Source organism: Pocillopora verrucosa, chromosome 6, assembly GCF_036669915.1.
Source record: "Pocillopora verrucosa isolate sample1 chromosome 6, ASM3666991v2, whole genome shotgun sequence".
In the NCBI taxonomy this organism is placed as follows: domain Eukaryota; kingdom Metazoa; phylum Cnidaria; class Anthozoa; order Scleractinia; family Pocilloporidae; genus Pocillopora; species Pocillopora verrucosa.
In genome coordinates this window covers 7,796,772-7,866,022 of record NC_089317.1, presented here as the reverse complement: position 1 = coordinate 7,866,022, position 69,251 = coordinate 7,796,772, and the positions used below count along the sequence as shown (strand labels likewise).

At 37.4% G+C, this 69,251-nt stretch overlaps 8 protein-coding genes across 9 annotated transcripts; 6 read left to right on the top strand and 2 right to left on the bottom strand.

Moving 5' to 3' along the window:
* Window positions 1–15,844: 15,844 nt before the first annotated feature.
* Window positions 15,845–21,556, bottom strand: LOC131774125 (ER membrane protein complex subunit 5). Its single transcript, XM_059090143.2, has 4 exons — window positions 21,423–21,556; window positions 19,723–19,775; window positions 18,565–18,668; window positions 15,845–17,788 (listed from the first exon to the last, which is right to left on the bottom strand). The coding sequence occupies exons 1-4, from the start codon at window positions 21,496–21,498 to the stop codon at window positions 17,695–17,697; spliced, it is 327 nt and encodes a 108-aa protein (XP_058946126.1). The 5' UTR covers window positions 21,499–21,556; the 3' UTR covers window positions 15,845–17,694.
* A 73-nt stretch (window positions 21,557–21,629) lies between these two features.
* Window positions 21,630–24,395, top strand: LOC131774137 (transmembrane protein 254). Its single transcript, XM_059090159.2, has 4 exons — window positions 21,630–21,776; window positions 22,017–22,120; window positions 22,570–22,629; window positions 23,849–24,395. The coding sequence occupies exons 1-4, from the start codon at window positions 21,642–21,644 to the stop codon at window positions 23,976–23,978; spliced, it is 429 nt and encodes a 142-aa protein (XP_058946142.2). The 5' UTR covers window positions 21,630–21,641; the 3' UTR covers window positions 23,979–24,395.
* A 2,414-nt stretch (window positions 24,396–26,809) lies between these two features.
* On the bottom strand, window positions 26,810–32,064 carry LOC131774138 (uncharacterized). The gene is made up of 6 exons (XM_059090160.2): window positions 31,923–32,064; window positions 31,732–31,820; window positions 30,029–30,061; window positions 29,438–29,549; window positions 28,414–28,588; window positions 26,810–27,732 (listed from the first exon to the last, which is right to left on the bottom strand). Exons 2-6 carry the CDS (start codon window positions 31,805–31,807, stop codon window positions 27,466–27,468), a joined length of 663 nt encoding a protein of 220 aa, XP_058946143.2. The 5' UTR covers window positions 31,808–31,820; window positions 31,923–32,064; the 3' UTR covers window positions 26,810–27,465.
* A 976-nt stretch (window positions 32,065–33,040) lies between these two features.
* Window positions 33,041–36,906, top strand: LOC131774142 (uncharacterized). The gene is made up of 6 exons (XM_059090169.2): window positions 33,041–33,138; window positions 33,213–33,324; window positions 34,415–34,447; window positions 35,073–35,181; window positions 35,671–35,779; window positions 36,497–36,906. Exons 2-6 carry the CDS (start codon window positions 33,252–33,254, stop codon window positions 36,728–36,730), a joined length of 558 nt encoding a protein of 185 aa, XP_058946152.2. The 5' UTR covers window positions 33,041–33,138; window positions 33,213–33,251; the 3' UTR covers window positions 36,731–36,906.
* A 2,337-nt stretch (window positions 36,907–39,243) lies between these two features.
* On the top strand, window positions 39,244–44,631 carry LOC131774144 (uncharacterized). Its single transcript, XM_059090171.2, has 4 exons — window positions 39,244–39,596; window positions 42,070–42,117; window positions 43,043–43,139; window positions 43,390–44,631. Exons 1-4 carry the CDS (start codon window positions 39,527–39,529, stop codon window positions 43,718–43,720), a joined length of 546 nt encoding a protein of 181 aa, XP_058946154.2. The 5' UTR covers window positions 39,244–39,526; the 3' UTR covers window positions 43,721–44,631.
* A 2,943-nt stretch (window positions 44,632–47,574) lies between these two features.
* On the top strand, window positions 47,575–49,271 carry LOC131774128 (neuropeptides capa receptor-like). The gene has a single exon (XM_059090147.2). The coding sequence runs from the start codon at window positions 47,639–47,641 to the stop codon at window positions 48,662–48,664; it is 1,026 nt and encodes a 341-aa protein (XP_058946130.1). The 5' UTR covers window positions 47,575–47,638; the 3' UTR covers window positions 48,665–49,271.
* A 3,039-nt stretch (window positions 49,272–52,310) lies between these two features.
* On the top strand, window positions 52,311–62,135 carry LOC131774129 (uncharacterized). Of its 2 annotated transcripts, none has more exons than XM_059090149.2 (4): window positions 52,311–52,390; window positions 57,407–57,458; window positions 57,700–57,799; window positions 59,039–62,135. In XM_059090149.2, the coding sequence occupies exons 1-4, from the start codon at window positions 52,388–52,390 to the stop codon at window positions 59,175–59,177; spliced, it is 294 nt and encodes a 97-aa protein (XP_058946132.2). In that variant the 5' UTR covers window positions 52,311–52,387; the 3' UTR covers window positions 59,178–62,135. The 2 variants fall into 2 exon arrangements, with proteins under 2 accessions (XP_058946132.2, XP_058946131.2); XM_059090148.2 differs by lacking the exon at window positions 52,311–52,390 and adding an exon at window positions 55,902–56,266.
* A 146-nt stretch (window positions 62,136–62,281) lies between these two features.
* LOC131774145 (uncharacterized) lies at window positions 62,282–66,636 on the top strand. Its single transcript, XM_059090172.2, has 6 exons — window positions 62,282–62,489; window positions 63,724–63,777; window positions 64,733–64,829; window positions 65,251–65,356; window positions 65,655–65,764; window positions 66,460–66,636. Exons 1-6 carry the CDS (start codon window positions 62,420–62,422, stop codon window positions 66,470–66,472), a joined length of 450 nt encoding a protein of 149 aa, XP_058946155.1. The 5' UTR covers window positions 62,282–62,419; the 3' UTR covers window positions 66,473–66,636.
* Window positions 66,637–69,251: the final 2,615 nt, after the last annotated feature.

Here is a 69,251-nt window from a genome sequence, read left to right as displayed (position 1 = left end):
CTCATCTCACGGGTTCATTATGATCCAACATAATGGGCCAGCTCCCAGTTGGCTCGTTAACTTAGTTGGTAGAGCACCGCACCGGCTACGCAGAGGTCATGGATTCAAATCCTGTACAGACATTAATTTTTTTCAGGCCTTATTTTCTTGCTCAGTTAAGCAGTGTTAACTACCGCGAAAATCGTTTTCATATTCATCTAACACTTATTAATGCCACTGGTACAAAATTTAAATCTTTAAAATTTAATAAGCCTCCAATGCAATCGTTTAACTCCGCCAATGCATTGTTGTTGTAACGGACGTGAAAGTAACAGCTGTTGGAACAAGCAAACTTCTCACCAGTATTCATGTCACATTGCAGGCTCGCTGATATCAATCAGCGTCTTTTCATTTACTAGACTTACGTCGAGAAGCATTGGCTGCAAACCGCGCCGTTATACTGATTAACAATGGCATCAAATGACAGCCGGCAAAACAATGAGTACGCGGACCAATAACTCTCCATATATTATTGGCTCAGACTCTTAAGTACAGTTAATTTTTACACGGTGTTAAAGTGCAAAAAAAATTAGATGAAGTACAAAAGGACAACTTAAGTGAGTCGTTCAGTTTCTGATAACAGCTACTTGTGTCAACATGGCTGCAAACGACACATTCATAAATCTCTCCACCACGAATCAATACAGGTCAGTGATGTTCTGCCCTAAACGTTCAAAACTCAGCACGGATCTAAACAATACAACTTTCTCTTGGATATTAGTGGCCATAATATTTATTACCTCTCCTTTTACCGTTCTCTTCAATTCCTTGGTGATTGTTGCATTGAAGAAAAGAAGAGAACTTGAAAAACTTTCGAATATTTTGTTATGCAGCATGGCCGTCACAGATCTCCTAACAGGAGCTATAACTATGCCGCTTTCTGCCACTTTAGATGTGTTGATATTAAGCCATGTTCCATATGAGTACATCTGTCCGATAGATTTCTTGGTAAACAAACCATTGATCTTTTCACTGTCCATATCATCGTTATACCACTTAACTGCCATTGCGTGGGAGAGGAACATGGCGCTAAAAAGCTGGATAAAATACAGGAACAATGTTACAGAAAAGCGTCTCACGAGACTTGCAATAGCTGTCTGGCTGTTCGGAGTTATCACACGGGGTCCAACAGTTCTAATAGTAGTGGCTGATGTACACGGCAAGTTTCTTTCAATGTGGCTCAAGGGAGAAAGTGTTTTGATGGTTTGCTGCTTGGCCGCCATTTGCTACTTTTATTTCATGATTTTCCTGGAAGTGCGGAAACGTGACCGAAATCAAATCAACCAAGTTGCCTTTTTAGCCAATACTAGACTCGAAAGTAAGGTGGCTAAAACAACAGCTATGATAACTGTTACAATAGTTCTATCATTCGTTCCACTAATTAGTACAGCCATTTTCCCCGCTTTCCGTTCATATGCTGCTAACCGCTCCGCAGAAACGGTGGTGCAGTTTAATTCTTTAGTAAGTCCTATCATGTACTCGTACAGAGACAAACGTTTTCGAAACGTTATCCTAGAGCTCTTAGGCGTCAAGAAATCGCAACAACGACTTGAAGGCCGAAGAAATTTAAGAAGACGAGAATCCGTAGGATTGGTAAATCTAGCAGAACAAACACAGGGCACCCTAGCTCCACTTTCAAAAAGATCAGCTTCGGTTGAGCCTGCTAGATGCAAACTGAAAAGATCTCTGTCCGATCCCACGCCTACCAAGTGTGACAAAACGTGCATTGCCCATCCTAGTAAATTAAAGATACAGCAATGCGCGACCATTTCCATGACAAGCACCGCAATCCACCATGAAAGATCGAAGTCTCATGGAACGCAAAAAAGGCAAAGGAGAATTCATGCAGCTCTGTCAATTGCACAAACCAGTGTGGTATCGCCCAAAGGAATGGTGAATCCTAGCCGTGTATTGAGTTCCAAATCTTGGGATAAAAGAGCTAACGGAAACATTTCCAACAGCCGGCAGAATAGTCAATTAAAGGAAACAACACGACGACGGAAAACAGCGCCATCAAACGTCATCCATCCCAATGAAAAAAACAGCTCAACACAAGGTTTTGAAGAAATCGGTTACCAATTGCCCAGAATGTCCTTTCTGAAGTAACAAGCTATTAACACACAAACAGTGCAAGAGGGACGTAAAGGACTCGAACAGTTTTTTTTTTTCCGATTTCTTTTCCGGTATTTTGTTCTCGGTTTTTTTTTTTTTCTTTGATCGTCTTGAAATGGTGCTGCGAATTATGTTTTTTAGTTTTTTTTTCGTTTGAAAGCCCTGGAAAGCTTAGAAAAGCTTTAATTTTTTGCGTAGTGGCAAGAGGAGGTTGGAATCATAAATACGGTGATATTCTTGAGAGTATACTCGCTTCGTTTGCACAATTCTACTCAGGAAAGAACATGGTGTGACAAAAAAATTTGCCTTAGGAAACGATTGACGAGCAACTGAACTGTAACATTAGTGGTGCTTTGACAAATACAGAACTATATGTAAATGTAGCGGGCTGATCGAGTGAAAACATCATTTTCTATAATATGGAGGTACGAAGCAATGTGATATAGATAAAGTTGTATGAGAAATAAATCATTTAAATCGCTTATGCTCACAATTTAATATGGAAAGAATTGGGAAACGCTGAGGATTAAAGCTAAAAATGTTACTTTGACAGCCAAGTTACCTTGGAAATAATTTTCATGCTCCATTTTGCTTTCATATTTTTCTAATGTTTTGAGCTTTAGATATTGCCTAGCAACATATTGACAGATTCACTCCAAAGAGCTCTACACGCTTATCATTCAACAAATTAAGGCTACAGCCGTGAATTATAAACTGAAGGAACAATCCATTTATAAATTGAAGTGATTACACCTTTCAATTCTTAGAGTTACCGCAGATAAAGAGTCAGGAAATGAACTTTTTCGTCTATTACCGTGAAAAGGTTATCTGAACTCTAATTCCAGCTGGTATTTATGAAAAAAAAAATTCGTTTCGACATCTTTAAAAAAGTTTCAAATTTAAAATTAATAAGAATGCATGTTCATTCGTAAATTGGTTCAACTGCATGCCGCATGGAAATCAGTGGAAATGATTCTTATGTACTATTGTGTTCCCTGGATTCGTTTGTTCCTGAATAGTGGGAAATGTAAAACAAAAGCTTTGGAAAGAGTCTTTTTTTGAACATCTGTAGTTTCGGTTTGTTCCACCTGTTCATGTTGATCGTCACACATCTTTTGTGACACACGGCGCCAACAAGAACAGGTATCAAACCAGTTGAGTGGTTTTCCCTGTAAGACTACAGCGCCAAGGCGTTGAAACGGAAAAGAAAAGCGTAAGTCTTCTGGAAAACGCGAATTGTCGAACGCATCAAAACATCCGCCCTAGAGGTAATGCTTTATTTATCAAGATGCCCATGCGATCTTGTAATTGATGAAGCCACTAAAAAGGCTACTGACGGATATTAAATCTTGATAGTTTTATGACAAAGACTCTTGATGGTTTCACGCCTTTGGAAATCTCTGACGAAACCGCCAGAGTCAATTTGATGCATGAAAATAAAAGCAAATTACCGCTAACCCCTGTAAGTGAAATTTTACCGAGAGGAAATTAATTCAATGAAAAATGAAGGTCACTTACATCGGCTTTTGCTATCTTATATGAAAATTGTACTTTTTTACAAATGAACCTTTTTTTTAACTTTATTGGCGATTCCTTTCGACACACTGTGTTATCAAAACGGTTATTTGAAACGAAGAGTGCTGATATCAATTTTCGTAACCTTATTGCGTACACGTTTTTAGTGAGTAAAGTTATTTCCTACAGCAAAGTGTACCAAAATATCACAAATGTTTCTGATGTACGAAATTGCGACTTGGACAAGCCGAAAATGTTACGAAGACGAAAAGATTTCCCTTAACAACGTCGGTCCAGTGAAAACTTGGTTGAAATCCAATAGCTCTTATTTGTCAATGACTGTAACCTTTCAAAGTGTTTGTGTTCCCACAAAGACGCAAGTGTTGGTTTATCGAAGGGAATCGTTCAGAGATGAGCCTATAAGATTGCTTGCGACCAGACGATGAGAATCGGCTAGCAAAACAATAGGGCGGTGTACGTGGACAAAGAGACGACAGAAAGAGCAGAGGCCAATGGGCCGGTTATTTAAACATGGTTTAGCCGCTGTTTAACAAAACCGAGTCTTAAACAATCCTAAGTTTGCTGGACCTTCTATCTAAACATTTCTTTTTGTGCACATTGTCAAGAAGGCCAAAGCTGATAGTGAAATGACATTTATTTAATTAAATCAACCCTTAGTATTGAGAAAAGCCTGAGGTCCGCTGATTGCGTAAAGCAAATTAATCATTTTAAACTCGTTTTCAAGTTACAAGGAACTATGATTTAAGTTCATTCTCTTAAAGATGCTGCTATCAGTTGGTACATGTTCCCAAAGAAAAAGAAAAAAAATATATAATCACGCGCTCTGGCTTCAAAAATGATGTCTGTCTGGATTGGAGAGAGTACAAACTTTTTGGGAGCTTTCTACGTGATCAGTCGCACTGTTAGTTTTTTAATGTATTTGAAATTTGTTTACGTTTTTTATCATTATTATTATCATCATTATTTTTTAAGACACTTAGCTGCAGTGTCACTAAAATTACTTGGGAAGGTCTGTAGCTACCTCAGAATAACGAAAAATTGACCCCACGCCACATTTTATAATCTCTTGCCCCCACGATAAAACTTTTTTTGAAAACTTTACATAAAACTAATCCCAATATGTTGATTAGAAATTATCGTACAACTTGATAAAGAAATAAAAGGATAAATGAAAAGCGGGATTACCGCTCTTTTTCCAAGTTCTGACACGTACAGCTAACATTAAGGGAGCTTCTTGAAGACTTTGGTGTTGCTATAGTGACTTAAATGACCTAAAACAGTGTGATTCTGATAAAGAATTTGTACTGCTACCGACGTCTAAATTGAAAAATTATAGTCGTAATGATTCATTAAATTGTAGATGCTAGGAAAATAGTGAAACCCTCTTTAAACCTCACGAGTTTACTGCTATGTAACCTTCTACTTCCTTTCTCGCTGCCAATTGTGGGTATAGAAAGAGAGCTTCAGTGCTGGTGATGGTCGAGTCATAAAAAACCCTCCCTATTTTTAAACAGAAAGAGGGCGATCCTCTATTTCCAAAGGATTTGAATAAGTTGACTGAGAGAAGTCACCCTCTCTACAGAAACGAAAGGGAAATGATATAACAATCGGCGAAAAAAAATAATTTTCAAGCACCATTGGAAATGAGAGGCTCGCTTTGGTATGGAATAATTCACCAGATAATGCTTTTTTCAAAAATATTAACCAAAAGGTGCATAAATTAACCCTTTAACTCCTAAGTTCTCATTATTAATTCTCGTTTCTGTCATCCTATCCCATCCCATCCTATTTTTAAACAAGAAAAAAGCAATCCTCTCTTTCTAAAGGATTTGAAGAGTTCACCAAGATCGAATGAGTTGGCTGAGAGAGGTCACCCTTTCTACAGTAACGAAAGTGAAATAATAAAACAATTGACGTAAAATATGATTTTCAAGCACTACTGGAAGTGAGAGGCTCGGTTTGGTATCGAGTAATTAATTAGATGATGCTTTTTCAGAAATATAAACCAAAAGGTGCATGAATAAACCCTTTGAATCCCAATTTTTGATCATAAATTCTCTTCTCTGACTGCTATACATTTACCTGTAAATAAGTAACGAGAATTTGGTGTTAGGTCAAGATATCAACTTCAACCTGATAAGTTTGAGTATTCTTATTTCCTGTTTGCTGGATAACGTATTGATTGTACAGGGAGAAGTTATTTGTCCATAATTTCTGGGAGTTGGAGAGTTAAAAAGAAATGCTTGGCGCAAGTGATAGGAAACCGAGAAATCTCAACTACGGGAAACCGTTCGCCCTTCGTTGTTCGCCCTTCGTTGTTCGCCGTCCGCCGTCCGTCGTCCGCCGTCCGTCCTCCGTCCTCCGTCCTCCTTCCTCCGTCCTCCGTCCTCCGTCCTCCGTCCTCCGTCCTCCGTCCTCCGTCCTCCGTCCTCCGTCCTCCGTCCTCCGTCCTCCGTCCTCCGTCCTCCGTCCTCCGTCCTCCGTCCTCCGTCCTCTGTTCCCTGAAATTTGTTTATACGCTTTCGACCTTGCATTTATTGATTTATTTGTTTATCCAAGCATTTATTGGTTTAGCTGTTTTGTTACTTTCTTTTGGCTCACCCGGCTGAGATGGTAAATTGTACAAAATGGAGGCTATTTAAAACTAATAAACAAGGACACTGTATGTAAAAAAAAATCAAGGACTTAAAAGACTCCAACGATAGTAAATCCTAAAAAATTAGTTTACATTGCTTAATTGGGTTAAAATATTTGATACTGCAATTTGGTAAATTTAGAACAGGCCAAAAATACTCATCGATACTAGCCAAGCAAAAGTAGTCGTGATGTAATTTTAAAGAGTCACTGAACTCGTCTGAAAATAAAGAGTAAATGACCTGGTCATGCTTTTATCAACAGGTTCCCCGCCTGCAAGCCAAACGTGACTCTCATTTGCATTTATTATTCAGTTCTACCTGTCATGGTCAGACTACAGATCAAAAGACAAAATGTTCTCGTGGAATTGATTTCTCCGCAGGAGATCGTGGTACACTGCTTGGATGATCCTGTGTGCGGCAGGAAAAGAAATTGAAGAGGGCTCGGGACAAGACAGTCGTACCAATCTATTCTCGCCTAAAGCTCAACGGATCAGCCCTGATTAGAGAATAATGAATTCGACAAAATTGAACACCTGTGTCTGCAATTTTATCGTAAACGTTCAAGTCTCCACTTAAAATGAATTAAGGTAAGGTAAAGTAAAGGTCAGTGAAAAAAAACATTGTATCGTAAAATTCAGAACGAGACTAATAATACAATTAGTGAATAAATGAAGTAATCATTCAATCCATCGATGAATTCAATTTAATACAAAGCAAAACTTGGTTTTGATGACAGGGCTTGAGCAAAAAATTCTTGAGCAAGGGGGAAGGGGCTATTTACAAACGGACAGGCTTCAGCCAACTAGGCAGGGGGGAGGATAGGGGCATCTTTAGCACGACAAGTCTTTTTTAAAAGTAGGCGGGGTGGGGCTGAAGCCCTCCTCGTCCCTCCCTCTACACGGTCCCTGTATGAGGAGTATACCGATAGGCGAAGCGTGAAGAATGAAGCACTGTTGAAGTCAAACGGGTTTTAGAGCACTACAAGTACCATAAGAGTTGTGTTCCCGTTGAAATACGAACGCCATAGATTGTAACAATTTTGTGGACAGGACAGGAAAAATTGAAAGAAAGGAGTGTAGAAGGATGGCGTAGGATACTCGCTTTTTTTAGGAGAGGAGGTGGTGAGGTTTGAGCGCGCAGGAATTGTATGGGAAAAATTAGCAATCGATTTATAGAATAAGAATGAGTAAAATAATTTCTGAAGTCGTTCAAGTTATCATTCCTTTCAAAGTTCGCCATCTTCACATTTTTTTTGAAGTTTATTTAACAATGAATCGTTCACTTTGCAGGCTTTAGCCCAACGAAGTTTGAGGCTGATATTTGCTAAATATTTTCTCTCACAGTGTTTTGTTTCAAAAACAATGTGCCCTACGAGAGTAAGTGTGTAGAGACATCGGCTATAAGAAGAAAATTCGGAAATTTTGGTAGGGATACCACTCGTTTTTATTAAGACTCTTGATAGTCGATCCTTGATTTTAAGTCAAACACGATGTATCCTTGACTGTGTATTCCTTATTCTCTCAGGTATGTAGGTAATTGAAACGTTTCAAAAGATTATTATCAGAAGAGGCTACATTTTAAAGCATGTTTTAAAAGAAGGTCTCAGTGCGGTTAGCCGTAAAACGATTTAGTCGATAATCGTAAAAATTGACAAATTTTACCGGTTAGTCGTAAAGAAAAAGGAAATTGCAAAAAATTTACATTTTAAAGGCCTAAACGTATACGCCATCGCTCAAAAGCTTAGTCGTATTTAGATTCTGATACTGCACTGGATTACCACAATCAAGACTTGGTATTTTGAAGTCATTGTAAGACTGAGTCTGTCGTGGCCCGCACACAGCATTAGGGCCTGCGGAATAAAATCCTCTCCTCAAGACCAAGTTTCCTACTGACATCATGAAACTATTTTAGGTGGTACATCAGAAACTTTCATCTTTATTTTTTAAAGATAGATTTACTTCTGGAATTAAGAAAATAATGACCAGCTCTCAGTTGGCTTGTTGGCTGAGTTAGTAGAGCACTGCACCGATATCGCAGAGGTCACTACTGCTTAAGTAGTGTTCATTACTGCGAAGATCGCTTTCATATTCATTTCTTTAACCGCAGTTCAGATACATGTCTTTCTTATATTTACAGTCATTGAATCCTCACCTCACGGGTTTATTATGATCCAACATAATGGACCAGCTCCCAGTTGGCTTGTTAACTTAGTTGGTAGAGCACCACAATGGTTACGCAGAGGTCATGGGTTCAAATCCTGTGCAGGCCTTATTTTTTTTCAGGCCTAATTTTCACTATACTGCTTAAGTAATGTTAACTACTGTGAAAATCGCTTCCATATTCATTTAACACTTATTAACGCCACTGGTGCAAAGAAAAACTCTGGTCTGTTTAATTTCTGCGTACGCAACGGAAATATACCCGGAAACTTAATGACAGGTGTTGAAGGCCTAAATATAATAACTGTCGTATATGTAAGAAAGTCCTAAATGTAATATTATTTGGTCCTAAATGTAATAACAATTAGCCCTAAATGTAATAAGCCTCCAATACAATCGTTTAACTCTGCCAATGCATTGTTGTCGTAACGGACGTTAAAGTGACAGCTGTTACAACAAGCAATCCTCTCACCAGTATTCATGTCACATTGCGGGCTCGCTGATATCAATCAGAATGTTTTTATTTGCTAGACTTACGTCGAGAAGCATTGGCTGCAAACCGTAATACTGATGAACAATGGCATCAAATGACGGCCGGCAAAACAATGAGTACGCGGACCAATGACTCTTCATATATTATTGGCTCAGACTCTTAGAGACAGCTGATTTTTACACGATGTTAGAGTGCAAAAAAATTGGATGAAATACAGAAGGACAACATGAGTGAGTCGTTCAATTTCTGACAACAGCTACTTGTGTCAACATGGCTGCAAACGACACAATCACAAACACAAATCTCTCCACCACGAATCAACACAGGTCAGTGTTTTTGTGCCCTGAACGTTTAAACCCCAACGCGGATTTAAACAGTATAACTTTCTCTTGGATATTAGTGGCCATAATATTTATTACCTGTCCTTTTACCGTTCTCTTCAACTCCTTGGTGATTGTTGCTTTGAAGAAAAGAAGAGAACTGGAAAAACGTTCAAACATTTTGTTATGCAGCATGGCCGTCACAGATCTCCTAACAGGAGCTATAACTATGCCGCTTTCTGCTACTTACGAGCTGTTGATATTAAGCCAGGTTCCATTTCAGGACATTTGTCCAATACAACTCTTGGTAAACAAACTAATGATCTTTTCACTGTCCACATCATCGTTATACCACTTAACTGCCATTGCGTGGGAGAGGAAAATGGCTGTAAAAAGCTGGATAAAATACAGGAACAATGTTACAGAAAGTCGTCTTACGGGACTTGCGATAGCTGCCTGGCTGTTTGGAGTTATCACACCGGGTCCACCAATTCTAATGGTGGTGGCTGGTGTACACCGCAAATTTATTTCCATCTGGCTCGTGGGAAAAATTGTTTCGATGATTGGCTGCTTAGCCGCCATTGGTTATTTTTATTTCATGATTTTCCTGGAAGTGCGGAAACGTGACCGAAATCAAATCAACCAAGTTGCCTTTTTAGCCAAAACTAGACTCGAAAGTAGGGTGGCCAAAACAACAGCTATGATAACCGTAGCATTAGTACTATCCTTCGTTCCATTCACTAGTACAGCCATTTTGGTAAATATTTTCCCCGCTTTCCGTACATATCCTGTTTACCGCTTCGCAGAAACGGTGGTGCAGTTTAATTCTTTAGCAAGTCCTATCATGTACTCGTACAGAGACAAACGTTTTCGAAACGCTATCCTAGAGCTCTTAGGCGTCAAGAAATCGCAAGAACGACTTGACGGCCGAAGAAATTTAAGAAGACGAGAATACGTAGGATTGGTAAATCTAGCAGAACAAACACAGGGTACCCTAGCTCCACTCTCAAAAAGATCAGCTTCGGTTGAGCCTCCTAGAAATCCAAAGATGCAACTGGAAAGGTCTCTGTCCGATCCCACGCCTACCAAATGTGACAAAACGTGCAGTGTCCAGCCTAGTAAATTAAAGTTACAACAACGCGCGACCATTTCCACGACAAGCGCTGCAATCCACCATGAAAGATCGAAGTCTCATGGAACGCGAAAAATTCAAAGGAGAATTCATGCTGCCCTGTCAATTTCACAAACCAGTGTGGTATCGCCCAATGGAATGGTGAATCCTAGCCGTGTATTGAGTTCCAAATCTTGGGATAACAGAGCTAAAGGAAACATTTCCAACAGCCGGCAGAAGAGTCAATTAAATGAAACAACACGACGACCGAAAACAGCGCCATCAAACGTCATCCATCCCAATGAAAAAACAGCTCAACACAAGGTTTTGAAGAAATCGGTCACCAATTGCCCAGAATGTCCTTTCTGAAGAAGCAAGCTATTAACACGCAAACAGTGCAAGAGGGATGTAAAGGAATCGAACAGTTTTTTTTTCCGATTTCTTTATTCGGTATTTTGTTCTTGATATTTTTTTATTTCTTTGAGCGTCTTGAAATGGTGCTGCGAATTATGTTTTTTAGTTTTTTTTCGTTTGAAAGCCCTAGTAAGCTTAGAGAAGCTTAAATTTTTGGCGTAGTGGCAAGAGGAGGTTGGAATCATAAATACGGTGATACTCTTGAGAATATACTCGCTTCGTTTGCACTGTTTTACTTCGGAAAGAACATGGTATGACAAAAAATTGCCTTAGGAAACGATTGGCGAGCAACTGAACTGTAACATTAGTGGTGCTCTGACAAATACAGAACTACATATTAATGTGGCGGCTGATCGAGTGAAAACATCATTTTCTATAATATGGAGGTACGAAGCAATGATGATGTAGATAAAGTTGTATGAGAAATAAATCGTTTTAACTATTTTAATCATCATTTAAAAAATTGGGAAACGGTGGGGGTTAAAGCTAAAAATGTTATGTTGACAGCCAAGTTACCATGGAAATAATTTTCATGCCCCATTTTACTTTCCTATTTTTCTAATGTTTTGAGCTTTATATATTGCCTAGCAACATATTGAAAGATTCACACCAAAGAGCTCTACTCGCTTATCATTAAACAAATTAAGGCTAAAGTGAATTATAAACTGAAGGAACAATCCATTTATAAATTTAATTGATTATACCTTTTAATTCTTAGATTTACTGCAGATAAAGTGTCAGGAAATGAACTTTTTCGTTCATTGACGTGAAAAGGTTATCTGAACCCTAATTCCAGCTGGTATTGATGGAAAAAAATTCGTTTCGACATCTTAAAAAAAGTTTCAAATTTAAAATTAGTAAGAGTGCATGTTCATTTTTAAATTGGTTCAACTGCATGCGGCATGAAAATCAGTGGAAATGATTCTTATGTACCATTATGTTCCCTGGATTAATTTGTTCCAAAATAGTGGGAAATGTGAAACAAAAGCTTTGGAGTCTTTTTTTGAACATCTGTAGTTTCGGTTTGTTCCACTTGTTCATGTTGATCGTCACACATCTTTCGTGATACGACGGCGCAAACAGGAACAGGTATCAAACTAGTTGAGTGGTTTTCGCTGTAAGACTACAGCGCCGAAGCGTTGAAACGGAAAAGAAACACATAAGTCTTCTGGAAACTCGAATTGTCGACCGCATCAAAATATCCGCCCTAGAGGTAGTTTTAATACATTTAAAATGCATAATATAAAATTACAATTTCCTCGATGGTGATTGGTTTAGAAACTCCTTTTTCCAACACTGATTCACACGAATTGTCGAACGCATCAAAACATCCGCCCTCGAGGTAATGCTTTATTTATCAAGATGCCCATGCGATCTTGTAATCGATGAAGCCATGAAAAAGGCTACCGACGGATATCAAATCTTGATAGTTTTATGACAAAGGCTCTTAATGAGTTCAGGTCTTTTGAAATTTTTGACGAAACCGCCAGAGTTAATCTGATGCATGAAAATAAAATCAAAATACCACTAACCCCTGTAGGTGAAATTTTACCGAGAGAAAATTATTTCAATGAAAACGAAGATCACTTACAACGGCTTTTGCTTTCCTATATGAAAATAATACTTTTTTTACAAATAAACTTTTTTTTTAAAACTTTATTGCACACCTTCCACACACTGTTATCAAAACAGTTATTTGAAACGGAGAGTGCTGATATCAATTTTTTGTAATCTTATTACTTGCACGTTTTTTAGTGAGTAAAGTTATTTCCTACAGCAAAGTGGGAGTTACAAGGAACTCATTTAAAGTCTCCACTCTAAATGAATTAAGGTAAGGTAAAGTAAAGGGCAGTTAAAAATAACACTGTATCTTAAAATTAAGAATAAGGCAAACAACGCAGCTAGTGAATAGATAAAGTAATCATTCAATCGCTCGATGAATTTCATTATATACAAGCAAAACTTGGTTTTGATGACAGGGCTTGAGCAGAAAATTCTTGCGCAAGGGGGGAGGGGGCTATTGATAAACGGATAGGCTCTAGCCAGGGGGGAGGATAGGGGCATGCTTTGCAGGACAAGTGTTTTTTAAAAGGGGGGGGGGGTGGTAAGGCTAAAGCCCTCCTTCTCGTCCCTCCCTCTGCACGGTCCCTGTTTGAGAAGTATTTTATTTATTTAGTATGATAAGCGAAGCGTAAAGAATGAAGCATTGTTGAAGTCAAACGGGCTTAGTGCAGTACAGGTACCCATAAGAGTTGTGTTCCTGTTGAAATACGAACGCCATAGATTGTAACAATTTTGTGGACAGGAAAGAACATGAAGGCACATGTAAAAAATTGAAAGAAAGGAGTGTAGGAGGATGGCGTAGGATAATCGCCCTTTTTCGGAGAGGAGGCGGTGAGGTGTGAGCGCGCAGGAAGTGAATGGAAGAAAATTAGTAAGCGATTTATAAAATAAGAATAAGTAAGAATAATTCCTGAAGTCGTTCAAGTCTAAATTCCTTTCAAAGCTCGCCATCTTCGCATTTCTTCTGAAGCATTTTTAACGATGAATTGTTCACCTTGCAGGCTTTAGCATAAAGTTCGAGGCCCTAAATGTAAGAAGCCTTCAATGCAGTCGTTTAACTCCGCCAGTGCATTGTTGTTGTGGCGCACGTTAAAGTGACAGCTGCTGCACCAAGCAATCCTCTAACAAGTATTCATGTTACATTGCGGGCTCGCTGATATCAGTCAGCGTTTTTTTATTTGCTAGACTTACGTCGATAAACATTGGCTGCAAACCGCTGTACTGATTAACAATGGCATCAAATAACAGCCGGCTAATCACTGAGTACGCGGACCAATAACTCTCCGTATATCACTAGCTCAGACTCTAAATTACAGTTGAGTTTTACACGGTTTGAGTGCAAAAAAATTGGATGAAATACAGAAGGACAACATGAGTGAGTCGTTCAATTTCTGACAACAGCTACTTGTGTCAACATGGCTATAAACGACACATTCACAAACACAAATCTCTCCACCACGAATCACCACAGGTCAGTGTTTTTGTGCCCTGAACGTTTAAACCCCAACGCGGATTTAAACAATACAACTTTCTCTTGGATATAAGTGGCCATAATATTTATTACCTGTCCTTTTACCGTTCTCTTCAACTCCTTGGTGATTGTTGCTTTGAAGAAAAGAAGAGAACTGGAAAAACGTTCAAATATTTTGTTATGCAGCATGGCCGTCACAGATCTCCTAACAGGAGCTATAACTATGCCGCTTTCTGCCACTTTCGATGTGTTGATATTAAGCCATGTTCCATATGAGTACATCTGTCCAATAAATTTCTTGGCAAACAAACCAATGATCTTTTCACTGTCCATGTCATCGTTATACCACTTAACTGCCATTGCGTGGGAGAGGAAAACGGCCGTAAAGAGCTGGATAAAGTACAGGAACAATGTTACAGAAAGGCGTCTTACGGGACTTGTGATAGCTGTCTGGCTGTTCGTAGTTGTCATACAGGGTCCAACAAGTCTAATACAGGTGGCTGATGAAGATCGCAAATTTCTTTCATCGTGGCTAGTAGGAAAAATTGTTTCGATGGTTAGCTGCTTGGCCGCCATTGGCTATTTTTATTTCATAATTTTCCTGGAAGTGCGGAAACGTGACCGAAATCAAATCAACCAAGTTTCCTTTTTAGCCAAAACTAAACTCGAAAGTAAGGTGGCCAAAACAACAGCTATGATAACCGTAGCAATAGTACTATCCTTCGTTCCATTCGTTAGTACAGCCATTTTGGTAATTTTTTCCCCCACTTTCCGTACATATCCTGTTTACCGCTTCGCAGAAGCGGTGGTGCAGTTTAATTCTTTAGTAAGTCCTATCATGAACTCATACAGAGACAAACGTTTCCGAAACGCTATCCTAGAGCTCTTAGGCGTCAAGAAATCGCAACAACGACTTGACGGCCGAAGAAATTTAAGAAGACGAGAATCCGTAGGATTGATAAATCTAGCAGGACAAACACAGGGAACCCTAGCTCTATTCTTGAAAAGATCAGCTTCAGTTGAGCCTCCTAGAAATCCAAAGATGCAACTGAGACGATCTCTGTCCCATCCCACGCTGACCAAATGTGACAAAACGAGCATTGCCCAGTCTAGTAAATTAGAGTTACAGCAACACGCGACCATTTCCATGACAAGCGCCGCAATCCACCACGAAAGATCGAAGTCTCATGGAACGCGAAAAAGTCAAAGGAGAATTCATGCCGCTCTGTCAATTTCACTAACCAGTATGGTATCGCCCAAAGGAATGGTGAATCCTAGCCGTGTACTGAGTTCCAAATCTAGGGTTAAAAGAGCTAAAGGAAACATTTCCAACAGCCGGCAGAAAAGCCAATTAAAGGAAACAACACGACGACCGAAAACAGTGCCATCAAACGTCATCCATCCGAATGAAAAATCAACTCAACACAAGGTCTCGAAGAAATCGGTTATCAATTACTCAGAATGTCCTTTCTGAAGTAACAAGCTATTAACTCGTCAGAAACACTAACCATCACCTTCATAGAAAAAAAAAACGGTACAAGAGGGACGTATAAGACTCGAACAGCTTTTCTTTCCAATTTCTTTATTCGGTATTTTGTACTCGATGTTTTTTTATTTGTTTGATCGTCTTGAAATGGCGCTGCGAACTAAGTCTTTTAGTTTTTTTTCGTTTAGGGAAACTTTAAATTTTTGCGTAGTGGCAAGATGAGGTTAGAATCATAAATACGGTGATATTCTTGAGAATATACTCGCTTCGTTTGCACAATTTTACTCGGTTAGGAAAGAACGTGGAAAAAAATTGCCTCAGGAAACGGTTGACGAGCACCTGAACTGTAACATTAGTGGTGCTTTGACAAATACAGAACTATATGTAAATGTAGCGGGCTGATCGAGTGAAAACATCATTTTCTATAATATGGAGGTACGAAGCAATGATGATATAGATAAAGTTGTATGAGGAATAAATCATTTAAATCATTTTAATCACCATTTAAAGAATTGAGAAACACCGAGGATTAAAGCTAAAAATGTTACTTTGACAGCCAAGTTACCTTGGAAATAATTTTCATGCTCCATTTTGCTTTCATATTTTTCTAATGTTTTGAGCTTTAGATATTGCCTAGCAACATATTGACAGATTCACTCCAAAGAGCTCTACACGCTTATCATTCAACAAATTAACACTACAGTGAATAATTCTTAGAGTTACCGCAGATAAAGTGTCAGGAAATGAACCTTTTCGTTCATTAACATGAGAAGGTTATCTGAACTCTAATTCCAGCTGGTATTTATGAAAAAAAAAATTCGTTTCGACATCTTCAAAAAAGTTTCAAATTTAAAGTTAGTAATGGTTCATCTTTGGTCTTAAATTGGTTCAACTGCATGCCGCGTGGGAATCAGTGGAAATGATTCTTATGTACTATTATGTTTCCTGGATTCATTTGTTCCTGAATAGTGGGAAATGTAAAACAAAAGCTTTGGAAAGAGTCTTTTTTTGAACATCTGTAGTTTCGGTTTGTTCCACCTGTTCATGTTGATCGCCACACATCTTTCGTGACACGATGGCGCAAACAGGAACAGGTATCAAACCAGTTGAGTGGTTTCCCCTGTAAGACTACAGCGCCGAAGCGTTAAAATGGAAAAGAAAGGCATAAGTCTTCTGGAAAACGCGAATTGTCGAACGCATCAAAATATCCGCCCTTGAGGTAGTTTTTTATGCATTTAAAATGCATAACATAAAATTACAGTTTCCTCGATGGTGATTGGTTTAAAAACTCCTTTTTTTACACTAATTCACTCGCCAAGTTCAGTTTTTATCGGACAGTTTGTTATGGGACAGATGAGTTATTTATGGGACAGTTTGTTCTCAGACGCCAACCACATTAAAGTTGCAGTTAAAATCAACCAATCACATCCATTTTGATTGTGGTCAATGTCAGAGCGACATCACACAATGTGCGCCTCCTTTGCGTCTTTTAATTCAAATTTATTTTCCCTTTCTTTCATATCTTGGTTATTCTTCTTTTCACGGAAATTGTAATTTTCATGATTAATTGGTAATAAGACTTTGTGTCGTCCAATTCGGTCTGTAATCATACTAGGGATTACAGACCGAATTAAGCAGTCCTATTACCATTGCAAATCCTAAGATAAAAATTGTTTACTAATACCCAAACTTAAAAGCTCTGCCGAAAAATTAGATTGAAAAAAAGCGAAAGAGCGCAGCGAATGGAACATTCTGTTTAAGAATAAAACTTAAAACAGTCAGTAATTACACGATCTCTGGAATGAAGTTTTACCTACAAGTTTCAGGAATTTAATGGGACTCGAACAATTCAAATTACTTATAGATCTTAGAGGCCATTGTATTTATCATTTCCACTTTTACCGGGCAACATGACTAAAAGTATTGAGTGACTAGACTCCGCTTTCGAGCGACAGTATCGAGCGACCTGACTTTAGGCGAGATGACTCTTGGGTTACTAGATCGGCGACCATTAATACTGAACTAGGCTTCGTTTTTGTATGCTTCCTGCAGTGAGTATGTCGGAGTAATACAATAAAGTCTATATTAGGAACATTATAAGCAATTCACGAAAGGGTAAATACTGTAGACAAATCGAAATTTGTAGTTTTTACATACAACATATTTTGACATCATTCAGTTGCTTTGTACAAGAGTCTGCTAGCCTGTTTGCGGCATACGTGGGAAAGGCAGAAGTACAATAATTGCGAATTAAGCCATCATCTTTCAGTCCTAGTAGCTTCCTTCAAGATTCAGAGTCTGTGTAATTCAATACAAACATACTCCATGGTAATACAGATAGCCACAGAATGACACTAATCTTTGACCCCTTCATTTGCCAAAAATAACATCTTCCCTCTGTGACTGTAGGTGTAAAATGAAGGCCGGTTGCCAAATGATTCCCAGCTCCTGAAAATAAGGTGAAATCACAGAAAATGGTAACGTTCAAACTTCAATGACATTATAACTGAACAACAAGCAGGAGCTTGGAGGAGAGTGAAAATTTCTCCCCACTTCTCACTCCAAATAAAAATTTTCACGATCAAAAAGCAAATTTTTCTAATTCCTAATTGAGAGACCATCTATTTCTTTGCTGGCTCTTGAGGAAAATTAATATTTACAATACGACAATATCCAAGGTGTGAAAATTTTCTCTCTTTCTAAGTCTTGACAGCACTTGACTGATTAACAACTGAAAATTCTCAGGGGAATTTATCAAATGACTAAAGATAGGAAGCAGCTCACACTAGTGATTTGCCACAAAAATTTGCTTGTAAAATGCAGTGGTTTAATTGCACAGAGGTACAAAAAGCAAGCTGTCTGATTCTGTCAAAGCTTACTGGATTGTATAATATACATGGAGTATGGATACCACACCATTAACCCATTAAACCCTAGGAGTGCCTAGCATCTAATTTCTCCCTAAGATATCACCACTGAATCACACAGTGATGTCATGAGAATAAAGGAAATGATCACCAACAAAAGAACCTTTTTCATTGGTAAACAAATTCTCCTTGTCCGCATCTTAAAAATGTATAAAGAACAGTTTGGAGAATATGCATACTGATGTTAGGGTGTTGAGTTAAAGAATTCAGAAATTCCTTCTGCACAAGTTCATTTGCTTTTATAAATGCACCAATCCAACTTTCTGACATGTACAATGTAACAAATTTTGGACTCACTTGTTGGCCATCTCTGCAGCTGCTCTAATTTCTTTAAATTCTCCAGCCATATGAGCCACACCCAAACAGCCTATGATCAGCCCTACAATGCACTGAATGCAAACCTGCAAAAATGACAGAAGTTATTAACCCTTTAAATCCCAGAAGTGATGAAACTGTAACTCCTTCCTATAATATTCATGCATCATCCTACAAACAGGTATTGGGAAACCACCAAGTTATCAGGTAGAAGTTGTTCTCTTGATCTGACACTAAATTCTCATTAATGATTTACAAGCAAATGTGTAGCAGCCAGAGGGGAGAATTAACAATCAGATCTTGAGAGTTCGAGGGCTAAAAGGCTGGAGAACAATAACAACTAGGTTAGTAATTATGTATACATGTATACTTTATTGACTACTCCTCAAATGGGGCTCTTCAGGGCCAATACGAACAAATTGAAACATTGTGAAGAAACATGGTGTTTAACCCTTGGACTCTCAAGATCTAATTGCTCATTCTCCCCTCTAGCTGCTACATATTTCCTTGTAAATAAGTTATGTGTATTTGGTGTTAGATCAGGATAACAGCTTCTAACTGATATGTTTGAGTGTTCTCATTACCTGTTTGCTGGATAGTATACAGATCTTACAGGGAGAAGTAACATGTTAATCGCTTTTGGCAGTTAAAGGGTTAAAAATTTCTGGTGGCAGGAGGCAGACCAGTTGGCTACATTGTAAATAAAGGTACATCCAAGGAGTTGAACTCAGGACAACTGAAAACAAATCCAGTAAGAAGCAGAGCAGAGGGCTTAAACCTAAGACCACTAGTTTACCAGCTTAGAATTTGTATTGGGGCAACAAAGTTCCATTGTTGGGTAATACAAGTGTTTCTAAAGCAAATGAATAAAGGGAGAAAGTTTCTAAAGAAACTGAAGTGCTGTGTCAGTAGGAGAGTATACCAGGGTAATTTAGTACTATCAACTGAGTTGATAACATAAATTGGCCACATTTGAGAGGTTTAAAGCTGACATTTTGAGCATAAGCCCTACATCAGAGCAAATGGAGGAATTGAGGGAGAAAATGGAGTTATGCCATTGGTAGGAACATGGTAACAAAAAAAAAAAACACAAGAATAAATAAGTTGATATATACACTTGCTAAAACAGGCTTTACTTACATCAGGAGGCAGGCCAGGAAATTCTTCTTCCAGCAACTTGTAATAAGTTCGACCTGAAAAATCAAAACATTTAACTCTCACACTAAAAGTTTTACCTACAGTTACTTTGCTGTCTGCTACAGAGTAAATTTGATAGTGGAGTGGTTGAAAAACAGCATTACCATTTGTTAACCTGTGAAGCATTATATTTAACATCAAAGGAACAATTTCTTTTTAAGTTATTATTTGAGAGTCACTGTGCATACTTATGTTGAATGTTTCGAACATACATTTTAAGGAGGTCATTCATCACCTGAACTACTATTTTTTCAATTATGTTGAGCCATGTCAAGGGAAACTTTGTCAACACCTTTTCAATAAGAATTTAAAGTACCTAAGGTACCCTTTTCTGCGGTTTGTATGCTCAGTAAATTTAGTGGCCCTTTTTGCCATAAGTAACTGATTCAAACAGTAAAATTCTTTCTTATCAAAGAAAGAAAATTCCCTCAAAGCCTCCATGATAGGCTGATCATATCTAATGAGATATTTCTGCAGGGGAAATTTTTGATTTAAATCATGCATTGGTGGATCCCACTGTCAAATTATTTTGAGGTGATTATTGTCTTTTGCAGTGTTACAGCAAGAACTGAAAAAGATTATATCTTCAGATCTACATAATTGGCTGATTTAAGTGATAAAATGCTCTTTCTTTAAAGAAAAAATATTCCTTAAAGTTTCGTGATGAGAAGATCACACCTATCAAGATATTTCTGCAAGGAAACTTTTGTTTTTAATTACACCCAAACCTGAATTGATAGTAAGATGTTTATCTTTTTCTGCTGATTTGTAGACATGTAGTGTCACCACAAGAATAGAACACACACATGTACATGTAAGGTACTGGTGTCTATACAGTAAGCTACAAATCACAAAAGGAGAGAACTCAACTGAGCATCAAGTGAGAATATAGAACTACCAAGATACTTCAAAGCAAACAATAAGTAGCACTGGGAAACATCAGGTCAAAATTGGGTCAAGATTTGAATTCTATCTTTACACTCACTCACGCACTTGTCTCAATGACATACATGTACAAGTATGTGGCTTTACCTTCTTTGCCTCCTACAGGAGGCTGTAGCCATGAAAAACTATGAATAAAAATTGTTGGCTAGAATTGCTCAATTAGCTTAACAATACTTCGAACAACCCAGCACAGGGCTTTACAAAGACACCTGATAAAAATAATATTTCTTTTTTTTCTTTTTACCCTACATGTACAAGCCCAAAAAACCATATGTATGCTTTCCTCACATGCATTCAACTTTAATTCTGAACTTCAAAACTTTAAAATTATGAAAATATACCAGTGAAAAATAACTACTATTTTTTTTTTCTCGATTAGTTGATATGTTAGGGTTAAAGTTGCCCAAAGTTACCTATCAGGGAGAGTGAGAGCAATTAATTAAGAATGTCACATCACGTTTTTTGTGTGTTGTCTCCGCCTGAACTGGTCTTTTAAGGGTTAGTACTAAAACTTTGATTATTTAGTCAAAATAATAGTCAAATGAACTAATCAAAGAATTTTGAAGAACCAGAACTGGGGGGAGAAAAAGCTGAAATTTGTGTGGCTGATCAACATGACCGCGGTAATTGCCTGTCTCATAAAACACATGAAACACATAGAAAACACATCGAAGACCATCAATGGTACCAATACTTACATTGAACTGCTGAGTAACCAGCATGCAATATAGCAGCCAGGCCAAAAAAGACTAAAATACGACCAATGATTCCCATATTAAACTCATCGACGTGAGCACGATTCTAAACTCTGACCGCCATTTTTCCTTCAGACACCGACTCACCTGCCCATTCATGTACTTATCATCAAATTTCGCTTACTGAAGCTACCGCTGATAAGACAAGCCTGCGTTCCAAAGATGGCCCCTCCGCGCTTAACAACTAAGAAGAAGGATGACTCGAAAGATAATTCAGTGTCCTATGAAGGGGATTTCTTTCAGTTCTCTCCGTTGTTTATAAGCATAATAATAATATTTCTTATGATCTTTTACTGGGTGAGTGTCGATTCTTGTGTTTTTGTGAGAGACCACTTGGGGGGCGAGCGAGTGCATATTTCTCAATCGGAGCTCACCTGCTTAAACTGATCAAAAACAACAAGGAGCAACAAAAGAGCGTCAGAGACTCGCAATAAAACTGTGTACGAGTTTTCTAAAGAGGAAATTATTCTATCCATATCGATAAGATATTTTGAATTACTACACAACGTACTAATTTTCATGTCAACTTTCTTGCAGTTTGTTTGCTACAACATAGATGTGGTACCTCTGCATTCCATGGGTCCATTTGGTACTTTTGTGTCATATTTGGCCAAAAATCATTTAAAACTTTTGAGGCTCGGGTAAGTAGACTGAAATAAACAGTTGTAAATTAGCTGAACTCTCTAATTATTATTATTATTATTATTATTACTATTATTATTTGAATTATTACTGTTATTATCATTGTTATTTTACATGTTGCAATATGCTAGAGAAAGAGAGATAATAGAGAAGAATCCTGGAGATTCCAAATTAGGTGACTTTAATGCCAGCCCCAATTTCTAATCCCACCTCAGTCAGCCCCTATGCATCTTGTTTATCTATCTTGTGTCATGCACTATAAAATCTCATTGATCTCATTGATCTCATTGATCTCATTGATCTCATTGATCTCATTGATCTCATTGATCTCATTGATCTCATTGATCTCATTGATCTCATTGATCTCATTGATCTCATTGATCTCATTGATCTCATTGATCTCATTGATCTCATTGATTTCATTGATCTGATTCTTTGTACTTCATAGTTTTAGATTTGCAGTAATAGCCCATTTGTTAGAAGCTGGATTTGCCTACAGGATTAGTAGGTGAGAATTGAGTTCTTTGACTCAAAAGTAACTCCTTGTTGTTATTTGTTAATGTAGCCATTAGTGTAATGGCATTTTTCTTTTAAAATCTAGAAATTTCTGTCTGAAATATACTATAAACTTGAAAGTACACATTGTGCTGGCAATGGCTGGTTCTGCTGGTTTTACATCGCTATGATCCTGCTTGAGCCTGGCAACAAAACTTTGCTTCTTTATGCTCAGGAAATGGTTCTGGATCTAGTTGTATAAAGGCAGGATATTGGTATCCTAGGGGTACAAAATGTAGCACATTATCCGCTGGACAGAAATTTATTCAGTAGACAGCATTATCCATGCTTTGAACAACCAGAGCCTGATTGTTTGCACTGTACAGGGGTGTATTAAGTAGGTATTCCTACAACTCATATTTTCAGGTAGAAATAGTGGATATTTTGGTAGATATCTGCTACTGTCAATTTTTATTCCCTGAAGTGAATTTGAATACATTTTTGTGTCATTTCACATGGCTTAGCACAGTGTTCTCAGCAAATGCTGATCATTACACAACATTTTGTCCCTTTAAGAAGTTGCTCCCACTGTTTAGCACCAACCAAAAAGATTATGCCCATTGGTAGAATTTATATAAATTAGGTATTATAGACCAAGACTGTCCTTAAATTATCTATGGCAAAAGTGAATTTTAATGGCTAAAATCTTGTGACATGCCTCTTAAAGGTGACTGTATCTGAAACTGTATTAATTTCAAAGCTGATGTGTGTGGTGAATTTTGCCACATAAACAGCTAGTGTCAGCATTATAAAAAGGTTTCCCTGGGTGTCATGCTGATATAACATTCTAACAAACATACTTATCCTGTTGATTAAAAGACTTGGAAGCAACAAAAAGTTTGGTCCATGAGAGGGGTCTGCTTTGGAAATGTTAAAAGTGTTGTGTTGTTTGAACTGAGAAGTCACAGAGTTTCACCTTAAAGAGAAAATTCATATAAATTATGAATCAAATAGTTGCAAGTTATTATGAGTGAGCACAGGGCTGTGCTCCAATAGACCACAGATGCTACAACTGACTTACTTTTTTATGAGGGCAACAAGTATGACTTTGAAGAACTTGCTGGCCAGGATTTCTAGAATAGGAAACCTCAGACATCTCGGTGATTTTCCTAAGAGCATAACTCTGATAATCTGCATCAACTCATGTTAAACAAAGACTAATCACCTTGCAGGAGGATGATGTTTTCACGTGTCACAAGTTTCAAGTGGATGTTTCAAACTGCACTGGTTGGATTCCCCTCCCTTGGCTTGTTACTGAGGCATCGCAAGCAAAGAGAAATTGCAAGCAAAAAAGTGAATTGATTGTCACCTGCAGTCATGATCATTGTATTTAGTCTTGTGAATAGGGCTTTGTTTACTTCTAGTTTTTTTATTCAGTTTCTTCTCGTTTTGAAAAAATTGGAGGAGAGGGTGATGTGAAAATTGCAGATCGCAGGTCTCGATAGATACACTTGTTTATTAGTGCCCTTCAATTGACCAATGGATAGAAACAACTGTGAAGTAACTGCTGAGAAATCAAAGTATTTAGAATGTGTAGAACATCAATGGCTGTATAGCAGAAGCGTGCGATCTTTATACTTACATTCGATGTAAAAAGATAGAAGTTGAGTGTATACGAGTGTTTAAAACATGTAACAAACAGGGTGTTGGCTCACTCTGAGTACCTAGAGATAGAATACCCAGTCTACAGAAGATCACAATTAAAAATGAATAAGTTGAGCATTGTTAATCCTTTAGCCCCTGAGAGTGACCAGCATCCAGTTTCTCCTGACAATGATACTGCTGCATTATTCATTTGAGATCATTAAAATAAAGGAAATGATCACCAACTAAGGAAGCTCTTGCTCGTTAAACAAATTCTCCTTGTCAGCACCTTAGGAAATGTATAAATAACACTATGTTAAAATATATTAAAGTTCGCACGGCAACCAGGTGGACAATCAGACATAGTTTGATGCTTCTCTGGTTTGCAGATTTAATGAATGTAACCGAAGAAGTTACAATTCATAGACCCAACGTTTCGACACTCCTGTCTAGTGCCTTCATCAGGGGTGATCTAAACGCTGTAACAAGAGGTGTTATCTTTTTATATCGAATGTAAGTATAAACATCGCACGTTTCTGTTACAGCGTTTAGATCACCCCTGATGAAGGCACTAGACAGGAGCGTCGAAACGTTGGGTCTATGAATTGCAACTTCTTCGGTTACATTCATTAAATCTGTAAACCAGAGTAGCATCAAACTATGTCTAACACTATGTTATTTACACTTATCTTTTAAGATTACGAAAGAGAACATCATGTCAATGCTTTCCCTGATATTGACGAATAGAGAATTGACATTAATAACATTGCTTTTTGAGTGTGTTTGTGTGTTTAGTTGTTTGTGTTTCTTTGTCAAGGTGGTTGCACTAAATGGTCTCTTGGTTATGCTATCCATTTTGACACAGCAAGCAACCCTCATTATATACGCTGGAAGACAAATACCTCTGTCAAAATTGACCAAATGTACCATCAGTCAGATTTCGGTTTTTTTCGCCTAACCGTATTTTCAGATTCTTCTTAGGATGTGGCAGGGAAAGATACGACGCGTTAGCATTCGGATGCGATCCGAAGAGATACGAAACGACACGATTCGTTATGATACGATGCGATACAATACGATGCGATGCGATGTGAGGCTAACGGCGGATACTGAGTTCGCTGTAAATACCTCTTAAATTATTTGTAGGCTCAAGCAATCTACATCTACGCGAATACCCTCAATTCATTGTCGCGCAAATTAAGGAAACTGAAAAGGCAGGAAAATAGTTCTTGCTGTTTATTTAGGACGATTTAATATTTTGATACTGACACTACTTCCGTCGAAACGGAAACTTCCGTTTAGCACTAAAACATATTTTGAGAGGTTGACTTTGAAAATTGTTTTGAATAGTGTGTTTTCTTCTATCAGTCGCTGATTTGTTACATGCCATTAATTTTCTTAAGAAACTACACGTAGCATTAATTTTTCTTGGCCTCTCACTGGTGTCCCAGATGTTCCTAAGTTTTGCGTGACAGTCACAGTCCAAAGAGTTCGTTGCTAAGTGCATGACACTCGCGTTTTATTTGGGGGATTCCCTAATTCTAAATATATATCCTACTGCGGGCATTAATTTAGTTGTTACAGTGAAGCAAAAAACCCTTCTTCGTACATTTCCTTGATCTAAGATTCAAGCAGGGATATAGGAAATTTTTTATTAGTTCCCGAGGCAGGTTGTAGACTTGTCGCGATAATGTTAGTGGATTTATCAATGCTACTGATTGATTAATGCTGCTACTGCCTGTTTCTCGCTATGCAGAGATGTCAACAAGATTGCTGATAAAATCCTTATGCCGCTATTGTTCATCCCTTCCTCCTCTTTCACTGCTGGTAGACATAATTTGAAAACATTACCATGCAACAAGCCCCATGACGAGACGCCGCAAAAAAACGAGCGGAATCAACCGACAAGAGGCTAACGCTAAAAAAAGTTGGATTTATAAACATCAATTCGGTTGATTAAACAAAATCATTTTGCAATATAATTCACCAACGAAGCACCACAGATTCTTTAACAGCTTATGTGTCGATCAATTCAAAGGCTCAACATCCCTCCCCTCTCTTTGACAACTCACGAGCATTTGACTTTCATCCGTGCGCAGGGGGAGGAGAATTTGAACCGTGCCTTGGTAAGATAGGGAATTTGAACCGGAAGTGTCATGTCTTTCCAGAGGAATATTCGAGTTTTATCTTTGACATGGAGGTGTTTAAAGAAAAAGAGTTCCCTTTGGCGAGCTGATGGCTCAGAAGTAAACGTCTGCAAGGTCTGAATTTTAAAGCTTGAATAGTCAAATCGGTTGCTGGTAAATGAGTAGAAAGTCACAGTCGCTGTTCTTGCCTTTTGCAAAATAATTGACTATCAAATTCAGCACTTGGGTGGGGGATTTTGACACAATTTTGGTTCAGGGGACGGGAATTTGAACGAACCAATTTTCAAATGCCCAGGGGGTCGCCCGGGGTGGGAAGATGTTGAAGCTTGGAATAGATCATTTCATAATTTCGCCTAAGTGTCATTTCGTTTTTAACATACGTAATCAACAAAACTCTATTGATAAGTATAAACTGTTTTATTTGACGAATGTCATTATTAAAAATAGTGAAAACTTCGATTTATCAATTTTGACTCAAACGTATCGATAGTAAGGATTTGAATAATAACAGTGTTTTTTTTTTTTAATTTGCAGTTTTTATTTTCCCGAAGAGCTTCGCATAGTTGCTATATTGTAATGTGCTAGCGCCTTTCAATTCATTGACGGGATAAAAAAAAATTTTTAACGTAACTCTTGATAATGGTCTGTTCCTGTAATGATTCTCATATACTTTTAAGTTAGATTAGTGCTATACGAGACGTTTAAAAAGAGTTGAGGATTAAAAATCACTTTTTTTCTCTCTTCCACGACTATTGCACCGTTTAAGCACTTGGTTTTACATAGAGAGCACCTGGAACAGGCTAGATAGGTGTTTCTAGAGTATTTGCTAAAATTACATACAATTCATACTTAAAAACACTAACTTGCTCTCAAGGTGAACATCTTTGATACAAGCTCAGTATCAGAACACAAAATCATCATGACCCAGTATTGGAATGCATCATTTTATACATTTTTTTTTCAAGAAATTTAGGATGAGCTTACTTTTTACAACCCGCTAAACTAGAGCGGCTCCTTGACGAAAACTTTATTTCCCTAACTAGTGTTTCGGTTTTCCTTTACAGATCTGAAGTGACTTTCTTTGGGAACGAAAGACGAGTAGTAGCATAGCGTTGGGTGCTAACGTTATGAATGGTTTCGTAGGTATGTTCATTTGACTGTTTCTCCTCTACACTGCCATAGGCAGCATTCTCAAAAGTTGCCATCGCTCCAATCCTTTTCTCGCTCATCATGGAGTCCTTCTGGCCTTTTTCTGCTGGGGGAGAGTCTCTGAAGCTCTTTCCTTCAATTTCCATAGCAGCTGCTTTGTTTTCGTAAGCCATATTCTGTGATAAAACAAATATATATTATATACTCGCAATTTTAATTGGTGCGAAAAAAGGCAGCCATGTTACCCCAACAGCTTCTTCAAAGAAAATCGAGCAAGGCTGGTAACTTTTGGTAAATATGGAACAACAAACGGACTGAAATCAAGATCATCTACTGAAATAAAGGAAGGAGGATAAATCATGGGATGTCGATTAAAATTTGAAAGGAAGCCGACTTAGATAATGATTAAAAGAATGGATGAGCGTAAAAACGAATAGGCAAACAGTCGAGCGAGTGGATATTGGAATGGATCAATGAGTTTTTGGACGGACGGATTCATGGATGGATGGGTAGATAGATAGCTAGATGGATAAATAAATGAATAAATAGATAGATAGATAGATTGATAGATTGGTAGATTGATAAATGGATAGATTGATAGATTGATAGATTGAGAGATTGAGAGATTGAGAGATTGATAGATTGATAGATTAAAAGATTTATAGATAGATAGATAGATGGGTCTTTTGGATAGAAAGATAGATTTATAGATTGATAGACACACAGATATATAGATAAATAGGTATGTGGATGTGTATATATATATGATTGATTGACTGATTGATTATAACTGATCAATGCATGATAGGATAGTGTGCATGGAAGATGAGTGAGTATGGTTACTTTTGTAACAGTACCTTAACTGGTTTTCCGTCTACACCAATCACTGAAGCATTGTCGCGACCAGGCAGGTACATATTCGTTGTTGTACGGCGGGTGTAAATGCTATGGCCATAAAAAGGACTTGTAATGTCTCTGATATTTGCAGGTTCACTGTCTCGATAAGACACCTGATACCTATTATTCCCCAAACTAAAAAGTAAAAGAAGAAAGGGAATAAGTTTTTTTAAAGACCTTGTTCTGCTGTATCGGTGGGGAATATAACAAGATGAGTTGGTTTTTATCTACTGCTTAAGTAGTGTTTATACCTGCGAAGATCGCTTTAAAATTCATGAGTTGGTAATCAAAAGTCAACTGAGTTGATAATGTGAATGAGCCACCGTAAAGAGTTTGTAAACTTTCTTTTTGAGTCATTCACTCTGACGGTGGCCAATTCAAAAACCCTAATAGTATTTATACTTTTTTTCTGCGTTTTTCCTGACGAGGAGCAAACGCTCAACTCAGTTGATAAAATCTCATTGTCTTGTAAAAAGTCCAGTTGAAGATAGATTTAAGTCGTACTATTAGACATACTTTATGTTAGGAAAATTGTACACTCACAAATAGGCTAGCAAGGTTAAAAATGATAACTGAGCCATCGAAAGAAATTTGTGGCAAGGAACTGGAGACAAGACCAAACCAATTTCGAAACATGATTACTAATGTCATCTGCTCATAATGACAATCTTCGCATCGTAAGTTACACGAAATCGTAGTGGAAGTATGACCCCACCATACGTAACTTTCTTGGCTTTCATTGGATTTCTTTTTTTACTCTTTTTCTATTCCTTTCTTCAGCTATTTATAAATACATTTATTTGTTTGTTAGAATGTTTTTCTATTGGGTTTTGTTGTTTGGTCTGACTTTTTTGAAATATTCAAAGACTCACTTTATGTACTTTCGTTTGACTTTAAATCCCGACAACGATGTAGATACTCCCTCTGACTCTCTGGTGATGCAAGTTTTTAAATATTTCTCTTTAAAATAACTATGTTATCTACCTCTCGTCGCCATCGTCCATCCTCCTGTAAATGAACACTGATGTAATGAGCAGAAGAACCAAAAAAATTATGGCCAAAACAAGGAATGCAATGGAACAGTCCACAAGAATAGCTGAAAGTAATAAATGAAGTAGAAAAATTGGCGTTCAATTTCTGAGCAGTGTTTCAGTGTCTAATCCGGTAGATCGTTGAAACTACTCATGACATATTTCCAAGTGGTGAAGCTACATATACACTCTATCATTATGTCTATTGGTGAGTGCTAAATAGTATAGTTGCTACTTTCAAAATGCTACCCTATTTTCCACATAGGAATCTTACATAATGCTAACACATCAAAAGCAAGTTTCATAGCCACAGCAATGATGAGAACTATATGTCACGTTATTTAGATCAATGTCAGTATCTGAGAATCTGCCCACCTACCCCTCCCCTAACCCAACGTTAACCCTAAATTGCTATCGACTGTTGTTGGATTAAGGGAGGGTAACATGAGAAGAACCTTGGGAAGGGGTAGGTAAGCAGTTGCTCAGCCACTGACAGTGATCCCGCTATTTTTAACAAATCATATGAATCATTGTTTGTACATACCATCGTATTTCTCGTTTATGATGTATTCTGATGCTGCGAGGAAATAAAAAGAAAAATTAAAACTCAAGCTCTCAAAAGAATGGCTCCAACACATAACGCGAAGATACCTTTTAGTTGATATTTTGATAATCATGCTGGACAAAAACAATTTCATTGAGAAAGGAAACAGGCTCATTTACCCATAAGAAGGTTCAACAAAGAAGAATTTCTTGTCTTCTTCGTGACGATGTAGAGCTGTAAAATGTTGTAATTTGTTTTTTTCACATAGAGCCAAGGGCTCAGTTTCTCTAAAGGCGAATAACACAATCCAACGGATAAATCGCTATCCAGTTAACAAACGTTAATGAAAATATTGTGCTATCCACCAGATAGAGATTTATCCAGATCGAGGATACCGTTATTCACTCTTTGAATTCCAAACACAGAAGTTTTGTTGCCTTAAATGCCAATTATGATATTCGAGTGCCAAAGATCCTGTTTTGAACGCATCAGTGTATCAGAGTTCATTAAGAAGGTTCCTCTCTTGGAAGAGATTTAGCTCATTGAAGTAACCAGTTCTTTTTGGGTAAGGACAGATCTCCGTACATTGTAATAAACTGTAGTATTTGTTGTTGATATTGTTTCACTACTAAATAGTTGTCAAGATATGGTATAATAGCAGTCTTCTAACTCAATGAGACGATGAAAATTATGCATTGCCCTTAATTTCCAGGATGAAGATTGGTTAATTCGCACGAATAACAGTTTTTCGAGGAAAAATTAATAAAGAAAAGTCTCATAACGAGTTGACTAGACAGATCAACAAATATTCTCTAATCATGATCAGCCTGTTGAACAATATGCAATTTTAGGTACAAAAAATTAACGTAAATTAACAAAATATAACAACGCGCAGAAACATCATTACATCAGGGAAAGCTACAATTAGAAGAAATTATTCAACACTGTGTGCGCTGGCAGAACACTCAAGCAAAACTTATTTATGTGCCAAATCATTTTGCTTTAACTAGCAGTATTTCTGCACACCTACTTCTGTACACCTTATGACAAGTACCGCTATGCCGAAAGTCTGATATAAGTCATCTCACTTCAGAGTTCAAGGTTTCTTTTTCATAATTCATTTTATTGTTCAGATAAATGTGGAGTAAGGTTTCAAAGGCACTGCTCCGGGCTTTTCCTTTATAATTAGGAAATGATCGAACAAATTTCCTGCGCTTGTTCATCCTATCAGCATTTTACTAAATATCCAAAATGATAATGTCAAACTGCAAAAAATTTCGTCTTTCTGCTTTTGTTAATGCTGACTAAAGCGACGTGAAAAGTTTATTCTTCGAATTGGTCATAGGATGTAAGTTTGAAGTCGCAAGAATTTTGAAGAAGGCTTCTAGATTATTCGTGTAATGGTTCAACGCACAAAAAAAATCTCAGCGATGGCCACAAGAAATAAAGATGTATTCGATTAAAAGGATTGTGTTTTGCAAGCAAATTGAATTTAAATCCACTGAACTTTTATCTTTATTGAAGGGACTGAATCCTGAGTGATTTATGATACGGCGAAGAAATTGCGCTTCTTATACAACAGGCATGTAAACTTGACAATTAAAGGTGGCATTTGAACGCTCAGTTCAAATAGCTTCGAGAGATTGCTTCCGATTAAACTTAAGATCTTAATGGAAAAGAAGAAAAATTAGAATAATACTCACCTCCTTTGGTAAATGGCAACCAAACACTGCTCAGCAAACAAAGCCAAATGATTCCCGACGATGTTCTCCTCATCATCGATGCTCTCAACCTATCGAAAGAATGATCAACATGCAACATAAACACGCATCCTGCGCAAACGTGAACGTCTTCATGAATTATAATAAGCATTTTACAACAGAAGCTTTCTTACTTTCCCTACTGTTGCAGCAATGTTTCTAAATAGCGTCTATCGATAAAACGCAAGGTCAAATCCAAATCAAATGGACTCAAATATGCGTTTATTTTTTTAGCAGATTCAGGGTTGTTTTACGCCGCAAGGTAATTCATCTGGTTAATAATCGACAGAACGACATATAGCTGTGCATATCTTTCGCGGATCATAAGTCACAAATAATGAACTTTCATCCGGGTATTTGATTCGAATAAACCACTTTGAGTTTTGAGCATGCTGTGACATTGTAAAAGGAGGGTAATAAATTTCCATAAGAAAACTGAATATTTGTCGCGATCTACTGTTAACCCTTAGTAACTGACGATCGATCATTGATTTATTATTTTTTTTGTGCTTATCCTAATGCGTTGGGCCATGTGAAGTTACTACATATTCGACTACCGTCCCAAGTCTAACAATTGTTGAAATAGCTTGGTACACGCACTATGATAGTAATTCCAATAAGAAAATTATTCTCGAACATTCCGAGTTCTGAAAGCAGTTGGAGACGTCACATGTGGAGTTATAAAAATTTGATGCTTCAAAGGTATCTGGTTTGAAGCCCAGAACTAATCTCATACCCAGATCCTAACGCGTTACTGAAATAAAATATCTGAACAGCAAGACTGTAAATGTACTCAAAGGTCTCCTTTGCCCACTGTGTTTTGTATAAAGTCAATGGCCGAGGTCAACATAACGTGAGTGCATTAAAGTTGAAACTTAACAGGAACACATTCGATAAACTTGTTAGTGCTATTTTTTTTTGGATTTTTTCACTGATAGAGTCAATAAAATGAACTTATTCCTATCGTTATCGACCAACGCTATCATTATCTTTCTAAAAAAATGCCATTATTTGTATTGAATCCCCGTTATTCGCTAACAACATTGTATTTTTAAATAGAAACGCAAAACAAACGAGACTCAAAGAGATGCTTAAAGTGTTTGCACTGAAGTTAAAGAAACCTCAAGACTTTCCAACTTTTTAGCTCAGCTGGGATTTACTCAATGACTTTATAAAAGAAGGAAGTCTATTTAATTGCGACGGAGTTGGGATGACAATAATTTATTCAAAGAGGTCCCCAGAAGCTTTGTCTAAGCAATATCTTGGTATGCGATTGCATATTGTGAGCAGCATTCGAACTCCTTGTAGACAGATTATTGCCTCTGTCTTTCGTTCTTTCACAGATCAAAGGTATTGTTATAATTAAGAAAAAAATATTAACAATCTAGGGGAAACAACGTTTCTTGCATTATATTTCCTTCAAGGATAGTGTCGTCCAAGGCAAGTAGAGTCTATCCAGCGTGATGTGGACCCACTTCAAATTTACTGGGTTGTACCTCGTGGTAGCCTTTTCGTTCGCGTCATCCGCAGCTGCAGGTAGTCATTTTTCCTTTTGGTTCAATTATATGGATGACTTATCTCTAGGAACTAAGGCGTTTATTACAGGATCACACTGATCTCAATGGTTTGCTAGTGATTCTCACTCAGAATCCTTGCAAATTTACCCTTCCCGCATTTTCTCGGGAACGGATAATATTAATGGATTTGCCACGATAATTATCAACTCGGTCATGCATTTCCCTGAAATTAATCATTCTGGATAGACTTGTAATGACATGTTTTTCGTCTAGATACATCAGAAATTTCTTCCAAGAACAACAATACTTTTACTTTATAGTGAAAGCATTTCCACCTTCAGTTGTTAACAAGACACAATATCTCGTTTTCTACGAACACTGAGTTCCGCTTTATACATGTCTTATACATCCTTTGCTCACGCTGTGATGCTTTTCCCGTTTCCCCAAAATTTCTAACAGAAACTTGCTGTGCCGGTAATTAACAATGGCAGATAATCTTTGCAATTATTTTCAAAAATAAATGGATACAAGTTGTTCGTGTGATATGAAATTGGTAATACGAAACTATATATGACTAATTGCTTTTGATAGTTTGATTATACTCTTCTTGTAGACTCAACTTCCAGAGCACTTTTCAATTGGACCTGTAAATCAAATGTACTTGAAGTCCTGTCTCCTTGCTAGAGTAAAATTTGGAAGCTAAACATAGAAGGAAAATACCCTTTTGGGATCAATATCAGTATCTGGGCAACTGGCCACCTACCCCCGGGCCCCTAACCCAACATTAACCCTAAATTGTTATCAGTTGACTGTTGTTGAGTTAGGGGAGGAGAAGGTGGGCAGTTGCCCAGATACTGATAGTGATCCCACTTTAGTTTGTTTCTGTTGACGTTTGTAGCAATTACTGTTACAAAAAAAAATTGTCATCGACTTTTAATCACTTACGTGCGACGACGCAAAAGGATCAATGATTTAATTCGTCTAAACGATTCACTCTGAGTTACTTAAATTAGAAAAAATAAACTTCATTTTCCTCTGCTCCTTAGCCATCGATCGAGTTACAAAGTGGCTTGTGAAGTCTTTTCTTATATTAGTTTTTTTTCTTGCAGAAAATACGTATATCGTTGGAAAGGGAGAGGATGGTGAGTTGCAGATCATTGACTCTCTCTTTACATAGAAAAGGGAAAAATTACAGCTAACAACAGTTAGCTTCAAAGTAGTCCCAAAGACCTACAGCTAAAGGTTGTGAAGGGAAAAATTACAGCTAACAACGATTAGCTTCAAAGTATTCCCAAAGACCTACAGCTAAAGGTTTTGAAGGAATTTTTTTTGATGATGCACTAAAGCTTTGCACTCGAAACAAAGTAAGCCATGTTGCAGAGCTGGTCGCTGTGATTGATGATGCTGTTGCTATTGCTGCAGCTTTTCGTTTTGCTATTGGCAATAGAAACTGCAAAGAGAGAGAAAATTAAGACAATTAAGATTCTAAAACAAATAAATGAAGATTGGATTAAGCCCTTTGACAATCATTAATTTATTCTCTTGTAAAACAAACAAGTGGTGAGGTCAAGATAAATTACAAACTGGGGAATAAAGTTCAATATACTAGTAAAACTACCAGCGAATAAATGCCACAAGCCTGTTGATGAATTTGCGTTTAGATCTTTGTAGTTACAAGAATTGCATTAGCTGGTGCATTGTGAGCCCTTCGAGGAATGTAACAAAGCCGTTATCATTTTGTTCTGTCCATTAACTTTTGTTTCTTAGAAAATTTGTTGATGATGAGTATTGTGTTCTTGGTGGTGTGTGGCTTATTTTTTGTGATCAGCGTCGTGATGTCTTTGATGTTGATCAGACGATCAAGACTAACATATGGGTGAGTACTCCAGACCTTAAGGCAAATATTTAGATCATCAAGCGAAATATCCAACTTTACTGTGACACTGATTACATTCTATTTACAAGTTATAGACCAGTATAATTACTCCCCTACCGTTACCCTAACCGAAAATCCCGAACAACAAGGTAAGAATCTTAAAAGTTTTCCGAAAGACGATGAAAAAAAAGATAAGTGGTTAAGAATAAATGAATAATAAAATATTTCGTCTAAATATAAATGAAATAGAATCGTATACAGATTTCATACCAGAAAATTTCCAATTTATTTACTATTTTCCTTTTTGAAAAGTAAATTCGTTATAATCACAGCTCTCTTATTCTGGTGTTGTTGTTATTGTTGTTTTGTCAACGATTTGATTATAGTTAGCACCCTCATCCTTAGGATTTATCTGTACTTTCGTTGACTAAATTGAAACTTAAGATCACCTTTCGAGGCGTAACGTTTTCTTTCCTTTCTTTTCTCTAGTAGTGGAAGAGGATATGATCTAGAAATAACGGAGGAGAAGTTTCAGAGCATGTACCGGTCCAGCGAGCACGCTGAGGAGAAGTCACCAGCCAAATTCGAGCAGCTTAAGGTCAGGAAAGAGGTTTACTGAACTTTGACTAGCTTTTTTTTATGAACAATCCTCTACCTTCTTTGCTGTATTGCAAAACGTTAGAGTAGATTTAATATTTCGTAGTTTTTTTTAACGTACATGTTTCCGCTGTTGAATTCGGTAAGTTGTCAGTGATGATCTGGATACCGTCACTATCTATTCGGAACCTTGGAAGTCAATTATGTCATGTTTTTTACGTTTTTCTCTCGTTACCAAGGTCAACATTGTTTTAAGGAATCAATAATTTCAAAATCAGAATGTGCCCCGTGATGTAGCTTTGTCGGTAGCCATTCATTCTGTACAGGGTCTCAATAGGGTGATGGCTTTCACGGCTGATGTTTAAAATTTTGGCCATTTTACAGCTAACGGTTTACCCCCGGCCATTGAGACCCTCTTGCTATCAGTACTTAACCGTTTACTGAGACTGAAGAACAGGTTTAAGCCAAAAAGCTTATCTTGCTTGAGTGCTAAACTCATTATCACATACTTGTTCCACCAAAATCCGCCACGATTTGCCTTTACCCTATCAAGTACATTCGTAGCTTTTCATTTGGTGGCATTGCCTTGCCGTTGTCTGATACAGACAGGTTAGATCCATAAAACTTGCATTTCCCTGAGAATTCGGTTTTCTGCATTTTTTGAGTTGCGATTACCCGTGAGGATCATGTCATGACTTATGTATAATCCCTCACACAGCTCAACGACGTAAGCAACGGAGTTCATGACTCCATCGACGACCTCAAGTCAAGTGAACGCCAGAACAACAATATGGGAAAAACAAGCGCTCCACCAGGAACAGAAAAAGAGCAAAAAGGCACCAAGGAAAGCGAGAAAGACACAAAGACTCTCAGTTCTTTTCATAACAAGGCGTACCAAAGTACCAGCATGCAATCTGGAATGGATCTGGTGGAAAGTGACGTCAAACGCTAAAGACAGGCACACACCGTTTTGATTAATGAAAGAAAGTGACACACGTAAGAGCTGGTGAAATATCAAGGAGCTTCTTATCATTCTTTTTCGGTCTAATTGAGTCGTTTCAAAAGTAAAATCATGTGCATGTGTTTAAGTTTCAAACTCCTGGAAATAAATAGAGTTTACCACCTTTGCACCTGGTCTACAGTTGTATCTGCTGAATGATCAATTTCGAAGGAAGGTTTTTCTAACAATAACGATCTCGTGTTTTCAAGCTTGTGTCGATGAGTCGTTCTGTTTCCTGACAGCAACACTATCTGCGTGATGACTGAGTGCCCAGACTGCGTGACTGACTGACCGACTGCATTACCAACTGAATGACTGACTCTAAGAAATAAAATAAGACAGGTTTGTTGCTGTTCGACATTTAGCGGGAATTTTTAATATTGCATGCTGTTGTGCGATATATTTATCACGCATTAAAGATATTTAACTCAAATGGCTCTCCTTATGTCAACTGCATAATCCTGCTTGCTTTTCGTGTCTCATCCATTACGTAGGGCAATGAATGCGTTTGACGTATTTCTACGATTCTCTAACTATAAAATATTGCGGTGAAATCCTTCTATAATACATTTTAAAAAGGGCTAAAAAATATAGTCGACGACGAATTAAAAAAAAATTATGAGATTACAATGCTATAAAATACTTTAATGACAATAGCTGCTGAATAAAAACGTTTCACAACGATAAGTGACTTAAAACTAAACAAAAAGCTTTGCATGCATTGAAGTTCCGCTCGCACGTTCAACTTCGGTTTGAGTTTTTTGATGAAGAGCATTGTGAATACTGGAGAATCAAACCTACTTGGCTATTTTCTCAGAATTTAAAAAATGAATTTTATTAAGATCGCTCCTACCGTGCACTGTAGTGAGACGTTGCTCGAATTCTCGTGTTCAATGACACATTGAAGAAGGTGTCGTTCCGTGTAACCGACATAATCTGCATCGCGTAGAGCACATGACGAGTGGTCTACTGCTGATTGACACTAGGCGGATTGGTTTCCTTAGGCCTCAAGTCTTGCTCTAGTTTTCTAATCACAAAAACTGTATTATGACTGCACCAAGAGTTTCATTGCGCAGACGTATTTAAACGTTAGAGGATTATTTTTATTCCACGTGCAGTTCATTAAAATCCATACGAAAGAATCATGGGTTGCAAGTTACTCGCATGGCCGAGCTTTCCTATCTATTCTACGAATGTGAAAGGAACTCGAGATTTATTTAAACCAAGAAACAAAAAGAGACATAAGAAGGAAAAAGAAGGAGAACAACAACAACAACAAAACCAAGGTCATATTTTCAATTTGACTAATTTTACCATGAAATCATGTAAACATCTTCGAGTTATAGCTTAACAGACCCTTGCAACTTTTTTTTCTGGTTTTTGAAACAAAGACAAGTACGCCTTTTCACGATAACAGCGTGAAGAGAGAATCTATTGTAATTAGGTCTCAAAGTTTAGTTTCCCGTTATCACTACCAGAATAACTTATGACTTTGTTACTTACTGAAAGAGACAGAGAAGCGAAAAGGTTAAGACACTTTAGTTTCTATAATTCCTCTGATGAACGCAGCGAGGACTATCAACAATAAGATGCATCAATACTTCAATTTTATAAATGAAGAGAAGAGAGGAGCTTTTTTTTCCTGCTCAGGAGTTTGTGTGTTTATTTATCTTTGTGAAACAGAGCTGGGTTCTGGGATTATTTTGCAATAGTTTATATGGTCATCCCATCGTGGAACGGACCACCTGAAAATGTAAATATAGAAAATCCACTGTATCTTATGTGGATACAGTTTTGTACAGTGATGTAATCAAGCTGAGAATTGTACCTTAAATTAAATAAGTTGTCAGGATGAAATAATGGCTCAATGAACATAACTAGGAATCCCGTTAACAAATTATTACTCATAAATCATGATAAACGCAGCAAAGCTGTAAAACGATAAATGAACTGTATTCGGCTAGTGGAGATAAGGCCACTTTTTGCGTGTCTAGTGCTTTTCGTGAGATCAATAAAGCACTTCTTTTAACAGTCGGTGTATTTGAATAACAAATGATCTTGACGTCAGTGTTTGTAAACAGCGAATATTACCATACACAACCATTGTTTCGTTTACCTGCCAATTGAACCAAAATAGAAAACTTAACAGTTTTACCAAGATTTAAAACGTGAACTTTCTGCTCTAATTTTTGAACTTTCGGATTAAAATTGCTGCCAACTTGGACTTTGATAAGAAGAGTTATATTGAAGCAACTTTTAGGAATATCTTGACGAGCTTATGCGTGTTCAATCCCGCTTATCGGCCGTCGTATTAGAATTAGCGCGATATCTATGACGCAGAATTTTGTTTACAGTTACCGCTGTAAATGAGGCGTAAAACCTACAAAAGGTTCTTAGTATTACCGAGAAACTTTTATCTAATTCAAAGTTCTCTTGTGTGGAAGTGGCTTGTTTGGCATCAAAAGTCTAGGAGCTAAAGTATTTCACATTTTGGGAAATTGACGTGACACGTGAAACACGAATCACGTGTCACGGTAGGACAGTTGAAATGAGATAGCCAGACTCCGCAAGCATGATGTATTCCAGTACATTTGCATTTTGAAAGCATATTGCCACGGCACTATCATCGGATATTGATCCTTCAACGCTGAGAACCGACTTTGCGAATGACTCGACTTTTATCTACATGCCTTGAAACATTATTTTAGAAGTAGCTACCTTCTGATTATTGTTGTGTCTCTAACTAAAATGGGTGTAAGGGGCTACCTCTACGAGTCGTTCTTGCTGTTGGCTTTATTTTCTTCTGCTGTCCATGGAGGTAAGTCGTCGTGCGCATTTCAGAACAAACACTTTGTTTATAGTTAAACGAGAACGGAAGTTTTTCTTTTCAATAATATTACGCGTAGGCCATAAAAGAAATGGTCTTAAACCACAAACTTTGGTTTTTACTCAGTCTGAACTGGATTGAGTAAAATCCCTTTGAATGTGGCGTCTACTTTTCAAATTTCAGATTTTAAACTGGGCATTTCATTTCAAGACCGTAAATTTTTTATTACGAGAATCAAGCCTAAGCTGTCTCTGTGCTGATGATATTCACTTGATCTTTAAACGTTCTTGAACCTTTTCATTTTTAAGACTTAAATTAGATTTCGTTATAATCGAAGTGTACCCTACATATCGATCATCTTGATAAGCAACAAATCGACACTGGAAGGTCACGTTTTTGCGTTAAAATAAGGAGGATCCGAGAAACACCAGCTTCGAGCAGCTCTTTTGTTTTTACGTAAACATGCTGTACAAACGGCAAATTTGAACAACACGTTTATCCTCTGGGGACGTACAGAAAGAAAGCAACCTCTATATCTAGCGTGCTGTCAAGCTTTAATTATGCTAATCATGAAGTTAATCCTTCGTCAGAATTAGATATTAGGTACTAATATGACCTACTCGATGTCCCCACTGAAGAAACTGTGGTGCTACGTCGGTGGAAGATTATAACAGTGTAATTTAGTACTATGAACTGAGTTGATATCTTAAATTGGCCACCGTAAAGAGTTTAAAAGCTGACGTTTCGAGCGTTAGCCCTTCATTCATCGCTCTGACGAAAGGGCTAGTGCTCGAAAAGTCAACTTTTAAACTCCTTACGGTGGCCAATTTACGTTATCAACTCAGTTCATAATACTAAATTACCCTTTGATAATGCTATAATACTTATTTCACGGCGGAGTCGATCAGGGCCTGTTTATTCTTTCTTCTCTTTATTTTTCTCTCTCTCTCTCTCTCTCTCTCTCGCTCTCTATCTCTCTCTTTCTTCCTTTTTTTCATTTTTATTTTGTTGGGATGCCACCGACGTAAGTTTATATTCCATCCACGAAGCAATGTTGAAATAAGTTACACGACCAGGTTCATACGGGCTAAAATAACAACTACCAAGCTCTCGCATATGGTGGATTGTACAAAAAAAATAATTTATTGTCTTTGTACAATCATCCATGAGATGAGATGATATCCATTCATGCATGCTAGTTGGTCTCTTAGTTCTTCGTGAATGTCACGTTTTATGCATCATGTCTTGCCTCTCAACGCGTTTTATGCATCGTTAAAAAAAATCGTCGAACACATCTCTCTGATTATTCAGTGAATTTACATCTCCGATCCTTTTCCTAGACAGATTTCCGCCTTTTAAAGTGCCCTCTTCCTTCGTTTAGAGGGTTTTATAAGGGAGGGGGTTAGAAAATTAAGATCGGGAGATTAACATTTAAGGTTTAAGTCAACAAACGGAACACAATGACATGGACGTGAGTACCGAAGAATTCTCGGCGCCAAGGGCTACGGTTAGAGTACCAAATGCCCGCTTATAGGAACGCTGATAGACGGTCAAGCCAAGGGAACAGAATCAAGTAAATGAATAAACGGGAGGTGCCACGTCGCTGGAGGAATAATTTAGTTTTATCAGCTAAGGTGATAATTTAAATTGGCCACCTTCAAGAGTTTCTAAAAATGACGCTCCGATGGTTAGCCTTTCGTCAGAATTAGATACAAGGTATTGAAATGACCTACTCGATGTCCCCTCGCAAGAAAAGTGCGACTTCTTTGAGGTTTCGTTTTTAAAAGCTAGTCTCGAGCTGCGGCCTTTAGATCTGAAACAGGGCGACTTTGTTATAAAGGTTTAGGGGGTGGGGAGGGGAGGGGAAGAAACGCTCAAGCCGAAGCGCCAAAAATTAACAAATACATTCTATGTTGCCGTGCGCATGTTTAATAAGAGATTACAGATTACTCTAAGAGAGCTTTACAGACCTACGGTGACATGGGATCTATTTGTTTTATAATCATGATAAAAAACAAAACGTCGTCATTTATGTTGCCATCTATGCGTCTGTCCTCCCATAGATCATGGGTAAGAACCGATCAAAATTGAGCATAGAATTAGGGCCTGTCTCCGGCTCATCTAGCTAGCCTGGTTCACTTTGACTACTGTGTTCTTTTGTAGTATATATTTTATTGTAAATCAAACGTAATTCAGCCTGTGGCTGCAAGGTTCTTGATAATAAACTATCTATCTATCTAAGTGGTAGAGATTGGGCTTTTAAATCCGAAGGCCTGGGTTCGTATCATAAGGGAGACTAAAATGTATCTTCGTTGCACTGACGTGAGGCAAACGGATAACTTTCTTTAAATAACTTTTTAATTTGGTTGCTATTTCCTTAGAACTTACTATGAAAACATCACATCAGTAATATGCAATGATACATCTGTTCCTTTTTTCTTCTCTTTCTTATTGCGATTTCTAGACTATATTGGTCACTCAGACCAAGACGAGGGAACTAACGATGAAGCTAGTAAGTCGCGATCTTCTCCTAAATACATTTTGTGCCATGTGTTTATTTGTTTATTGTCGCTTCTCGTTTAGGGAGTGGTCACTATTTTTCGCCGATGGAGCGGGGAGGAGGTTCGGGGTGGGAGTTGGAGGATTCTTAGGATCCTCCTCATTGGCAGTTAATAAACAGTCAATATCTATAGTTCCCCTTCGTATTAAGTTGGCGACGACTGATCACCTTCCGTTACCCCTGATAACCATGTGATCCTCAAAAATCTCCCCCACCCGCTTACCCAGACGATAAATAATGACTGGTCCATTACTCTTGGTCAGTGTTGGAGATCAAGAACCGTTGGAGGGGGAGGAGTGGGTGGGGAGTCCACATTCAACTAGGGTAGAATGAAATTACCACTGCTAAGAGATTTAGTAAGCACCAGAGAATTCTTTGAAAATTATTTTTATTTTATATTGATGAGTAAATGGAAAAGCCAAGGATGTTGATTAAAGAGTCTCTTGAGATTCTCCACAGTCTCTTTTTGTCTAAATAATCTGGTGTAAGTAAAAGTAAGTAGGTAACTTTATTAATGTGGTCCAATACGCTTAGCTCATTACAGTATTGTAAGTATCGCCGTTTTGCGGGTATTGCCACGAATAAAAAAATAACCAAAAGAGGAAAGCAAAAACATTAATATCAAAAATTTTATCTCAGTCTACGACATAACAATCTGTGAGTATGTCGGTAATAAAGTAAAATAAAAATATTAACAGTTCCGTAATAGTTATAATAAAACTATTTACTGCTCGATATAACTGTATGACGTCAGTTTTCTTTTTTCAAGCGCCTTTTAAAGCTACTTTGTTTAGTCTCATGTTTAATATTTCCAGTAATGCATTCCATATCGACGTACTGAGGAAAACTCATTTCTTTATTTTTTTTTAATTTACAGGTGGTTTGACGATCGTCATAGTATATGGAGTTGTTTTAGCCATTCAGCTGATTGTCTTCTTTATTTTTGCATGCAAAGCATGGGATGCGGTGTTTAAGTGAGTTCTTATTTCTCGTTTTTACGGTTTTTTTACGGTAGCCAATTTAGCTTACCAACCTAGTTGGTAGAACCTAAATATCTTATGATACCACCACTGACGCAGCACAAAAGTTTCTCTAAAAACTTTTCTCCTTTTTCATTTCACATGGTAATGGTTGCCTTTGGAAGCTTGTTAAAGGCAGTTTTTCATTCTGCTTTTAAAAGATTGCCAAGCAACTGCTAAGTTTATTTTCCTCCTGTTTTTTCAGATCTCGGTCAGTTGCTGAGGATCCTGAATCACAGCTGACAAACGAATTTCCATTCTTGCCTTCATATGAGATGGCGATGAATGAAGTGCGTACGAGTCAGCAGAGTATTGCTAGCAGCGACACAGTTGTTACTACTATTGACGATGGTGTAATATTGGGGATAGCTAGTCCAGGTACGACTGCATTCCAAGAAAATCAAAGGAATGAGTCAGAGACAAATCATTGTGTTGCAAACTCACCGAGAAGCAGAAGCAGCCTAGATGATGGAGTAGTTTCAGAAATCGAGGAATCAGTCGCTATCGCGCCTGTGGAGGAAACCGTTAACTTGTAACATTATGGTTCAAGTGAAAACTAGCTTAACAGAGCTAAGTTCTCCTAACAGTTGTACTTGCGTCGAAAACAAAGTCATGGGGCAACTTTTCACATCAAGTGCAACCACATAGACAGAAAATCGAGTAGAAACTTACCAAAAAATGGTTGCAGTGTGTACACACCACCAATTTATGAAGTCTTCGTCGACCATGGAACTGCGTCAAAAACTTTTACCTTCTGGTGTAAATACATCCACGTATGAAAGGACCATGCAGTTAGCAAGAAAAGTAGGAAATAAAATCAAAATTAACCAGTTATTTTTGATGCGCGAACAATATTGCCTCCTTGTGACAGCGCATGGAAGTTTGTAAAGTGTTCATACATTTATGATACTGACGATAAAGGAGGAACTATAAAGGAATTCAATTCAAGAGCTAGTTTCATAGTTAGGGATCTGTCATAATTTTTTGTGGGGGGAAGGTTTTCGGAGATGTCGTTATCCATCCCTTCCCCCGGCGATAAACAATGAATGAGCCTTTCATTGACACTTGCACACGAGTAACCAAGAAAAAGAAAGGCGCAAAGATCAGTCATTTTTATTGTAAAAGATTGCGAGTCACTAAGTGGAAAATGCATGAAGAATGAAAGGGAAGAATTGCAATAATTTCCTCGTACAAAATGCCAAGATCAAGCACTGACAAAATATTAAGTATTTTTCTAATATAATTCCATTTTAAGGAATGTAAAGTGATGTGTTGGAATACAGCAGTGATGACTGAACAGGTGATCTTGTGGTCTTATCGATCGAGTAAGTGTAACCTTGTAAAGGACTGTATTCAATAAAAGTTGCTGAAGCTTAGAAAATGTGAAGTTCATGGGCAGAAGTCATCAACAGAGTAAGTAAGGAATCGTTTGTCATTCGAGATAATTTTCGGGGACTTCATGGCGTGTAAAACGAGTCGCTTATATCAAGAGATTGTATCATACAATCTCTTGCTTATGTTGAATAATTCAACTTTGTATATATAGTCCTTTTTGTTTATAAAGATATATTCTTAAACGTTTTGACGAGTTGTTCCTCATATTGATGAGCCCGCGAGGCTTGACAACATACAAACACCGGCACTTCACGGCAGAAATAAGCAATATCCATATTTATCTAAGCAGGAATATTTTTGTAGTGGAGAGTTAGGAACGTAGGGCACACAGTCGTGATCGCACCTGAAACATATAATTACACAAGTCAAATTTTTCGCCATTTTTTTGTAATTTTTATCGAGGGAGAACGCGACCGTTCCTCACCTGTTAAATTATCTGGATCATCCTTACCTATTAAATAATCTGGATCATCCTTACCCGTTAAATTATCTGGATCAATCTTGTTAAATCGTGCAGCCATCTGAGCTCTCTTTGAAACGATCTGAGCAGGAGCTGACCTGACTGTAAACAATCAGACTCGCAAAGAGCAAACCACAGACTGAAGAATCCATAAAGCTTCCGAAAATTTTCACGATCCACGTAAAACTGGCATTTTTATTCAGTGCTTCTAGCGCCGGTCAAGCCACCCGAGAATTTGACTGTTTTATCAGTTAAAGCCCACAATTAAAGCCTAACTTGATATTGTTGATTGACCGTCATGACGTGATGCATGCGATCGCGTAACAATTCTCCTGACGTTCTACAAAAAATCGCTTACAGTACTTATTGTAGGCTCTCGGTAAAGCTCTTGTCATTTGACGGCTCGCTTCTTGTTCGTGCTCTGCGGTCGGAAACGATTTCGGGATAATCGTGAAGCGATTGCATGAATCAAAGTTTAATCCACAAGATCGAGCGAGCTGCTTATGTAGTGTTTATATGCAGGGAAATAATCAAATTCAAATCCCCTACTTTCTTTCGTTAAGGGTAATTTGATGAAATTATCTTTAGTCTTCTATTTACCCACATCTCTGTTCTGATTTGCGTCGTAATTACTTCGGCTTTATCTCTACCCTTAATGTTCTTGAAGAAGGCATTACTTCTTAATTTACTCCTCCCTCTCAACACAAAGACACTTTCTTTTTAATTCTGATAATATAAAAATTTCAGTTTGAGAAAATGTGCATATAATCAGCAAAACTCTATGCAACCTTTTCAGCTCAAGACACAGAATGAAATTATTTTTACTGAAAACCCTTGATGGAAAGATTTACGAATAAATCAACTGACACTCATAAATAAGATTTTCTAGCTTTTTTCTTGCATATCGAAACGTGATTGGTAGCAAATATTAAAACAAAGTTTTAGATACTTGTCATTTGCAAAGTAAACTTTGTGGTGACTTTAATGACGCGCTCTGTATGCTATTTCTAAAATATTGGTTTTACTTACATCACGTATCTGTTCGATTTTTTCCAATATGCTATGATTCAGTTGTGCAAATTACAAAAGAGAAGGCCGAAGTTGTATCTTGGCCCAATGCAATTTGTTGGTTTTCCTTATGCCTTTCTTTGAGTATTTTGCAGCATACATTTAACAATTGGAACTGTTTGCGGTACAAAATAAAAATGACAGCTTTGGATATCGAGTGGAGCAGGTGCTGTTTCGTTTACAAATAGCTTCTGCCATAGATTGCGGATTCAAACGCCACGATCTAAAAATTTTTAAGCAATAATGCCATTACTTCATAATTTCCATGCGAAAATCTTGTGTGATATAAATTTCTTGAATTGAAAAGTAATGGATGTAGAGGAAAAAATAAACCGCTGTTACAATAATATAGGGGAAATTACCAGTCTTTTCCTTTGGTAGCTAATGTAAATTAAGCTTACTTTTACAACAGTTCGTAAAGTATGCTTTAATGCCGTGAAAATAACTCAGGGTACATGTCCTTTTCACTCCCACGGTAACATTTTTACAGTTTTTGTTCTGTTCTGTCTTTAATTACATTTTTCATTTTCTTTTAGCTTTTTCCGTTTATTAGTTTAGTCTAGTAATATCCTCTGTTTCGCTCAACCTGCAATTTTTTCTCAAATGTTTCCGATGCAAGCCAGAAGAAACGTGGGCCTTTTGAGAAAGAAGGACTCCGGCAATTGCATCAAGAGTAAACGTTTTGTCGTTCGAAGTAAACCTAGCCTTGGTGTTTGTTATTTCGTTGCGATCTTAGGCATGACATATACCTCTTGTAGAGCCTCTTTCCACCCAGGAGAAGAAATATCTGTCATATTAAAGTAGTACCAATCTTACGCATTGCTGGGAGTGATAACGAATCGACCGATATCAGAATGACGAGGCTATTTTGTTTATTTAAATAATAAGTTAATTATGAAGAAGTCTTTCGTCTCTGATGTTGTAAAACGTAAAAGCAATTCTATCTGTACACACACGAGCGTGGATGTATCAAATTTCTCGTGAGAAAACAGCAAATACTACGTGGAAGGATAATAAAAGTTTCTATTTCTTTATTTCTATCTGAAAAAAACCAAAACACAACAAAATAACAAGAATGAGACGTGTCCAACGTTATCTCATACAACAAAGATGCATAAAGCTGAGAGAACGCAAGCTCTTGGGACATCTGCCTTTCTTGGCGTCTTTCCTAACTAAATTTAGGAGATTCTGAGGCAAGCGTATTGAAAGTTATGATATTATTCGGCTTATTTAGAATTGATTTTTATTTAGAGTGGCATTGTTTGTATAATCTGAAATATTGTGTTCAGAATTTCTTTATGACACGAAACCAAGCACAAATTAAGCTTTTTATGGGTCTATCATTGAAACATATCTGGATTTAAAATGATTACGTCAACTGAATTTAAAGTTGATTGACAGACGGTATTGCCTTAAAATGATTCACCGGTAAATTATGGAGAGTTTAAAAGCTAGTTCAAAGTCAAAGCACGTTCGTATCAGCACCACAAGTTGAATCATCATAAAAAAATCGGAGTTTTTCAAAGTGGACATGAACAACTCAAGTGATGAGGTTTTCAATGATAAATCTTCGTGTCCATATGTTGTTTCTGGGTTGCTCACAGCAACAGTTTCCCTCATCAGTATTTGGGCATTCATCGGAAATACCCTTGTGACAGTTGCTTTCCTGAAAGACGTTACGCTAAGAACAAGCACAAACTATTTCATTGTGAACATGGCTATTTCTGATCTGCTATCCGCTATGACGAACTGGCCGCTATATGCAATTGAAGGAATGCAATCAGGAAAGCATACGATTAGTGACTCCATTGCTACACCTGTATGCAAGTTTTGTATCTATTCAAGATCCATTTCCCAGGCTGTGTCAGTCATCAGTCTCGTGTTGATCGTCGTGGACAGATTCATCGCCATTGTCCGTCCTTTCCAAGCCACGAGGATAACTGGTCGAAGCCGTGCCATATTATTGCTATCCACTTGGATCGTTTCAGTCTCCGGTGCTTTTCCTTACGTCTGGTTTTCCAAAATAGTCTTAGAAAATCGTCACAAATTTTGTAGGTTCAACTGGGGCGAAGATCAACGTCGCATATTCTACGCCATGGGATTTGTAGTATTTTACTGCGTTCCGTTACAAGTTATACCTATACTTTATTGCAAAATCATGAAATGTTTGAGACAAACACGGCCTACAGGAGATGAAGTGCAACAAAACGTAGCAATCCGCAACAGACAACAGAATCAGGTTATCATGAAAGTCTTCATATCAATCGTCATAACATTTTTTCTATGTTGGACTCCACTGTGTGTTTTTCTTATTCTCAAAATGGTTTTACCCTCATTGTATACCAAAGATTCGTGCTTACTATCTTTAGCTTTGTTTTATTACATATTTCCATCTATTAGCGCTGCAGTTAATCCTGTCATACTAATTGCATCTAGTTCAAGATTCCACATGGCATTAAGGAACATGTTTTGTTTCATTACGTGTTCGTTTACTTGTGGCAGGGAAGTTAGGGTTTCACCAGAAAACGAAATGAACGTACCACCAGCTGCAAAATAAACAAAAAATAAGATCTAGAGTTTAAAAAGTTTCAGATGTATTACTGGCGCCTTCGTCTTTCCGCTTTCAGTAAAACTCGGATTTCAGTAAATCGTTGTGCTTTCAATAGTTTAGGTAGCAGATGATCCTAAAAGGAGAGTAAAATTATATTTAGCATAATATCGAAAGTTTTAACATGACAAATTAAGGTCAGTTAGTTTCTCAAAATTTAATAATTCATTTGAATCGATGGATGCTAAATAGAGGGCTTTATATTTTTTATCTATTCTAAAAATCGCGGTTGCATGTCGCCTTTACTTGTGCATATCGATATTGTAATTTGAAGGTTATCTTAACGACACGTAGGCAATGGCAGTTTATGACAATTTTGGTATGATGCGCTCGATTCTAGAGTCTTTTTAATATTGATTCGTTAAAAGGAGAACTGAAAACCATAAGTATTATCAGATATGTCGGTGGAAACGACGCTGTTTAATTGAAAGCTAAAAAATATTCCAAATGATAATATCTATAACAATAGTAACAAAAACAACGAATGCTAACTAAGTGTATTTATGACTGATGATCAGTTTACTATGCTGAAAGCTTTAGATATTCCTTTCATCTATCCAAGACAGGTTCCCAAAGTTCCACTCAATATTGAATATTAAACCGTTATCGGTTATCCTCGATGAAAAAAAGAGTGGTTTAACATTTATTAAATTGGTGGTTTTCCTTCTAAATATATATATATATTTTGACATACTTATTCGAGGGAAGTGCGTAATAAATGCTGGCGCTCTGTATACGTATAGACTATGACAAGACAGTCGGGGAATTCCTGTGTTAACTGGTTAATTAAAACAATTTCTAAAATAAACTAAACTAATGCTAACTAAGCGTATTTAAAATTTGCCGTCGGGGTTTCCTCTCTCAGATCACACGAATTTTGATGACATCACGATGTTATTTTGTAGAGGGCAGCGAAGAATTTAACACAGTTTGAAAACGCACGTGCTGAACTATTGTTCTGCTCACTAGATCTTTTGTTTTGCCACGTCTTCGTTGCCGCCATCGTCTTGGTTTACTGAAGGTCTCTATTGATACAACAAGCTAGTAAACACACTTGGCACACTTGTGGTTACAAACTTGGAAGTCACGCGCCACGCCTTCCCCAACTACCTTATACTGCTATACTGTTAATACTTAACTAGGATAATAAGTCAATGATTAAAGGCAAGGAGATGAAGGGAAAGGTCAAAACTTGAGGGGGGCAGACTCGTAGTATCCGAAATTGATTGTACAATAATCACAAGACTATTTGGTGACTTTGATAATATAAGATTGTTCTTTGCGCAAGGCACGCGTTTGATGGAAAATTTCTGTTTCCAGTGATCTATAGAAGAGGTGCCATATTTCGCTGGTGCGTCCTATTTTGATGAACTATTTTGTTACTTTATGATAAGTTAGTAATTTAGTTGGTCAGTTTAGAATGATTTAATCTTTCGTTTATATTTAGAATATATTCAAAGTATGAACTCGAATTCCGAAGATATTTAGGTTTTGGGTGTCATGATGAGTTTCTGAATTGTGACAGCCTTGTCTTGCTTCCTTGGACGTGCTTTGTTTGTTTAAAGACCTTGCTTTAGACCCACACGAAAGTTCATGTTTAATCTCCTAAAGTCAGCCAGCTGGCATGCTCGACAATATCTGTCAGTAGTGAATATATAAGCATGTTCTTGACAGCTCACTTAGGAGTCTCGAGAAGAGAGAGGAGAGCAGACTGGAAGAATGTAGACAGTATGCAGATAAGCAGAGTCAGAATCGTGCAGTCAAAGAACAAGTATTCAGTGAGAATCAAATTGTGAGAGCCTAAGAGATTAACCAGACTTACACAGAATGAAATAAGCTTGGATATAAGTAGAATTGTGTACTGGAGAACCGAGTAATTAATAAGAAAAGTGAAAAAGACAATTTGAGAGTCTTGGTGCCTTTCGCCGAGCGTAGTGTGCTCGATAGCTAGTTCCCCGACGTTTAATAACAATAATACTAAACGTCTTCAAACCTAACACTCTGCGCAAATTTGACCCACTCCTCCCTTTGTCCTCCTCTTTTTGTTTACGTGGTTGTCTTCTGCGAACTTACCTTTTTTTGTTGTACCCTAACCTTTGCTAGAACTAAACAAATTTAAAATCTTCAATGATTAATTGTACAAGATTTAATTTTTAGACAATAAATCGGCCATCCTAAGTGGCCAAAATTTATCCCGACACAACCTTGTCTGATTTCTATTTATTAAAGCTCTCTTGCAAGCAAAGCTCGACTGTTGATCTGGTAATCGACCAAAATATCGCTATAGGCATGGTTTCCTCTTTCTATGCATTTCTCAACAAGGGAAGAAGACATAAAATAAAATAAAAAATTGCGACTGCAAAGTTATAAACTATACTTATTCAAGTTGTTTTATGGCTAGGAAAAACCTGCGATATTTTCGCCTTTTCGAACAGAAGCAAAGTTTAAAAGGATAAAAGGAGAAGAATTATGGTCAGCCGAAAAAAATAAATGTATTCGCAGCCCATAGAACTAGGGATAAGTTTCTAAAGAAATTGTGGTGCTGCGTCGGTGGGAGAGTATAACAGGGTAATTCTGTATCATCAACTGAGTTGATAAGTTCCGTAAATTGGCCACCATAAAGAGTTAAAAAGCTAACGTTTCGAGCGTTAGCCCTTCTACAGTCCTTCGTTAGTTGTGTCCTTTTATTAACTTTAAACTTATTTTATTTCTAGTTCTATGCAAGGCAGGCTCTCAGGGGGCTATCATTTACAGTTCGGAAACCTCGAGCGTTCGCAAGCAAAAACAGTCACGTGCAAATGTCAAAAAAGCTAAAAAATCACTTTCCTCTCATACACTGTAATCTCAATTTGCTCAAAAATACGTGAAATAAATTCCTTTTTGATAATGAACTATTCTTTTTAAGTATAAAATGTTTTACGAACGTATGAATTTGAAAGAAGAAAAAATGCAGGCAATTCGATTATGACCTCAATCTCTGTTTAGCGACATTTATCTTGCATGTACGTCGACCGCCTGAAAAATACTGGCATCAAATTTCTGTTTTTCTCACAGTAAATTCCACATTTATCTACTTTTCGCATGTAATTCGAGTATGAAGTAAAATGCAACATTTTATTTCACACTCGTTATAACAAAGACGATTGGATTGCATAAGAACCGCACGTGCTGGATGAACGACCTTCGTGGTAGCTCTAATAATGACTGTTTTGCAACTTTCCGTGAAGTCTAGGTGAATCTTTTGTTCTATAATTTCTCCTACTGAGAGAATGAAGGATGTCCATCACTTTGAGAAGTCTTGGTGAGAAGTCTTTGCAATATATCCTCAAGCCGTTGTCTTCACCTGAGTTTCTTACCTTGTGAAAAGTGACCGATTCAAGAATCGTGAACGCGTGTCCTGATCAGTGCGTTTTTTTTTCTTAGGAGAATTGCATAACTAATTTGAAAATAAATTTTGCCTCAAAAGTAGCTCCACTCTATTCACATATGAATGAATATGTCCACTAGAAACAGGTCACCTCATATCATTGGATTTTCACATGATTTGCGATTTTTTTTCACATTTGATATTAATGTCACGTCTGATATTAAAAAAGGAGGCTTGAATTCAGTCTTGCTGACATAAGCTTAAGTTGTTAAAATAACCTGCACGTGTTGAACAGCTCTTCAAAAATGGTAGGTTCTTATTTTTCTTTTCTTTTATCCTTCTGTTGATAAGCATGATTTCAGCCTCAAGATTAATTTAGCTGTGTTGCAGAGCTGTACTCGATCTTTGCAACTATCAGCAGCAAATTAAATTTTGGTATTCATTTCGCGTAAGCGAGTTATTTTACTAATTTTAAATCACTAAGCGTTGTGTCAGGTTCGCTTCTTGAAAAAAATAAATTGATAAATAAGTGAATTATAGAACGTTCCTCGTAACAGATTTAATGAAAACTCATTAGGAAACGATAAATTGCGGACAGAAATTTTAAAAAAATACGAAGCTTTTTCAGACACTTTTTTACCATTCGGTAACAAAATCTTGACAGCTCCACGTTCTAAAGACTTAGCGTGATCAGATCTTCGAAGACCGTATACCTTAAAATAGCTTTCTTCAGGCTCCGTCGCGTTTGGTGACTACAGAAAATCGAACAAGAGGGCTTGAAAAGGAACGGGGTTTAAAAATTCCGAAAGCGATTGCAATACACAGGTATATAAAAAATAAAGATTGCTGTCAAACGCAAAAAAGATCAGGTCAGGCGCGGTCAAGCTAAAAATGACCTTCGAAGAAAAATTATCCGAAATCGATTTAACTAGTCTCCTTCAGAAATATAGAAGATACACCATTAAGATAGAACAGCAGATGAATTACCCTACTCTAAATTATCTTAGCAACTTAACTTGTTAGTACACGCATCTGCAGCTTTTGAGGAACATTTCATAGTAAATTGATGAAACATGACACTTAACAATTTCATCTAAAATTAAACTCTTTCCTTTTTCAAATGCGTAGTAAATTACAAATGATTTATTTTGGAAAACTGGAACCTTTTGACATTGAATGTGAAACATCCTTCATTCGTTCACCAAATACTGTAATGTACTAAATCTTGGAGAATGAAGCCCGGGCTTATTTAGGAGCTAATGGGTAAGTTTCTAAAGAAACTGTGGTGCTGCGCCTGGCGATGGGGAACATCACAAGATAATTCAAGTTGGTTTAATCAACTGAGCTGATAATGCAAATTGGCCACATGGTTACCTCAGTCGATATAACCAGATTGTAACATATAGGGGCACTCTGACTTGACAATCAACGGATTACGGATATTTGGTGTTTCAAGTACGGCACTGGAAAGGCGCATGAGATCTCTTTACAAGAGTTTATAAGTAATTTTTGACCACCTGCTTCCCTGAAACAGTAGTATGCTTGGCAAATAACGCAGCTAGCATCACGAAAACTAATCAAGTGCTTGATCACACATGAACGTCATAGCTTATAATGATAGACCAGACACTCCTGCATGCGTTAATTAATGAATTAATAAATTAATTAATTAATTCAAGTTTTCCTGTTTTACAACCAGAATGAAATGCACAAGAGAAGGGCACGTTCGTTTGTTCCATCAGGAGGGTAATATCATGTCGAAAGCGAAAGGTGTGGGACTGAATAATGGTAGAATCTCTACTACTTGTTCCCGCAGCTTCGCACCTCTTTTTCCATATACCATAAAGAACACCAGCTACACGTGCTAATTTCCTTTTTTGATGCTGAGAGCTTATGACCGCAGCAAAACACGAGGATGTTTCGCATACTCTCTATGATTTTGTGATCTGACCTTCCACTCACAAGATTTGCACGTCAATTCTCTGCATCGCCTAGCATACGTTGCTTTTAATTATAGCTCTGAAAAATTATCCTAAATCAACAATCCCCTGATTGAACATTTTGGGTTTTTTCATTCTTTCTTTCCTCTTTTGAAAGTTTATGGATTTTGTGAAAAGGCTTTTTCACTCCTGGAAGTGAAAGGGTTAATTTAATTTTAATTTAATTTATTTATTACGTTGTCCGTGTGAGCTACACAGTGGGTTTGAAATTACATCACCCTGTGATCCTGCAAAAGACTTCCAGAACATATTCACGACCGTGTAACTGCTAAAACTCCAGTTGTTCTCGTTCCTCGACTGTGAGCCATTTATGTATATATCTAGAGCAAATCTGATCATTTGTTAGTGTCACTTGTTCCTACACCCTTAAGGGTGTTGGGAATTTCCCAAAATTTACAAATAAAAAAGGTGAAAAGCATATAAACAATTTTACTCAAGCTTCGAAACTCATAGATGTCGTTTTAAAAACCATAAAAAGTTCTTCTCTTTGAGCTTCTTTACATAAATTTTGTTGGCGAGAAAAAAACAAAGAATAGTCCCGTTCGGGTGAATTAATTTTTTGGGAAGTCGCCGGGTAGGTTTTTCATTTCTTTGTCGTGCTCTTCTGACTTCGCAACAACACATAGTCGTCAGCCTGTCTGGGTCAGGTGACTCAGGCTCTATAGCGTCACGCAAGGCAATTATTGTCTGAGCGTGATCTCAGCTGTGAACAACTTCACATCACGACTCTATCATGTGTTTCTGACCCTCTCTATGATTTTGTAGGATCGATACATTCTCCGAACAGATCCTTGTTTTTGTTCTGTTTGTTTTTGTTTTTTGCCTGAAAAATGCTTAAAATATAAATCCCATGTGCCGACCCGAAAGCTTCCTTAACTGGCCACTAATTATAACATGCCTGAAAACGTCCTTTAATGATAAAGAAAAAAGTGATCAGTGCAAACAGTCTTGGTCACGGTGAGTGTGTGGCTGACTTGTAGTGTGAGCGCCGTTAAGAAGGGCAAATGAGATATTTTGTCGAAATAGCAAAAACTTTTTCCGTTATGAAGGTGTCTATGACCAGTATTTGACGTTACCCAAAGAAATAATTTTGTTCTGCTTCACTATCAAAGTCCTGTTCGCAAATTTTAAGTTGCTAACAGTCTGATCTTTATCTAAAAACATCTGTGAAAGTGACTCAAACACGTGTTCACGAATAAATTTCCAAGACAAAAAATTGTCGAATACTTGAAAAATAAGACTTGAATGCTTCGACGCAACGTTTCGTCTGGGCCTCTCGATTCATCAGCTGAGATACTTTTCGGAAACTGCATATTCATTAATTTCATTTGAGGCGCGTTTTGAGGATGCTTCAAGTTTTCAGCAAAACTTTCGCCGGACCATTTTGATGCAATTTTAAGTAATAGCTGACTCATAAAAATAAAAATTATCAAATTTGTGAACTGATGTTGTATTCCCCACATTTGCAAATAGAGGCTCTCAAAATTCCTATCAATCCTATAATAGGATCATCGCTACCGATTAAGCGAAGTTCTTTTTAGTATAGTTGATCCTGCCACAAATCTAAAGCAACAAAAATACTCACTATTTCCTATTTCCTAATCAGCCCCCGTGACAGCAACCTTTGTGGGTTACGGGACGCTAAGTCAACGGTCAAACGATTTCCTCGATGGCACCCACTGAAACAATTCGAGTTCCATCAAAGGAAGATTTCGTTATGTAGCCTAGCTGCGCGGTGCTACACAATTTAAGTCATATAGTCGAATTTGATAGGATCCAAATAAATCTTTCACCGCATTTCACGTGAAATGTCACCAGGTCCAAAGTACAAACCTTTAGACTTTCACTCGGAGATGTTCCTCGGGAGAGATGAAGAAGAGACAGTAATGAGTTAGACAAGGCCACTAAAATACATCAGAAAGGGGGATTGACAAAGAAAAACGAATTGATGTCGCCTTCTCACCGTTTCTGACTGATTTAGCCGATGTAGCCGTCGAGGTACCTTTCCCACCCTTTTAAAATCAGCGGTGAGCCAGAGAGAAAGTTTTTTGGGGAAGGAACAAGAAATCTGAAGCGGTAGAGGAAACCAAAAGATTCTGTGAGATGAAGTCAACTTGCTTTCTTATGTATTTTTGAGAGATGAATACACATTCTCTGTGTGTTTGTAGTATTTCCACGTTAACGGTGAGTGATTTGGCGCTGAACGAACCAATGTTCGATCTTTCATGTTAGGTCTGTTTAGGCCATGTCGAGCGGCGCAGTCTTTCTAATTGGACTTTGCCCTCCCAGTTTGAAGAAATCTCTATAAAGTCTTTTTCCGACATTAATCTGTTTTTCAGTTTTTCAATGTAACAAATTGATTACTAAGCCTTCGAGAGTTCTTACAAGCTTTTTTCTTTACGATCTCAATCTTTGATCTTCTTCGCAGGAAAGTTGAACGATGGATTCGGACGCAAAAATAAAATACTTTATGCTAATCAAGTCCCTCTGATAAGCATAAGCAAAGAGCCCAATTCTGCCTTGTCATCATACGACAACATTATGCTTTTTCAAGAGTAGTTAACAACAAACATGGCTTTTTTCCTGAAAAACCTTCATGAAAAACCTTTGGACTAAACTTCCAACTACTAGGCTACTGGTGGAGTTTTCTAATATTAGCAACGTGTACGTGAATAGAAGAATTCATACAACTCGATTCCCAATTGACCTTTAGACCTCCAAATAACCGGCGCTGTAAGGAAACTTGTAAGAATTATATACAATGGGCTGCAATTTTTCACCGGTTACTCAGATAATGTCAAACTTAAGGCAACATTTTATACAATCACTGGTCACGATATTTATTTTTAAGAGGGACGCTTGAGTTAAATAAGCATTTTACCAGTAATTGCTTAGGGTTAGGGTTAGGGTTCAGCCATCTTGGGCTTGATCACAAAAATCAACTTTTTTTGTCTAAACTGAAGATGGCACCAAACGTGTTTTGTCTTGAAAACGGCTAACTTTTGTTTAAATGGCTGGGCTTCAAAAATTTGGTCTCCGGAAATTATCACTCTGAATCCAGTGTTCATATCAAATGTAGCTCCAAAGAAATATGTGGTAAGCTCCCTGTCGATCCTGTACATAATGGGATGAGTAAATATATTGTTCAATAAATGAACGAGAAGGAATAGAAAAAGAAATGAACAAAAGGGGGGCTGAAGAGTAACCACAACAAAGTTACTCACTAGGTAACCTCCGTTGAAACTGAGGGAATTTTTTTTTCTCAACGTTAATAAATTATACCGATGCAAAATTATAATAACCACATTTCTTTGTTTGATAAAGAGTCATGGTGGTAGTTTGGATGATACTGGTGACGAGCAAGGCCATGATGCACGTAAGTTTTGTGCCAGTTCTATGGTAGATCTAATCTGTTTCTAAAATCTCCTTATTTGGCTTACAATGGTGCGACGTAGGGAAGACGAGTGTAAAGGTCACTTCCAGACTCCTTCGAATGCCGCTTCATTGCAAGGATGTAACATGCGGAAATTTCAGTTTTAAGCTGCGCTAGCCGTCACTTAACATGACTCTACTTCTCTAATTAACCTTTGCATTCTTTCTTATCGTTCTATTTTCAGTTGCTATCACGGTGTTAATCGTAATGGGAGCCATCCTTGCCATTCAGTATACTATCTTAGTGTTGACTTTATGCTGCAAAGTTTGGGACAGAGCAAATGGGTAAGTCTCTTTCTCCTGGTCTGTACGTCAATTGAAGAACATTGAGTAAGGGTCTGAAACTGAGTGGTAGAAAACTTTCTTAAATTGAGTAGGAACACGTTTTAGTCATCAGAGGTACGAGAAACCAAAAATTGGCTTTGGGGTAAGTATAAAACTGACTCAGGGTCCAGAGAAGTGACCGAAATCTCTAACTAAATTAAGGGAATCCGTGAAGAACTGAAAGTCCTCATACCGTTCCCAAAACAGGATTCTGTCATTATTGGGAATCTTTGCATGTTTTAGGCCTTCTGTCTTTGGAGGCAGGTGGAAGAGCAAATGAGAGACAAACGGAAGTAGCAATTGACAGATAAACGGCTGCGCAATTTCCTCTTCCTGCCTGACCCACACGATCTTCTACGCGCTTCTTTTTCGCGTAGAAGACAACGTAGTGGGGGAGGATGACATCTTCTCTCTTGAGTTTTAATGGCTTATAATCAAGCTATGTATCGATGCGAGAACAAGAATTGGTATAAATCACCAAAAATTCAGCTTGATTGTCGTGTAGGCGTTATTGACCCAATGTGAGGTCAACAGGTCAAGATGACTGGATATTGGCCGAGCTCCTTTTTTGCATTTTATGGACTTCGACATCGTTTCGCTCCATGAAAACGCAAAAATAGAATGAAGGCAATATCCAGCCATCTTGACTTAACAAGCTTGGTCAATAAAGGATTTATTATAAAGCTGAAAGTTTCCGCTTTATTAAGAACCAAGATTGAGTTGTTTAATTTGAGGGCTGGGAAAGAAAGCCAATTGTGTTTGTAACACAATAAACCCACAAAGGTTTGACTGTCTTCTGCTCCTTTTTATGAATCCATTGCCGACATTTTACAAAAATTACGAAACTAGTAAGTCCGTTACAGGTATTTGTTTTTCTTGAACGGGATCAAAGGGAGCAATTCCGAGCGGGCAAGATGGGCCCATCTGTGGAGGCAGGTGAAAGAGCGAGTGAAATGTCATTTACGACACATGTCATATTGCCCAGGGAAACTGCCAGCGATATAATAAATTTTACTTACCACTCCTTCCCTATAACCCATTTAGAGTTTCAAAGACATATGAATAAGCTAAATAATGTGTTTAGCTTGATGTTCATATCTAAATTAAATCCGTAATAGTGCATATCTAGACCCGTTTTAGACCACTTACTGACAATTATTTGTTTTTTTTATTTATTAATTTATATATTTTTTGGTTTAGAACCTCTATTTCATTTAGACATCAGTCAGAAGAACCGGATTCTGAATTACAGTGTATAAACAGATTCCCTTTCCTACCTTCATATGAGATGGCGGTAGGTGAGGATCGTTCAAGTCCGCCAAATATTTACACGACGTAACCATCTTGGATGCTAGTATTGTCAACCAGATTATTCACGATGTAGTAGGCTAGATGTAGTCCCAATGACTCGATGAACAAAGCAGCTGATCATCCCAAATTAAAGTATGGACACCGCTCGGTAATCCATCCGATGAAGCGTTACATTGGAGATAAGGGGTCTCAATGTAAAAATTTTCATTGACTGAATTACATGATAATTTTGGTATCAACTGTGCTCTGGAACCATTCTCTTTATCAATACCACTGTAACGTATAAGATTTAGTGTAACATTTCAGACAACTGGAGAATTTACTGTTAATGAGTCCATGTGTTAGAATATGTCATAACAACGGTATCAACCTACACTCTGTAAGCGCAATCTTTATTTACACTACTATGCCAGATTGGGCAGAATTTCTCACTTGCGTTGCTGAGAATTCCGCACACGCTAGTTCAGTAATCTTGGACTGTATACTTTCTCTTGATTCAGGTTTTATTGACGACAATTCAGCATTACACGTTCCGTTCTGCAATCTATCTACTCTCTTACATTCTAATCCTAGGGTTACAAAAATGCTGCATTTATTAGCTAAGGAAATCCAAACCCAGATACGTAATTCCGTGTGGGATTCAGGACTCACTCACGTTCTACAACGATTCGTGGGCACTGATATCCTATTAAACAAGGCTTTACTTGACAATCATGCTGCTAGGTTCCTATGCACTTAAACGCCCTGCAAATACCTAATTTCATACATCAGTGCTCGCAGAATTAATTCGATTACCCTATGCCGCTCCCAATTACATGCTACTTCTAATTATAACGTTAACTCTGTACTTTAACGGTAACGAAATTACAACTCACCTAATACACAGTTAAATTCATAATATATCCAGGAAATCAGTTTGTGCGTGGAAACATTTCACAACATACATGTAACAATAGCATTCACATCTATGATAACATTAGACTCATCACAAAAATTTCAATAAGCTCTGAATCTAACGAAAAATTTAGTGGAAAAATGGATCGGTGTCATAAAAATGAAACGTTATTGTTTTTTAAACCAAATGTTCAACATTTAATAATATTGAACATTAGGGTGCCCATGCAACAACTGTTGTGACGTTCTTTTTTTTTTTTTTCCCATTTAAGTCAATAACATAAAAGCGTTTCAATTCGAAAAATTTACAAAGCATTAATATTTACAAGTACCTCAATACAAACCCGTATATATGTAAGGAGGAGAGGCGATTTAATCAGTTTCATGCATGGGGAGCAGAGATTCATTACTGTACCTTCCCCTCCCTGAAAAATGCTGGTTATGCCCTTTAGAACATCGACAAATGAGAACTTTGCGATTAGGCTGATACTCATAGATGCCTGGTGCATTCTGCGAAATTAGATTAAACTTAAGATCATAAGGGCTTTGCTCTCAGTATCAGCAAATTTGATAACAACTGACAGCAGTATTTTAAGCACATGAGGCTGCATAAAATATCTTATATGCTGGTGTAAATGTGGCGATTTTAAGGAGGAAATGACGCCAACGGTCTGTCATTGTGCTTAAGCCGGGAACCTATGAGTTACCACAAGCTTTAAGAGAAAAAGCTGAGAAAACCACGCTTTTCGGGAGGTTTAGCATTAAGCCCAAGGTTTTGTTATGATCGACTAAGCAGACATTTCTTTGAAGGTGTGGTTGACGGAATGAATTCCTCGGCCATTCACGTTCCTTTAGTGAGGTGTTTCTACAAAATTACAACTGAGCCACGATCTGAACCTACTTCGCCTCTTAACTGGAAACAAAATAGATAGGAATGAAATGATTTATAGAACTAAATTTTCTTAATATATAATAACATAATCTCCTGCACACGTTTACTTCTGTTGAACTAAACAAAATGAGATTTATTCCGCTAGTCTTGAAAGTGGAGAGAGGAAAGTTGAAAGAAGTTGTCTCAAAATCTTGTTCATCACTTGTACTAAATTTGCCCAGCTGTATCGAACTTATGGAAAGAATGTGCATGGTCAAGGTCACAACATTATTCTCAAGGTAAACCAAACGAGGCCGTGGGCGAAAAAATTTTAACTAACAATAAAAAAAAAAATGACAAGAATTTCACCCCACAACGGGTCCACTCATCTAGTACTTTCGAAACGCGTCTTTTAGTAGAAATCTGAAATGGTTCACTGATTCTACGAGAGGTGCTAAAGGACTGATATTTTTTTAACTCTAGAATAAATCAGTCAAAAATTATGAAAAATAACCTCGGTCTGTTAGGAATTAATAAAACGTATGATAAAAATCTGGTCAGAAATTAAGTCCACATTTATTTGCTCTTCACGACATGCTTGGCTGTTGCCATAGCAAAGGTAGAACCAAAGAGGTTTCAAGAAATAATCAGGAAACAGTAAGTTGCATCAAACATGTTTTAACATGACATAAAAATGAAATCATAATTTCAGACAAAGGCACTGATCCTACTTTGGCACTGCAATCTCAATTATTTCGTAAAGGCTGTCTTGCAAAAACAGCGAAAGTTGTTGTGAGTTATCTAACTTCACAGTTGATCCATCGTTATGACTCGATCACCAGCAAGGAAATAGATACGATACTTTCACCCCCTTTGAATTAAAATTACACCACAGAAAACTAACCGATGACCGGGTGAATCGTTTACAAATTTAAATTTGGCCATGTGAATTAGATTATTTTGGCTTTGTAAAACAGCCAAAACGTAACGCTGGAACGAACACGTTAATTGAAAATAATCAACAAGATTAGTTGAAAACTTCACTATCAACGTCAAATCCACGTCAAGGTAGTTCGCCTCTCTAGATTTCTTTTTTTTTATTTTTCATTTCATTTTTGTACAGAAGCAATCAATCTTTCGTTTTGAATCAACGGAGATGAAAACGTCCTTAAGAGCACCTTTACTGATTTCAAACACGGAGGTATCACTGTTTATGACGAACAGACAACTCAATAACTGGGTATATTATGCGTTTTCACTTTGTTTTTTCCACGCTTCCCTGATGTCCTTTGTTTCCTTAAAAAAAAACACAATGCATGCTTCAAGTGTCTTGCTGGGTCTGATGACTCTATTCTGTGGCAAAACTTGCATATTCCAATGCGATATTATTCAAATCTGCCTGCAAAGGTTCAGTGACTACAAACTTTGAACACAACTAATCTATGATATAAGTTCTTTTTCTTTGAAATTTAGAGAAACTTTAGCGAACAGTCAGGCGCAGAGAAATGTTTGCGGTACAGATGAACAACAGGGCTTGTCTCTTTGTTATTTTGCTGCTCAGTATTTTAAGCGAAGGTACGTAAGTTAACTGTTTAATAAAATATTTAGAGCCGAATATGTTTAAAGAAAGGAAAAAAGGGTAAAATTAACTGTCTCGTGGATCTTCTTTCACAGACATGAAGTGATGATACATGTAAGCTTATTTTATATTCTGAGCAAACGTCCTTCGAGTACAGGAGTTAAATGTGCAGTTCACACGCAATTGATAGATGCGCCATTTTGAAATAATTTGTCCGTGCCAACGATTCTACGACTCTTCGCGAAAAGATTCTAAATTTTGTCGAAGGTTACTAACCTGATCCATTGACAAGAGATGAAAAACCGTTAAACCTGCATAAACAAACAAAGATATGTTTCAAGCACAAAAAATTAATTTAATGAATGACCTTCGTCGTTCATATCAAGCTGTCGTTTAGAAATTTCCTGTAGAGTTTCGAAAATGTGTAGGTGTTTTCATTGTTTTGTTTTTCTACGAAAGGCTATGCAAATCTATGCAAACAATCGAACATCACTACTCCCAAATATTCAAAATGCGTGTTGCTCTTAAATTTACATTCCTTTAGGAGTTTTTTCCCGAAACCTTGCCGAAAATTAGAATCCAACAACAATGTTGCGAAACATTTGATTTGTTAGAGAAATTACTGAAATAAAAGTCAAGACGAGATTGCAGGATTCCTACACAAGCTGCTTGATAACTTTTAAGGGAAATCACTAGTGTTAGAAACTCAAATGAGTTATATTTCAGTCATATGTCATGGTAATAGGACTGAGTGGAGTCCAACTCGGTCTGTAATCATGCGAGTGATGACAAAAATCGAACGACCGCGCCGCTAGAGTCCAATTTGTTTATCACGAGTATGATTAAAGACCGAATTGGACGACTTATTACCTTTTAATCATAAAGATTACAATTTCCGAGAAAAGAAGAATTGCCAAGTAATGAAAGAAAGGGAATATTTGAATTAAAGGACTGACAAAAGAGGTGTAAATGTACACTGTTTCTATGGTGATTGAACCAAGGTTGTGATTTGTTGATTTAAACTACAACTTTGAATTTGATTGGCTTATTGAACTTCCGCAAACAAACTGTTCAATGGTAACTTGGTAGGTGACTTAGAGGAAAATAGGAGCTTTTTTAGACCAATTACAATCGAGGAAATCGTAATTTTTATGATTAATACTAAAATACTGCAATGTGCTGCATTGTGCAATGAATCATGTCGACTCAAAATATATATGTTTCTTTCAGGCGCAGCAGACTGCACCGATTCAATAATATGCTGTAACAAACTAAACGAAATACGTAAGTTTACCATTGCATCTAATTATATCGATTGCTCGGAGGCATATTTCCCACAAATTATTAACCGACTACCATAATCTGGTGGTCTTCCGTGTCTTTTAAAACACTTTACGGTGACCAATTTATGTTATCAACTCAGTTGACAATACTAAATTACCCTTCTATGTCAATACGCATGCTCAGAGTCTACTCAGTGGCATAGAAATTACACCAAGCATTGCATGGTAGGTTTCAGGTCGATAGATAAATGAAGTAAACATGGTATTTGATATCTCCTGTTTAAGAATAGGCCTACCATTTTGTTCATTATCTCAAACTGATAAATGAATGAAGTAGTGAAAAGGTAAAACAAAGAATTGCATGTCGTTACATTATTAAATTTATATATGGCAGTATTTTTACATCACAAAGATGAAGGTTAGCTTAACGTACATATGCCATCTGCCTATTAATAAAGTCATTTACTCCCACTCTAAAAACAGTTTGAAAGATAAAGTCATTTAACATTTCAGTCCAATCCAGGTTAGCTTAACTTACATGTGCCATTTACCTATTAATAAAGGTTTTATAAACTCCCCCTCTAAGAAAAGTTTGGAGGATAAAATGATCCAACATTTCGGTTCACTAAAGGGAAATCATAGAGCAGTATAGGCTATTGTGGCTTTTGTGGCCGCTTTTTGCGAGCAACAATTAGCTCCTTAAGGCTTGTAAATTACGTACTGACCAAAGCAATACGTAACCCAGGCCAAATTCGTCAGGTAGCCTGGGAGTACATTCCGTGAAACGCAACTTTACAGCTACGTTGATGGGTTTAACGACCACACCTCCATTGACACCGACGAACACAGGAAAAAACTTCGTGTAGAATTGCGAGGCACATGTAGCAGCTCCAGTGTACTATAACGTTTTGCAATTTGACATTGATAGTAAATTGAATGTTATTCTTCCCTTTCAGTGATCATTGCTGGTGTCATAGCAGTTTGCTTCTTCTTTTTCATCCAGTGCATTGTCATTGTATGTCTGGCTAGTAAGCTGAGCAAGGTCCAGAAAAGGTAACTAGTTTTCAATTAATAAATCATGTCAAAAGCTTAAACCTAAAACTTGTTTTTCCTGTTAAAAGAAGATGGTTGAACTCAGTCTGATCATATATGAACATATAGAAATGTAATAGATTCCTGTGATTTATTCCCCCTTGCAACCGCTTTTTGAGTATATTTAATATAATCTCAGTCACGTGAACATGACAGAAGACACTGGGGACGTTTGTGCCACACCGAGTGTTATCCACTCATTGGTTTCAGGTTGATCAAAACTGTTACTCATTACACATTTTTCACACAGAGGATTCTCAGCCATAATCATCTAAGTGAGGTTTGCCTAACAAGGATCTTTTATCACCAACATATCACTTCTGCTTGTTTACATTTTCATTCAAGAGCGAGTAGTTCAAGTCATTTGGATGTTTCTTTTCAGGTTGGACGTAATGAGTTTGTCCAGAGGATCAAATAAATTGGGCAGCTCTTACCCTGTAGTATCGTACCATGAGAATGCGCTGGAAGAAAAAGAGGAGCCGAATGGGGTAAAATGTCATACAGTATAGATGTTAAGGATCCAACATGTTGATCCGTCCGAGGGGGGAGGGGGAAGGGGCTATAGGAAATTGATTGCAAATTAACTGCCAGTCAGGGGAATCATAAGAATACAGAGCCTTATGCGGGTATCAGGTAAATTTTATCCTGACTCAACCAAAATCTCGGCCCCCCCCCCCCCCACCTCCCCGATCATCCACCTCTTGGAGATGGGTGGGGCATCCCTTATACGAATACAGTCTGGTATCATATTATCCGCAATATATTGTTAATAATGACTCATTACAGAATCCTCGCGCTCGTCGTATCTCTGGAGCCGTTCCATCCGTTGGTGGACCTATCAGAGCCAATCCAATTACCATTTTTGACAACCCACAAAGCAAAGACCAGGAGATTTGGTAAGTTTCCACAAAGTGAATCACGTTACACAGCGAAAAAACGAGAAGAAACGCTACTACATGTATTAATACTGAACAAAAACTTCGAAGCCTACTTATGTTACTAATTTAAAATACCAAGTTTAGAGCTGTTACCGAAATATCATGGGTAAAATAAATAATGCAGTAGTGATCATTGGAATGTCACGCATACTAGTCGCTAGTTATCGTTGTAAAAACTATATGCAACTCTTGTTGAACCCAATATCTTAAGGGCGAGGTCGATCTGACAAGACTAGCCTTTACGTCCATTTACCATTTCGCGGCCGAGCGATATTAAACAAACAAGCAAGATGTTTACAGATTCTTGAAAAGTTGTGTAAACTTAGGCCTAAGCCTAATCAGCAAAGGGTTGGGAATTCTCCATCATTTTCTTCTTCGTTATTAGGGAACAACTGATATTCAATAGATATTTAGATGGTGAAATGTTTAGCGACTACCAGAGCCTTCGTTTTGTGGATTTAACTTAAGTCTTTATGAGCTTTTTTTTAATGGATGTAAAAGGGTGCACCTTTCCTAACAGAGTAAATTACGAAGGAAAACAGCTCTTGAAGAGACAGCGAAAAAGTCTAAAAAAATTACAGTCACCCAGTCACTATGCCATTTCGTTTCCAATACTAATAATAATAATATTCTACCATCTTTTATCTCTACAGGGGCTTGTACTAATTTAGGTGCTGGGCACCGGGAACCGATTCAGAATTTCCTAGGATTCTAGCATAGTTGTAGTTACAATAACTCCTGGGCGGTCATTTAAGCTTATCAAAGATCAAGAAACATAATTTTTTGTTAATTTAGATCTTCAAGTAATAAAATATATTTTTATTTTTTTAGCTCGATGCATTTGCCCTTATCGAATAAACTGTAGCATCTCAGATAATTAGGAAAGCGTTTTCGTTTAGCTTTCAGCCTATTTTCGATTACACTAAGCACGTTCGTTCTTCGGTGGAAACACTAAACACTTGTTTTGCTATACGATTATAAAAAAAACACTTTATCGTAGGTTAGCCGTCATCGCTTTTTTCTAACAGGTATAGGCTCTTTGCTGATATACACTGCAATGAAAAAATATCCGATCAAAATATAGATGATGTTACAAGGGCTCGCGGCATATAGTTCTTTTTTTCTGAAAGTAAATTGAATGTTATTCTTCCCTGGCTGGTACCGATATCAGCGTTGACGAGGAAGCTCAAAAATCAGTGATTGACACTATCGGTTCTAAAAGATAAAACTGATTGGAAACTCAGAGTGGCCATATGTTGTTATGTCATCATATAGGTATCGGTCAAATTACAGGTAGCCCTAGCTTGCAAAATAAGCCCCCGTAAATATGAAAATATCAGTCTATAAATAAAAGGCAAAACGGACCTAAATCAATCAAGAAACTCACTCGATGCAAAGACCACTTAAGCTAGATAACTTTGTATTTATTCAAAACTAGTTCAGCTTTTTTTGGTCGAAAACACGACTTTTTATTCTCATCTTCATATTTTGGCCATTGCGCAAATTCACGGAGGCTCGTTTTGCAAGTATGGACTAGCTACCTGTAATCAAATATTTAAACTAGATATCATTTGAATACACATATTCCGCACAAGACGTTCACCTGATGGAACAACGAATGTTCAGTTTCCTCTGCACAAAAGCAATGCATATATATTAACACTGCTTTAAAAAATGTCGTTTCTGTCGAGAAAAAAGACGAATTCAACTTCGGCAATATTGCTTAAGGGTAAAAGCCCTATAAACACAAGGAATATCATGCAGATGAAGCCCATCACCATAACGACGAGGATGTCTTCAGTGGTATGCTTACTACGCGCGGGGAAAATTTTACGTTTGAATAATGAGATATCCGAATGTCATAAACATTTATCATGATGTCGTGAGTTTCAAAGTGCGAGCAAGCGCAAGTGACAAGGATGAAACTGCAGAAATACTGTGGATGCTCTAAAAAGCAATCCTCAATCTATTATGTCTCAAGAAAACACCAACTGTCTAAATTGTAACGAGCATGCAGGGAATCAGTTTATTTTAAGCCAAACGAGAGAGTCTCAGGTTGAACTGCAAACATTGTCGTTGACAGCAAAATGGAGTATAATTCTGTGAATGTCAGGATTGTTTAATAAAATAGGTCTTGAGCAATCTCACTTCCCAGCGTAGATTTTATAGTTACTGGATTTAAAAGAGTGCACAATCTCTACCACCTAAGACCAAGGACTACTTTGAGTTGATTTTCTCGGCGCCATTTTGCCTGGTGTTGTCTTTATGCGCGTTCATCCACAATCCAGAATATCCTGTTTCGAGTAACAGGACATCTAACGGTCCGGGATTCTCGTAGAAAGAACAGTTTTTTAGATGAGCCTGCTGAGTATTTAATAGTCCTATAACAATATGGCCTGGTGGAAAGACAAATTATTCGCCGTGAATTTCCAATCCAAGCCCGTTAGACTGGAGACAGTTGTGAATGATCAATTTTCACGTTTCTATTGTCCATTTTTTCAGCTATCGTTTCTTTAACCCTTGCGTCTGAACAGCATCCTACATCTTCTGAAGCGGTGCACAGATACTCATGACAGCAAGTGAAATAGCAGCACAGATAAACGCCACCCAAGCAGAATAAAGCTATTATCAGTACGCCGAATAACGCAAATTCTGTATCGTAGATTCCACTGTTATCTTTGCCATGAACAAATCCATTTCCCATGATGGCAGCGAGGAGAACAACGGCCTCGACTTCTCTTATCCTCATTTTAACGGGAACAACGATCAGCACAATTTTTCTGTGTAAGATCTATATAATTTTTAAACTGCACACCCAGAGGTCAAACGAGGATGGCGCTTCATTCTTCTCAAATGTCATCGAATCTTTCGCGGATGTCGCGCACGTGTACGTATTTGGTATTTTCGCCAATTTTAAATTTCGATCACTACTTTAACCCATTAAAAACTACTGAAAATTTCTTAGTCTTCTTCCTTGTCCTTTGTTTTGTTAAAAGTAACAAAAAATTGTTAAAAACCATGCTATTTTGCTCTTTAAAACCCCCGTGTAACATCAAACTTGACTACCAACGGCATTGTTGTTTTTTGTTTTTTTTTATTATTATTGTGTCCTTAACTGTTTATTTCACTCCTCTGATCCTCCAGCAGTAGAAAATCGTGCTTAGAGAGACCGACAACAAAAGGAGATTAGAAATCTCAATGGTTGATCGTGCACACCGCGCTTCTTCGACTAGAGAAGTTTTTCAAACTAAATTAGTCAAGCGATGGTTTCGTAGCTAAGGCCCCACGATCAATTAGGTACATTGAGTTATCTTTATAGACCAGAAATCAGCCGATTGCCCTCAGCACGAAATGAAATCAGCGGGGTCCAAGATCTTGTCAGCATTAAATTTATCACAAGATCTAAGCTTCAAAGAAATTAGGCCTCCAATTGTCAACACACAAA

Excerpts from the sequence above, each read along its gene's own strand:
- LOC131774125 (XM_059090143.2), bottom strand. The coding sequence starts at position 21,498 with ATGGGAATCATTGGTCGTATTTTAGTCTTTTTTGGCCTGGCTGCTATA. Across the intron at positions 18,669-19,722 it reads TTCCTGGCCTGCCTCCTGAT|GTTTGCATTCAGTGCATTGT; the intron begins GTAAGTAAAGCC and ends TCATTTTTGCAG. Across the intron at positions 17,789-18,564 it reads GCTGCAGAGATGGCCAACAA|GAGCTGGGAATCATTTGGCA; the intron begins GTGAGTCCAAAA and ends CCTTATTTTCAG.
- LOC131774144 (XM_059090171.2), top strand. The coding sequence starts at position 39,527 with ATGGGTGTAAGGGGCTACCTCTACGAGTCGTTCTTGCTGTTGGCTTTA. Across the intron at positions 42,118-43,042 it reads GGGAACTAACGATGAAGCTA|GTGGTTTGACGATCGTCATA; the intron begins GTAAGTCGCGAT and ends TTTAATTTACAG. Across the intron at positions 43,140-43,389 it reads GCATGGGATGCGGTGTTTAA|ATCTCGGTCAGTTGCTGAGG; the intron begins GTGAGTTCTTAT and ends CTGTTTTTTCAG.
- LOC131774129 (XM_059090148.2), top strand. The coding sequence starts at position 56,222 with ATGAATACACATTCTCTGTGTGTTTGTAGTATTTCCACGTTAACG. Across the intron at positions 56,267-57,406 it reads GTAGTATTTCCACGTTAACG|AGTCATGGTGGTAGTTTGGA; the intron begins GTGAGTGATTTG and ends TGTTTGATAAAG. Across the intron at positions 57,459-57,699 it reads CGAGCAAGGCCATGATGCAC|TTGCTATCACGGTGTTAATC; the intron begins GTAAGTTTTGTG and ends TTCTATTTTCAG.
- LOC131774138 (XM_059090160.2), bottom strand. The coding sequence starts at position 31,807 with ATGATGAGGAGAACATCGTCGGGAATCATTTGGCTTTGTTTGCTGAGC. Across the intron at positions 28,589-29,437 it reads ATGGACGATGGCGACGAGAG|TTTGGGGAATAATAGGTATC; the intron begins GTAGATAACATA and ends TTTACTTTTTAG. Across the intron at positions 27,733-28,413 it reads TAGACGGAAAACCAGTTAAG|AATATGGCTTACGAAAACAA; the intron begins GTACTGTTACAA and ends GTTTTATCACAG.
- LOC131774137 (XM_059090159.2), top strand. The coding sequence starts at position 21,642 with ATGGCCCCTCCGCGCTTAACAACTAAGAAGAAGGATGACTCGAAAGAT. Across the intron at positions 21,777-22,016 it reads TTCTTATGATCTTTTACTGG|TTTGTTTGCTACAACATAGA; the intron begins GTGAGTGTCGAT and ends ACTTTCTTGCAG. Across the intron at positions 22,121-22,569 it reads TTAAAACTTTTGAGGCTCGG|TTTTAGATTTGCAGTAATAG; the intron begins GTAAGTAGACTG and ends TGTACTTCATAG.
- LOC131774142 (XM_059090169.2), top strand. The coding sequence starts at position 33,252 with ATGTGGACCCACTTCAAATTTACTGGGTTGTACCTCGTGGTAGCCTTT. Across the intron at positions 34,448-35,072 it reads CGTTGGAAAGGGAGAGGATG|AAAATTTGTTGATGATGAGT; the intron begins GTGAGTTGCAGA and ends TTTGTTTCTTAG. Across the intron at positions 35,780-36,496 it reads CCAAATTCGAGCAGCTTAAG|CTCAACGACGTAAGCAACGG; the intron begins GTCAGGAAAGAG and ends TCCCTCACACAG.
- LOC131774145 (XM_059090172.2), top strand. The coding sequence starts at position 62,420 with ATGTTTGCGGTACAGATGAACAACAGGGCTTGTCTCTTTGTTATTTTG. Across the intron at positions 64,830-65,250 it reads CTGAGCAAGGTCCAGAAAAG|GTTGGACGTAATGAGTTTGT; the intron begins GTAACTAGTTTT and ends GTTTCTTTTCAG. Across the intron at positions 65,357-65,654 it reads AAAAAGAGGAGCCGAATGGG|AATCCTCGCGCTCGTCGTAT; the intron begins GTAAAATGTCAT and ends GACTCATTACAG.
- LOC131774128 (XM_059090147.2), top strand. The coding sequence starts at position 47,639 with ATGAACAACTCAAGTGATGAGGTTTTCAATGATAAATCTTCGTGTCCA.